Genomic DNA, 72,089 nt, shown 5'->3' with positions numbered 1-72,089 from the left:
CTTGATCCCTGTCTCCTGTACAATGTCATGAACCTCCGTCCATAGTTCATCAGGCACTCTATCTATCAGATCTAGTCCCTTAAATCTATTTCTCACTTCCACTGTATAATCATAAGGGATTTGATTTAGGTCATACCTGAATGGTCTAGTGGTTTTCCCGACTTTCTTCAGTTTAAGTCTGAATTTGGCAATAAGGAGTTCATGATCTGAGCCACAGTCAGCTCCCAGTCTTATTTTTGCTGACTGTATAGAGCTTCTCCATCTTTGGCTACAAAGAATATAATCAATGTGATTTTGGTGTTGACCATCTGGTGATGTCCATGTGTAGAGTCTTCTCTTGTGTTTTTGGAAGAGGGTGTTTTTTTATGACCAGGGACCCTTGAGGAGGATGAAGGGCCAAATTTTTTTTTCTACATTGCTTTGTTTTAGTCACAGAAGACATTTTTTCTTAAACTCTGAGTTGTTATGACAACAACTATTTTGCCGATCAGTTCAGTTTAGTTCAGTCGCTCAGTCGTGTCCAACTCTTTGCGACTCCATGAATCGCAGCACGCCAGGCCTCCCTGTCCATCACCAACTCCCGGAGTTCACTCAGATTCACGTCCATCGATTCAGTGATGCCATCCAGCCATCTCATCCTCTGTCGTCCCCTTCTCCTCCTGCCCCCAATCGCTCCCAGCATCAGAGTCTTTTCCAGTGAGTCAACTCTTCTCATGAGGTGGCCAAAGTACTGGAGTTTCAGCTTCAGCATCATTCCTTCCGAAGAAATCCCAGGGCTGCTCTCCCTCAGAATGGACTGGTTGGATCTCCTTGCAGTCCCAGGGACTCTCAAGAATCTTCTCCAACAACACAGTTCAAACGCATCAATTCTTCAGTGCTCAGCCTTCTTCACAGTCCAACTCTCACATCCATACATGACTACTGGAAAAGCCATAGCCTTGACTAGATGGACCTTAGTCAGACAATTTGGTGTTTAAGAAAAAATGTCTTACGTGACTAAAATAAAGCAATGTAGAAAAGAAGTTTGGCCTTTCATCCTCCTCAAGGGCCCTGGTCTACTTATTACCCTACCTAAGAATAAGCTCTCTCATTACCAAGGCTTTGACTGGAATGTCATGTTTGAGAAGAACATAGACTCAGATCTGACCAGATAGATTTAAGGAAGTAAGGTTTACTTTAAAAAGCCAAAAAAGATCACTTTGAAAATCCAACTTGTATCTTGTTTATAGGATTCCCACATCACAGTGAGTGAGGGAGGTCACTACCTGATAGGGCAGGAACCTCAGAATATTTGGGGGACCTTAGGAAGAGAGGAATTCACCCAAATCAATATTGTTGTAGGCAAAGTCTTGTGATGACTCCTTGACTTGGCTTACTAGCCTTGAGAGGCTTTTAAAATTCCAATCTAAGATTGCTTATGAAAAGTTTCAGCAAAGAAAATTCGGAAGACCCTTGGTCAGTGTTGCTGCTCTTGTATAAGAAATCAGGCTAAATCTAGTGAGATTAGACTTATTTTGCCAAACAGATTTGTCTTACTTTAGACAGAAAAATTATCAGTGCCATAAAAAGTGGCACATCTGTTTGGATATTAGATTCTAACCCTGTTCATTGTCTTTGAGGTTTTAGTCCCTACCTGTAAACTGTGCTGGTTCCTGAATTCTTCAGATTTCCTCAACACCTGGCTACAACTCTCCAAATTATTATTTTCACTTTTTTCCTCCAACTTTCTTGTCGGGAGCTGCGTTAGGCATTACTGACAAAATGGAGGCACAGCCCCAACCCCCTCTCCTCATCTCACAGGCACAGTCCTGGGATGAAGGAGTTAGACCTTGTGATTCTGACTTGTTCTTTCCTTTCATTGGTTGAGTTGGCTGGAAAGAATGTTAAGGTGCTTGAGAGAAGCATGAGAAAGCACAAAGCCTTCTGCAGTTGTGCCCAGAAAATAATCTATAAAGTAACCATTGACATTTGTTCAAGGAGCTTTACAAAAAATGTCCCAGGATGAGCATGTAGGCCCCAGCTTGAGGCCATGGGAAGGATTGTTATCTGAGATCTGTTTGTGAGGGAAATATTTATGGCAAAAGAAGTTTGCTGAGTTTCAGTTCAGTCGCTCAGTCATGTCCGACTCTTTGTGACCCCATGAATCGCAGCACGCCAGGCCTCCCTGTCCATCACCAACACCCGGAGTTCACTCAGATTCACATCCATCGAGTCAGTGATGCCATCCAGCCATCTCATCCTCTGTTGTCCCCTTCCCCTCTGCCCCCAATCCCTCCCAGCATCAGAGTCTTTTCCAATGAGTCAACTCTTTGCATGAGTTGGCCAAAGTACTGGAGCTTCAGCTTTAGCATCATTCCTTCCAAAGAAATGCCAGGGCTGATCTCCTTCAGAATGGACTGGTTGGATCTCCTTGCAGTCCAAGGGACTCTCAAGAGTCTTCTCCAACAACACAGTTCAAACGCATCAATTCTTCGGTGCTCAGCCTTCTTCACAGTCCAACTCTCACATCCATACATGATCACTGGAAAAGCCATCGCCTTGCCTAGACGGACCTTAGTTGGCAAAGTAATGTCTCTGCTTTTGAATATGCTGTCTAGGTTTGTCATAACTTTTCTTCCAAGGAATAAGCATCTTTTAACTTCATGGCTGCAATCACCGTCTGCAGTGATTTTGGAGCCCCCAAAAATAAAGTCTGACACTGTTGATGGGACCAGATGCCATGATCTTCATTTTCTGAATGTTGAGCTTTAAGCCAACTTTTTCACTCTCCACTTTCACTTTCATCAAGAGGCTTTTTCGTTCCTCTTCACTTTCTGCCATAAGGGTGGTGTCATCTGCATATCTGAGGTTATTAATATTTCTCCCGGCAATCCTGATTCCAGCTTGTTTCTTTCAGTCCAGCGTTTCTCATGATGTACTCTGCATGTAAGCTAAATAAGCAAGGTGACAATATACAGCCTTGACGTACTCCTTTTCCTATTTGGAACCAGTCTGTCGTTCCATGTCCAGTTCTAACTGTTGCTTCCTGACCTGTATACAGATTTCTCAAGAGGCAGGTCAGGTGGTCTGGTATTCCCATATCTTGAAGAATTTTCCACAGTTGATTGTGATCTACACAGTCAAAGGCTTTGGCATAGTCAATAAAAGCAGAAATAGATGTTTTTCTGGAACTCTCTTGCTTTTTCCATGATCCAGCGGATGTTGGCAATTTGATCTCTGGTTCCTCTGCCTTTTCTAAAGCCAGCTTGAACATTGCTGAGTTTAGGGTTTAGGAATAATTAAGAATAGCTAGAAGCCTTCTTAGGAGATAGTGGTCTTACGATGCTAGGGGCAAAGAGGATTTAGAAAGATCAGAAATAAACTGAGGAATGTAGCATGAGTTAGAATGTAATCATAAGTTAAGTATAGGACACATAAAAGAAAGTAGATAATAGATAGTAAAGGCGATTCTGAGAGAATCACTGAAGCAAGAACTCTGTTTGAAGGACAACAGTGATTTCTGGAGACAGTAAATCAGGGTGGGGGAAACTGAAAATAATGCTGACATAATGCTTTTGTCAAAGTATAAAAGAGAACCTGAAGCTTGAAATAAATGTGTAGTTCCGTACTATGTGTCCGAGGCTACATCATCATCTGCTGACACCGCTCACCCCTTCAGGCTGATTTCCTGGCTGCTGGAGCTGGACTCTGGCACTTTCTGACTTGGAATCACTAAGTGCTCTTTTCCCAGAGCACTGCAAACTAGGTGAATTGGTTATAAATTTAAGAGAAATCACTTCAACAGATGTGATGTATGGACATCCTTCATGCCTGCTGCTTTGGGGTCACTCAGAAAGTTTACCAGAACATCCAACACCAACTTAGTCATTCCAGGAAATGCATCAAAAATTGTCACTGCCATCCTTACTTTAAAGAAAAGATGGGGTTTATGGAAAGAAACCCCATATCTAGATATATTCTCTAAAGCTTGGTCTCCAGACTAAAAAAATTGGTTCGTAAGTTTTCTCCTATCATTAAACTTTGTTTTTAAAATTTCTATAGGAATACCTTTTATTCAATACCTGATTGCTTGCACTACACACAGAGGCCATGTTTAGGTGGAAACCTGCAACATTGCCTCCTTAGATGAAACGCAATTGTTTAACTGGACTGACCTATTCATAAGAGACTGAAATAAGATATGGGACATTGTAATTAGATATATTCTTTTCTGCTTTTTCCAATTTATGTTTTGGTTTTTTTTTACCCTTTGACTCGATCTCTTATGTCACAATATCTAACTCAAATCTTTCTGCAGCTTCAAACTCAGCCTTAATACATGAAACTTCCTGAAGATAAAGTTTCAAATGAGAAATGGAAGAAAATCAGAATGTCGTCTCAAAATATGCTTCTTTGACATGAAAATTATTTGAGCTGAAGGCAATTAACAAGCATCAAAGCTAGATAAAGCTGCTCCTTTCTTCCTAAAGACAATATGTAAATTCTCCTTTTGCTGGAGACAGACTCTTATGAACTCAGAGATGGCACCAGAGAAATCTGCAAGCAAACTTAACTCCATTAGTTTCCTCACATTTATTTACCTTCCTTTGGCTTGCCACCCTTGGAAGCCTAAAACCACTGTCCTCTGTTCTGCCATTTCTGTTCAAATTTATTGCTCCTTGTTGAAAATGCTACATAAGTCACACCTCTAAGCAAGTATCTATCCATCCTCAGGGCAGCCTGATGCCTCAGGGAGGCTGACATCACCTTCAGCTCCAGAGATAGTCCTAATTGGTCCAAGACAATCAGTATCAGCATTACGTGGGGACGTACAAGAAATACAGATCATCAGGCTCCATGCCAGACCTACTGAATCAGAAACTGGGGATGGGACCCTGTGATATGTGTTTAAATAAATCTTCCAGGGGATTCTGATGCTACAGACTAAAACAAAACCTTGTCATTTATTGGAATTGGTCCAGGAATAGACATTTGATCTAGCTCTTTCTAATGAGACATGACATCTGCTAGGAGAGCTTCTGAAAAAAATGTCCTTTCTCTGAAGTGAAAATCAAAGGGAGTCATCTTTTCATCTTCCTCTGAGAATTGTGCCTGGATGCTTAGAAATACTGCTGTCATATTTCTACAAGACTAGCAATGACAGAACACCAAGAATGGCACAGCAGAGACATGGAAAAAAGTCTGGATTCTTAATAACATCATTGAACTGCAGCCTGTCCTAAAACTTAGTCTAAGGCTATGGTTTTTCCTGTGGTCATGTATGGATGTGAGAGTTGGACTGTGAAGAAGGCTGAGCACCGAAGAATTGATGCATTTGAACTGTGGTGTTGGAGAAGACTCTTGAGAGTCCCTTGGACTGCAAGGAGATCCAACCAGTCCATTCTGAGGGAGATCAGCCCTGGGATTTCTTTGGAAGGAATGATGCTAAAGCTGAAACTCCAGTACTTCAGACACCTCATGTGAAGAGTTGACTCATTGGAAAAGACTCTGATGCTGGGAGAGATTGGGGGCGGGAGGAGAAGGGGACGACCCAGGATGAGATGGCTGGATGGCATCACGGACTCAATGGACGTGAGTCTGAGTGAACTTCAGGAGATGGTGATGGACAGGGAGGCCTGGCGTGCTGCGATTCATGGGGTCACAAAGAGTCGGACACGACTGAGTGACTGAACTGAACTGAACTGAGACTTCTGGCTGAGTCAAGAAATACTCATGTGGTTAAAAATAATTTGAATCACGGTTTCTGTTGGTTGCTGTCAAAAGTATCCTATAGTGTGGTAAATTAGATTTGTTAATATTTTATTTTGGATTTTAAAATTTATATTCCTTGGTGAAAATGACCCAAGATTTATTTTATTTTTGCTAGCATTGTTAGTTTTTATTTATCATTTTTTATTATTTGTTTGGGTGCACCATGTCTTCATTGCTATGTGAGGGCTTTCCCTAGTTATGGTGAGCAGGGTCTACTCTTTGTTAGGGTGCACAGGGTTCTCACTGTGGTGGCTTCTCTTGTTGCCAAGCATAGGCTCCAGGCCCATGGGTTTCAGTAGTTGCAGCATACAGGCTCAATAGTTCTGGCTCTTGGGCTCTAGTGTGTGGGCTTAGTAGCTCCAAGGCATTTGAAATCTTCCCGGACCAGGGGTTGAACCATGTCCCCTGCGTGGGTAGGCAGATTCTTACCCACTCTGCCAGCAGGGAAGTCCACATAGTCACTTTTTAGAGTCAGGATAAACTTCTTTAAAAAGTAAATTGGGAAGCTTGTCATAGTTTTTATTATCTGAATGATTTAAATAACTCAGAAATTATCTGTTCTTTAAAATATATTGGACTCTCTGGTAAAACAGTCTCAACTAGTGCTTTTTTGAAGTTAGAACTTTTGCTACATTTTTAAGTTCTCTAATTATTAGGCTAATTTTCACTCTTAAAGAGTGAATATTAGTTATTTATATCTTTCTAAAATATATCTATTTCATGTGAAAGTAAGTGAAAGTGAAAGTGAATTTGCTCAGTCGTGTCCGACTCTTTGTGACCCCGTGAACTGTAGCCCACCAGTGAATCTCCTCCATCCATGGGATTCTAATTTATTGGCATATGTTGGAAATTTTATAATTTTGGTCCATTTTTGGGTATATTCACTTTCTCACTGTATATATTTTTATTTCCTCTTCCTTTTTTCTTGGTTCTGCTAACTAATGGTTTTTATGTTGTAGTATTTAACAACAAAACAAAATTAGTTTTATTAGGTTTATGCGGTTTTCCTATGCTTGCCAGTTCATCAATTTCTACTTTTACTTAGTTTCCCCTATTCTCTGTTGGTTTTAGTTTGATCTTTTATTGTTGTTCAGTCACTCAGTCATGTCTGAGTCTTTGCGACCCCATGGACTGAAGCATGCCAGGCTTCCCTGTTCTTTATCATTTCCCAGAGCTTGCTCAAACTCATGTCATTGAATCAGTGATGCCATCCAACTGTCTCGTCCTCTGTCCTCCCCTTCTCCTCCTGCCTTCAGTCTTTCCCAGCATCAGGGTCTTTTCTAATGAGCTGGCTCTTTGCATCAGTTGGCCAAAGTATTGGAGATTCAAGTTCAGCATTAGTCCTTCCAATGAATATTCAGGATTGATTTCCTTTAGGATCGACTGGTTTGATCTCCTTATTGTCTAAGGGACTCTCAAGAGTCTTCTCCAATACCACAATTCAAACACATCAATTCTTCAGTGCTCAACCTTCTTTATGGTCCAATTCTCACATCTATACATGTGTACAGGAAAACCATAGCTTTGACTATATGGACCTTTGTCAACAAAGTAATGTCTGCTTTTTAGTATGCTGTCTACATTGGTTATAGATTTTCTTCCAAGGAACAAGCGTCTTAATTTCATAGCTGCAGTCACCATCGGCAGTGATTTTGGAGCCCAAGAAAATAAAATCTGTCACTGTTTCCATTGTTTCCCCATCTATTTGCCACGAAGTGATGGGATCAGATGCCATGATCTTCGTTTTTTGAATGTGAGTTTTAAGTCAGCTTTTCACTCTTCTCTTTCACTTTCATCAAGAGGCTCTTTAGTTCCTCTTCACTTTCTGCCATAAGGGTGGTGTCGTCTGCATATCTGAGTTCCTTGATATTTCTCCCAGCAATCTTGATTCCAGCTTGTGCTTCATCCAGCCTGGCATTTCTCATGATATACTCTTTGTGATCCCCTGGAGTACGCAGTCCATGGAATTCTCCAGATCAGAATATTGGAGTGAGTAGCCTTTCCCTTCTCCAGGGGATCTTCCCAACCCCAGGAATCAAACCCAGGTCTCCCACATTGCAGGCGGATTCTTTACCAGCTGAGCCACAAGGGAAGCCCAAGAATACTGGAATGGGTAGCCTATCTCTTCTCCAGTGGGTCTTTCCGACCCAGGAATCAAACTGGGGTCTCTTGCATTGCAGGCATATTCTTTACCAACTGAACTATCAGGGAAGCCCTGGTGTACTCTGCATATAAGTTAAATAAGCAAGGTGACAATATACAGTCTTGACATACTCCTTTCCCAGTTTGGAACCAGTCCATTGTTCCATGTCCAGTTCTAACTGGTGCTTCTTGACCTGCATACAGGTTTTGCTGTAGGCAGGTAAGGTGGTTGGGTATTCCCATCTCTTTAAGAATTTTCCACAGTTTGTTGTGATCCACACAGTCAAAGGCTTTAGTGTAGTCAATGAAGCAGAAGTATATGTCTTCTTGAAATTCTCTTGCTTTTTCTGTGATCCAGTGGATGTTGGCAAGTTGATCTCTGGTTCCTCCGCCTTTTCTAAATCCAGCTTGTACATCTAGAAGTTCTCAGTTCATGTACTGTTGAAGCCGAGTTTGGAGAATTTTGAGCTTTACTTTGTTAGCGTGTGAGATGAGGGCAATTGTGCAGTAGTTTGAACATTCTTTGGCATCACCTATCTTTGAGATTGGAATGAAAACTGACATTTCCAGTCCTTTGGCCACTGCTGAGTTTTTCAAATTTGTTGGCATATTTAGTGCAGCACTTTAACAGCTTCTTCTTTTAGGATTCGAAATTGCTCCACTGAAATTCCATCAGCTCCACTCCTTTGTTCGTGGTGATGCTTCCTAAGGTGCACTTGACTTCAGGTGGCACTCCAGGATTGTTGGTTCCAGGTAAGTGGTCTCACACCATCGTGGTTATCTGGGTCATTAAGATCTTTTTGTTACTTCTTCTTTGTATTCCTTCTGTGTGTTCGTTTATTAGTTTCTTGATTTGAATGCTTAAGTCATTTAGTTTGTCTTCAGTATGTTAAGAAGATGACTAAAAATTCTGAATGTTTTCATCCGTTAAGGCTTTGGTGGGATCAGATGAATTTTGAAATGTAGTGTTTTTGTTTTTTTTTTTTAATTTCTAAACATTCTGTATTTTAGTTTTGACTTCTGCTTTAACCCAAGAGTTATCTAGGAAACAGTTTTGTATGATTCATGAGGTTAGATTGAGTTTGCTGCCTTTTTCTTGTGAATTTCTTATTTTCTTGCAATATGAACTGTACCTTTTGAAGCATATTAAGATTTTATTTGCAGCCTTCAGTTCAGTTCCGTTCAGTTCAGTTGCGCAGTCATGTCCGACTCTTTGCAACCCCATGAATTGCATCAGCCAGGCCTCCCTGTCCATCACCAACTCCAGGAGTTCAACCTAGACCTTGGTAAACATTTATTAATGCTTCATGGCTGTTTAAGAAGATTGGATAGCCTCTGTTTACTGGAGAAGGAAATAAATGGCAACCCGCTCCAGTATTCTTGCCTGGAGAATTCTCTGGATGGAGGAGCCTGGTGGCCTACAGTCCATGGGGTCGTAAAGAGTTGGATGTGACTGAGTGCACATGCACACAGTTCCTTTTTAAAGGATATGAGAGATATTTGCATGTGTGCATCTGTCTTTCTCTCTGTCCATCAATCTATGGTTGTTTCCCCACTTCTCCTTATCTCTTAAAGCTTATGTATGATTTCCCTTTCTACATTTATCAATCTCTGCTTCTCCCCTGCTCATTCTGTTAGCATGCAAACATGCCCTAATACAGTTCTCTCTAATAGGAATATAAAGTGAGCCATGTATGTATTTAAAATTTTATGATAGCCGCCTTAAAAAAGTGAAAAGATGGATATTCCTGGGGGTCCAGTGGATAAGAATCTGCCTGCCAATGCAGGGGACATGGGTTTGATCCCTCGTCCTGGAAGATCCCACATGCCACAGGACGACTAAGCCTGTGCACCACAACTACTGAGCCCTCAGACCTAGGGCCAGTGCTCCATAACACAAGAAGCCACCACAGTGAGAAGCCTGAGCACCACAACTAGAAAGTAGCCCCTCCCCCCTCGCTATAACTAGAGAAAGCCCACACGGGGCAATGAAGACTCAGCACAGCCAAAAATTAAAATATATAAATAAAATAAAACTTCTACCACAAAAAGTGAAAAGAATAAAAACTAATTGTAATACATTTTATTTAACACATTATATACAAAATTTACCATTTTAACATGCAACTAATATAAAAATCATTAACAAGATATTTAATACTTTTTTTGTACTAAGTTTTAAAAACTTGGTTCATTGTTTATACCTGTAGCACATCTCAATTTGCACTAGTCACATTTCAGGTGCTCAGGAACTACCTGTGACTAGAGGCTCCCATATTGGACAGCTCAGTTTAAAAGTCCTACCTAACCCACCATTTCCTCTTGCTACAACTCACTTCTCTGCTCCTAACTCTTTTCCTCTGTTCATTTAAACTCATCTTGTTAAATCCAGTGGAATTGGTATTTGACAGAATTGACTGCTTTGGTGGTAAACCCTTCTCACTCTGCCTCCATAACCCCAGCTTCTCCTGATATTTTTTCCTCCTCTCTCACTGGCTAATATGTCTCCTTTACTCGCGCCTCATCCCTTCTCTGATTTCTATAAGTGTTCGAGCTTCTCAGAGCACACTTGTTGCCCTTTTATCTAAGTACAGTTTCTCTGTAAGTGATGTCATCTAGTCCTGGGACCTGAAATAGCATCTACCTGCTGATGATGCCCATTTATATTCAGCCAGTCTCAAGCTTTGCATTGCTGTCTGCCATTTGACACCTTGACCTCTGTCATAGATATATGGAATATGCCCAAAATGTAATTCTTAATTCCCTACCTCCCCCACCACACAAAACTCATTTGATACAAGACTGAACATCCCCAGTTTTCTCCCTTCTCTCTTAGGAGAACATCATTCTGAGCCCTCCTTTTACTCATTTCCAAAAGGACTCAAAATCAAGTACAAGCACTTCTGCCTCTAAGTATATCTTGTAATTACTTACCTTCTTCCATCTTTCCTCCTAGTGTTTATGTTCAGGTGTTCCAATTGCGCATTCATTTTCCTTTAGCTCCACATCTACCTTTCCTCATCCTGCTGTATGATCCTGGATCTGTACTCTTGCAAGCTACAGTTTTTCCCTGCCAGATGTTGGGTTTAACCAACTGGGGATGAAGGGTGTGCTGATGGGATTCTCCAAACTGGAGAATGAAGGACTCATCTTGATTTTTTTCTCCATGTGACAGTGAATGAATCAGGCCACAGCTGTCCTTGGCAGTATCCTTTCTGGTGGTGAACTGCTCCCATGGCTCCAGCTAGTGAGTGTCATCTAGAAGGTCTCCTCTTCATCCAAGAGGTGAGTGACGTGTTTCTGTAGTAGCTGAGCCATCTCCTTAGAGACCCAAATCTTAGCCTGGAGCAGCTTTTCTCTACATTTTGAAGTTTCCTCCTTATTTATCCTTCCCTCAGCTCTGAGAATAATAGCTGTATTCTGTGGTTGCCATTTCTATTCCCATAAAATTCTCTTACACTCTTTTAGTAGCTAACCACCTTTTCACCAAGTGAATAATTCATTATATTATGCTTTCCCTGGTTGAGTTGCTGCAGTTTCTGCATCTTAACTGAACCCTGACTGAAATAGAAATTGGTATTAGGATTAGTCCGAGGAGAAACTCTTTTGAAGATTGTTTCTGTGTTTGGGTTGGTCTGAGCCCCTCGCCAAGGGGAAATGTGATGCTACTTATACATGACACTCGGTGGCGTCACAATCAAATAGCCACATGTAGTTGATGGTGATGAAATACATATGCTTTGGGGGCCCAAGTGGCTGCTGCACCTGTTACAGAAGCAGCGATCGCTGCAAGGACCTTGCTGCAAATTGGCTATTACTGAGTACAGTGGAGTGCTTACAGAAAGAAAGTGAAAATCTCAGGATCTTAAACTCTTAAACAACTTAAACAACTTCATTTCTTGGCCTGAGAACCAGAGAGTTTCCACAGCAACCCTAAAAGGATCTTTTATTTCTTATAGTCACAGGCATGATATTATTGAAAATCAAATGCAAAATTTGATTGTGCAGATTGCAGAATTACATCAGTTTAGTTCATAGCCTTGCAAGGTGTTCCATGGAAAAGTAGGTCATTGATAAGGAAGGAATGAGGTCCCAAAACTTGAAAGGAGGAGTTCTGGTTGAACTTGAAACTTGAGAATCTTGAGTCACTCTTAGTCTCCCTTGCCTGCACCTCTGTATCTGAGGAGTCTTTTTCTCCCTCGAAAACCCTACAGTTACCTCACCTGGAGCAGATAGCTTACAAAAGAGAAGATGCCCATCCTCCTTAAAACCTAGCCAAGGGATTTCCGTGGTGGTACAGTGGTTGAGACTTCTTTCAATGCAGGAGGTACAGCTGTGATCCCTAGTTGGGGCAATAAGATCCCACATGCCTCATGGCCAAAAAAGCAAAGCATAAGAAAAGAAGCAACAAATTCAATAAAGATGTTTTAAAAAGCTTTAAAAAACCTACCCCAAAGACTCCTATTGTCATTAGACCCGTAAATAGGGTTACATTTCAGCATGTTCTAGTGGCCTGGAGGTGGGCAGCTCTCTGCATATAACTGGTGCTGAGTGCAGGTTCCCAGATTCGCTCCTTCTTCCAGGAATCACTATTTGCTCGGTAGAGTGAATATGGATCAAATAACCTCAATAAATAGTAGGTTCCAGATTCTCAGCCAGTGTGTTTTAAAACCAAGATTTTGAAAACTAAATTTGCGAGGTACTTTTCAGGCTCTTGAATAGAAGAATTCTCCTTAAATATATCTGTGGTAACTATTGTTCAGTTCTGGACCTATCAGCATTGTCTCTTTGATGGCTTTCAGACCACATGGGTGATACTTAGGTGGCATGTAAATATTGGGTGGGAGAAATGGGGCATTTCACAGAGGCAGTTTCTTTTTGAGATTGGTTCTCCTGAGCTTTCTGGGCACTGTGTTATCTTTAGCATATGTCTGGGATTTAGTTGTTGAAATAAAAGATCTCTGTGTTCCTAGGAGAAGGAATGTAGTCCATAGATACTGATCTCAAATGTCTCTGAAGTAAATTCTTTCATTTTCAGGAAGCCAGACAATTAAGTTTGTATATGCAAAGTATTTACATATATTATCCAGTCAGTGACACTGTTTCCCAAGGGTCTCTATGGGCAAATAGGCTTATTTTGCAATTAACAATAAAACCTTTTGTGAAATTTTTGTAGATTGGAAGCCCAGAATTTCATCTTATACCTTTGGTTTATTTTTTTTGTATATGCACTAGGTGCGAAGTCAGTTCTTATAAATAGGCAATCAGCCTTCATTTCCGTCTCATGTTAGTTGAGAGTACAGTTCCACTGGAAACCAAATTGTGAGTTCAGACCTAATAGGCATCTGTTGCTCTTTTGCATTCTGGGATCAACATCCTGGTGATAAAGGGAGGTGGGTAAGATATATGGCTGATTCATATCCAATAGAGGATAAACAATAGGAAGTACATATTTCTGATTGAAGGAGCTTGGAAGGAATATCACTGGTGTTATCTTTTTATATAAAGGCACATGTGCTTAATATTTAAAGAGTTAAACCTATTTATAAGTTAACATATTCATGTATTTTGTTTCTGTCTCATTTTTCATGAATGTTCATTCATTCATTCATTGAATAAGCATTTACCTCTCTAAGTGCAAGGCACTGTACAAGGTATTGGTATATGGCCTCAGTGAACTTATAGGGTAATGTTCTCCGTCCTTATTTCTTCTCTACTTTTTCATCCCTTTGTCATTCTCTTTCCCCTAAACATTTCTTCTTTCCCATCCCTTTTGCCCTTTTCATTATTATTCAAGTATATGACAAAAAAATGTATGTGTGTGTGTGTGTATTTTGCTTAAAGAAACAACTCAAATCATGAGCGTTTAAGTAGTTCTTATAGCAATGATGGGCTTTACTCTCAGGGTTTACCTTGTCACCAACAATACCTGCTGCTGGGATAGTTGGGGACTTGGGATAACACAAGCAATGAGATCCTTACCTTACTGAGATCAGTTCCATGATGATGAATGCGAACCTCTAACCACCTGCTCTTTCAAAGTCTATCTTTATCCTCCTCCAGCATAAGTACAACCCCTGTTTCCCTTAGAAACAATTTGAGTTTTAGGGGATTATCTGCCTAGCTACCTTGCCCATATGGAGCCTAGAAACTTTAGTCACACAGACGCATGTCACCCAATGAAAAGAGTTTGGAATTGCTCTGTAAACACAGTCTGTGAAAACATAAAGGTGTATGCTTACTCGTCATCAAGAATGGACTGTGTAGAAATCTGGCTTTGTGTCTTCTCGTGGTTGCATACCACATGGTCAACTTTAATTGCACAATAAATCTCTTGTGATTACTTAATAGATATTTACTGATCACAATGAATAAAAACTAAGAATCTGAGCTGGTTACTTCAGTGGTCATGGGGACAGATTGTGTGAGAACAAACCTTTCTACCTTCCCTTCCAAGCTGGAGTTTTGTTTTTGTACTTCAGCTTTGGGTCCTTAGTTGGAGCCAGAAACTGTGGGTCAAAGGATTATATAACCACTGAAAATAAACAAGGCCAGAGATGGGAGCTACACATACTGCAGTCTTTTTTTTTTTCTTTTTTTTACTTATTTGTCTTTATTTGACGTAGTTGCAGCATGTGGGATCTAGTTCCCTGACCAGGGATCAAACATAAGTCCCCTGCATTGGGAGCCTGGAGTCTTTTCCCCTGGACCACCAGGAAAGTCCCACCTCAGACTGTTTTATAGCAGGTGTTTAGTGAAGGCATAATATATAGACTATTTGGGTCCATACTTATTCTGAAGAGGAGGTAGTGCTTCTCTGGAAGAAGGGGCAAATCTGAGAACCTGCACTCAGCACCAGTTACACCCAGAGAAGTGCTGCCACTTCCAGGCCCCCAGGACATTGCAGAAATGTAACCTTTGTTATGAGTCGAATGAAAATAGGGGATGTTTGGGGTAGGTTTTAAGGAGGATGGTCATCCTCTCTTTTGTGAGGTTTCTGCTCCAGATGAGGTAATTGTAGGGTTTTTGTGTATTGGGGAAGGTTCCTTAAATACAGAAGAGCAAGCTAGCTACGTGTTGCTTTCTCTTTTTGTGTGCTGAGGTATAATTGACAGGTAACATTAAATATAGTCACCACAAAAAATCTAGTTAACATTGTCACTGGACATAGAGAATTTTTTGTTCTGATGAGACTGCAAGCTACTTTTTGTCCCTAAAATTTTATTAGTTTTAGATTTTTCATTTAGGTCTGTGAGTTGATTTTGTATAAGATAAGAGTTATTGGTCATGGTCTGTCTTTCTTACATATGTATATAGATGTATATATATATATATATGTATAATACATATATTATTAGCTTCTAAATGTCCAAATGTTCCATCATCATTTGTCAAAAATAGCATAATTTCTCTGTTGAACTGTTTTGTAACTTTGTTAACCCACTGACCATAAATATAAGGGTTTATTTCCAGACTCTCAATTCTATTTCATTTATCTATATTCCCATCTTTTAATTTCATGGCTACAGTCACTGTCTACAGTGATTTTGGAGCTCAAGAAAATAAAATTTGTTAATGTTTTCACGTCACCCCCCTCTTTTTGCCATGAAGTGATGGGAACCGATGTCATGATCTTCGGCTTTTGAATGTTGAGCTTTAAGCCAGCTTTTTCACTCTCATTTTTCACCCTCATCAAAAGGCTTTTAAGATCCTCTTAAAAGTGATTCATCTGCATTAAAGTGATATCATCTGCATATCTGAGGTTGTTGATATTTCTCCTGGCAATGCTGATTTCAGCTTTGCTTCATCCTGGCATTTTACTGATGTACTCATACAAGCATGGTGACAATATACAGCCTTGACATACTCCCTTCCAAATTTTGAACCAGTCCATTGTTACATATCTTGTTCTTACTGTTGCTTCTTGACCTGCATAGAAGTTTCTTAGGAGACCTGTAATGTGGTCGGGTATTCCATTCTCTTTAAGAATTTTCCACAGTTTGTTGTGATCTACACAGTTAAAGGCTTTAGTGTAGTCAATGAAGCAGAAATAGGTATTTTTCTGGAATTTCTTTGCTCTTCTTCTATGATCCAACAGATGTTGGCAATTTGATCTCTGGTTCCTCTGCCTTTTCTAAATCCAGTTTGTACATCTGGAATTTCTTGACTCATGTACTGTTGAAGCCTCGCTTGAAGGATTTTGAGCATTGCCTTGCTAGCATGTGAAATGAAGACAATTGTACAGTAGTTTGAACATTCTTTGGTTTTGCTTTTCTTTGAGACTGAAATGAAAACTGACCTTTTCCAGTCCTATGGCCACTGCTAACTTTTCTAAATTAGTTGTGAGTACATACAGACAGAGTGCAGATTAAGATACATGCATTTAACCAGAACTGTGGGAGCCCCCTGATCCTGAGGTTGAAAAGCTGGAGGTGGCATCCAAGCTAGTTCCTGAAATGTGAAGTCAAAGGGCTTCTCAGCAGGGAAATATAGAAATAGCTTTTAGTGTTGTTTTTTTTTAATTGAAGCATAGTTGATTTACAATTTTGTATTACTTTCAGGTGTACAACATTAGTTTTAGGATTCAAGATTTTACATATTATAGTCCATTTAAACTTACTATAAAATATTGGTTATATTCCCTGTCCTGTACCATTGTACCTTATTTATTTTATACATAGTACTTTGTACCTCTTAATCCTTTACCCTTATCTTGCCTCTCCCTTCTTCCCTCTCCCCGCTGATAACCAATATTTTGTTCTCTGTGTCTATGAATCTGTTTCTGTTTTCTTATATTCATGCAATGTGTTTTACTTTTTAGATTCCACATGTAAGTTTTATCATATGAAATTTGTCATTCTGTTTGACTTACTTCTTAAAGCATAAGTCCTTCTGAGGTTCATCCATGTTGTTGCAAATGGCAAAATTTCATTTTTATTTTTTTATGGTGAAGGAAAATGCAGCATTTATTGTTGTTTTGTTGTTTAGTCATCAAGTCTTGTCCAACTCTTGTGACCCATGGACTGTAGCTTACCCGGCTCATCTGTCCATGGGATTTCCCAGGCAAGATTACTGGAGTGAGTTGCCATTTCCTTCTCCAGGGGATCGGCTCAACCCAGGGATCAAACCTGTGTCTCCTGCATTGGCAGGTGGATCCTTTACCTCTGAATCACCAGGATAGTTAGTGTTCAAAGAAACTCTAACTTCTGATTTTTTTCTTATGGCTGAGTAATTTTCCATTGTATATATATATATATAAATATATGCACATCACCAGGGTAGTTAGTGATCAAAGAAACTCTAACTTCTCATTTTTTTCTTATGGCTGAGTAATTTTCCATTGTGGGTATATATATATGCACATACATATATATATCACATCTTTACCCATTCATCTGCTGAGGAATTTTATTCTTTTTTGGGGAGCTTTTATTCTTATTCTCCATTTTATTGTTTATTTTTGACAATTTTCTCACAGAATTTTGAATGTCTTCACTTTGTAGAAAAATTATTTAGAATTTAAGATTTTAGTAATTTATGTTACATTATATAAATATAGCCTGCATTTTGGTTTGAGGGGTTTTAAACGTGACAGATTGTATTATTTTAAGGGAAATTTGAAATGCCTCATCTCACAGTATCTATAGATTATACCTGAAAACAATGTTTATTTAAAAATAAATCCTAAAAAAACCCTTGTTTTTGGTCTATTTAGGACTTGGTATGAAGAACATACAGTGCAAACAAATATAAATGAGAAGAGATATTTCAACAGGAGGCTTCACTGGCTTATTGTTTCACTAATGGCTTTGAACGAAATGCTTGTTTCTTACTTGAATGAGAAAGTGAATGAGACTCAGGTATCTACAAGGATGAAAATTAGATTCTGATTGAAGCTTCTGCTGCCGGACGACACTGTCTCCTCTAGCATGGACGAGCAGCACTGTCAAGCAGGTGGAATTAAGAATGTACAGAACTGGGTTTCCCACCCTGGAGGAGTGTACGTTTGATTGATTATTTACAAGTTGTGTATTTGATGGTGGTGGTAGGGTAAGGGTCATACTTGCCTCTTGATCACAAGCAAGTCTCTAGAATCATTCAGTGTCTTTTCTGGCAGACTTAGCCTGTGTCTCAGGGTCACTGACTTTCTCCTGAAGTGATAACTGGTAGCCCTTAATTTCTCATCACATATGACACATGGGGTGCATCTCTTTTCTTCTCAGGCTCCTTCTCAATTTCTGCAAAAGATAATGGGATCATGGCCACTAACTGCCACTGAGGTTGTGAGAATGAGGCGTGGGGTGTCATGGAATCCTGTCTTGAGGAGATGGGGTTGGTGGAGGCCGCTAGTATCCCTATTTGCACATGCTGCAGGCAGTTGGTCAATCAAAAGGAAGGCAGCTGTGATCAGCAATGGCAGAGTCTCACTATGGAGACAGTAGAGGATTCCAGAGAAGAAAAGTGTCATCTGGTGCTGAGTCAATAGGAATTGAATGCTGTAGGTGGAAAATGGTAGAGCTGGAAAAAGAAAAACAAGATGATGCAAGCCTGAACAGGGAGTAATTGGAGTGAGAAGAGTCCTGCAGGCTGTAACAATCTCAGATATTTGCATGTATAGCACGTTTCTGACGTGCTATAGAAAAAGAAGGTGCTTAGAAAAGAAGGTCTTTATTCTGAAATGTCTTCATCAGTTAAAGTCAAGGAGATGAGCTCAGCAGGGACGCAGTGAACGCAAGTCCTCTCCTCTTCACTGGCGGGGTGTCAGGACTGGTCTGCAGAACTCAAAGTTACCTTCTGCAACAGCTTTTCCTGGCTCTCACCCTACACATGCTCCTCTGTCTCTCAAGTTTTTGCAGTCCATCCGCTTAGCAGGCGTTAATGATTGATGGTGGGAGCAGTCTCAAATTGTTTTGCAAGTTTTTAACTCTGTTAGATCAAAGATTATGCTTATATTTCCCCTATACCCCCTTTTATCTGTCACATAGTCGGTATGTTGCTGGCTAAAATCTTGTCTTTCTCTGCCCAACGAAGCTGAATGAAAAACGTGGAGACAGCGTTTGGTGGAAATAGAAAGGTGGCTTTAATTCTCAGCCGATGGAGAGGGGAACATAGTAAGCTCCTGCCTCAAAACTTGTGCCTGCCCCCCCACCATCCCACCACCTTGAGGAGCCTCAGTTCAGTTCAGTCACTCAGTCGTGTCTGACTCTTTGTGACCCCATGAACCGCAGCACGCCAGACCTCCGTGTCCATCACCAACTGCCACAGTTCACCCAAACTCATGGCCGTTGAGTCAGTGATACCATCCAACGATCTCATCCTCTGCCATCCCCTTCTCCTCCTGTCCCCAATCTTTCCCAGCATCAGGGTCTTTTCAAATGAGTCAGCTCTTCGCATCAAGTGGCCAAAGTATTGGAATTTCAGCTTCAACATCAGCCCTTCCAATAAACACCTAGGTGCTTATATAAGATAAGGGTTCACGATCAGAAGTTGGTGATGAGGAACAAAATGCTTACAGGTCTAAGAAAGCTTATACTTGCTTAGTCTTCTCTTTATCTTCTTTGTTCTCAGGAAAGGGATAGAAAAAACTCACTTGTTGAGGTCCTTTAATGGACTGGAACCTTGTGGTCCAGAGTTGAGGATAAGAAAGTAAAAGAGAGAGAGAAAGAGGCTGATATTCCTTGGTTTATGCAGAAAACCAATAAAGCCCTTGATACGGGGCTTGCACTGCTTCCCATAGGCACAGGGCACCCTCTCGTGAGGGTCTTGCAAGCCCGGGCAAGAAAGTGAGCTCAGTGAGCTTCTGTGCTCCAAAGAATTAGCCTGAGAGTGAGAGAAAGAAAGAGAGAGAAAAAGAAAGAAAGACACGGGGACCCAAGCTCGTATGGAACAAGGATGTTTTATTCAACATAGTGTGGGTATATATACTGTCTTACAAGGTAGCTTTGTTCAGCAAAGATAAAGATCAAAAGTCCAGACTTACAAATTATCAAGGAAACATAAGGCAATCCATATCAAAGAGAGAGGGTTATAAATAATCACTTTTATCATATAGTTCATAAAAAGCAAGAGGGTAGTGAATAGTTACTTATCACTGTGTGGAAAAACTAACGAATTAAATGAATGCATTCCTCAGCCCCAGGAGCTGTTTGCCACTCCTCTTAATTCCTGAATATTCACAAATTAATAAGGAACAGAGGATTCATGACAGATCCAAAATAGCACACAGGAGTTCAGTTCAGTTCAGTCGCCGAGTCGTGTCTGACTCTTTGCGATATCATGAATTGCAGCACGCCAGGCCTCCCTGTCTAACACCAACTCCCGGAGTTCACTCAGACTCACATCCATCAAGTCAGTGATGCCATCCAGCCATCTCATCCTCTGTCGCCCCCTTCTCCTGCCCCCAATCCTCTCAGCATCAGAGTCTTTTCCAATGAGTCAACTCTTCACATGAGGTGGCCAAAGTACTGGAGTTTCAGCTTCAGCATCATTCCTTGCAAAGAAATGCCAGGGCTGATCTCCTTCCAAATGGACTGGTTGGATCTCCTTGCACTCCAAGGGACATTCAATAGTCTTCTCCAACACCACAGTTCAAAAGCATCAATTCTTCGGCACTCAGCCTTCTTCACAGTACATCTCTCACATCCATACATGCCCACTGGAAAAACCATCGCCTTGACTAGACGGACCTTAGTCAGCAAAGTAATATCTCTGCTTTTGAATATGCTATTTAGGTTGGTCATAACTTTCCTTCCAAGGAGTAAGCATCTTTTAATTTCATTGCTGCAGTCAACATCTGCAGTGATTTTGGAGCCCCCCAAAATAAAGCCTGACACTGTTTCCACTGTTTCCCCATCTATTTCCCATGAAATGATGGGACTGGATGCCATGATCTTCATTTTCTGAATGTTGACCTTAAGCCAACTTTGTCACTCTCCTCTTTCACTTTTATCAAGAGGCCTTTTAGTTCCTCTTCACTTTCCTGCCATAAGGGTGGTATCATCTGCATATCTGAGGTTCTTGATATTTCTCCCAGCAATCTTGATTCCAGCTTGTGTTTCTTTCAGTCCAGCATTTCTCATGATGTACTCTGCGTATTAGCTAAATAAGCAGGGTGACAATATACAGCCTTGATGTACTCCTTTTCCTATTTGGAACCAGTCTGTTGTTCCATGTCCAGTTCTAACTGTTGCTTCCTGACCTGCATACAGATTTCTCAAGAGGCAGGTCAGGTGATCTGGTATTCCCATCTCTCTCAGTATTTTCCACAGTTTACTGTGATCCACACAGTCAAAGGCTTTGGCATAGTCAATAAAGCAGAAATAGATGTTTTTCTGGAACTCTCTTGCTTTTTCCATGATCTAGCGGATGTTGGCAATTTGATCTCTGGTTCCTCTGCCTTTTCTAAAATCAGCTTGAACATCAGGGAGTTCATGGTTCACGTATTGCTAAAGCCTGGCTTGGAGAATTTTCAGCATTACTTTACTAGTGTGTGAGATGAGTGCAATTGTGTGGTAGTTTGAGCATTCTTAGGCATTGGCTTTCTTTGGGATTGGAATGAAAACTGACCTTTTCCAGTCCTGTGGCCAATGCTGAGTTTTCTAAATTTGCTGGCATATTGAGCACAGCACTTTCAGAGCATCATCTTTCAGGATTTGAAATAGCTCAACTGGAATTCCATCACCTCCACTAGCTTTGTTCATAGTGATGCTTTCTAAGGCCCACTTGACTTCACATTCCAGGATGTCTGGCTCTAGATGAGTGATCACACCATCGTGATTATCTGGGTCGTGAAGATCTTTTTTGTACAGTTCTGTGTATTCTTGCCACCTCTTCTTAACATCTTCTGCTTCTGATAGTTCCATACCATTTCTGTCCTTTATCGAGCCCATCTTTGCATGAAATGTTCCCTTGGTATCTCTAATTTTCTTGAAGAAATCTCTAGTCCTTCCCATTCTGTTGTTTTCCTCTATTTCTTTGCATTGATCTCTGAAGAAGGCTTTCTTATCTCTTCTTGCTATTCTTTGGAACTCTGCATTCAGATGCTTATGTCTTTCCTTTTCTCCTTTGCTTTTCACCTCTCTTCTTTTCACAGCTATTTGTAAGGCTTCCCCAGACAGCCACTTTGCTTTTTCGCGTTTCTTTTCCATGGGGATGGTCTTGATCCCTGTCTCCTGTACAATGTCACGAACCTCATTCCATAGTTCATCAGGCACTCTATCTATCAGATCTAGGCCCTTAAATCTATTTCTCACCTCCACTGTATAATCATAAGGGATTTGATTTACGTCATACCTGAATGGTCTAGCGGTTTTCCCTACTTTCTTCAATTTGAGTCTGAATTTGGTAATAAGGAGTTCATGATCTGAGCCACAGTCAGCTCCCGGTTTTGTTTTTGTTGACTGTATAGAGCTTCTCCATCTTTGGCTGCAAAGAATATAATCAATCTGATTTTGGTGTTGACCATCTGGTGATGTCCATGTGTAGAGTCTTCTCTTGTGTTGTTGGAAGAGGGTGTTTGCTATGACCAGTGCATTTTCTTGGCAAAACTCTATTAGTCTTTGCCCTGCTTCATTCCACATTCCAAGGCCAAATTTTCCCATTACTCCAGGTGTTTCTTGACTTCCTACTTTTGCATTCCTGTCCCCTATAATGAAAAGGACATCTTTTTTGGGTGTTAGTTCTCAAAGGTCTTGTAGGTCTTCATAGAACCATTCAACTTCAGCTTCTTCAGCGTTACTGGTTTGGGCATAGACTTGGATTACCGTGATATTGAATGGTTTGCCTTGGAGATGAACAGAGATCATTCTGTCATTTTTGAGATAGCATCTAAGTACTGCATTTCGGACTCTTTTGTTGACCATGATGGCTACTCCATTTCTTCTGAGGGATTGCTGCCCGCAGTAGTAGATATAATGGTCATCTGAGTTAAATTCACCCATTCCAGTCCATTTTAGTTCGCTGATTCCTAGAATGTCGACGTTCACTCTTGCCATCTTTTGTTTGACCACTTCCAATTTGCCTTGATTCATGGGCCTGACATTGAAGCCTCCTGTTAAATGCTTCCTTACAATTCCCCTATTATATGTGTAAAAAAGGTCATGACCAATTGAGTTTGTTTAGTATTAACCAACCATATAGAAAGGCAGTAATAAACAACAAATATAGTTACCAAGACAATTACCAAAGTTACAGTTCCAGACTCGATGATGTGGGTAATACTTTGGAACCATCCGTGTGGGTCTAGCCCAGATAATTGATCAGCTAGTTGTTCAGCTAAAGTTTCCAAATTAGTGGAAGAGGGCAAATGTTTAGAAAAGGTTTCAAAGATTTCCTTTTGCAGTAACTGTACATTCATAGAGGCATTATCATGTATGTTTTGTAAATGAAATTTGATTTCTTCCCAGTTGTAGGCACTATGATTGAAATGAACAAGAGTAACACAAAATTCAGTAGAATTCCAATTACATTTTAGTATCACCTGTTTTTTGCAAATCTATTAATTGATCTCTGACCCATTTGATGGCTGTTTTTAGTTCCTGTATTTCGTCTTGAATATCCTCATCTACCTGAGCCTGAGTAGCCCACATATTATGAGCATTTTCAGTCCAATTTTGGATAAAATTATGTGTTTGAATCGAGGTATGTAAAGCAGCGCCAGCGACAGCAGCAGTGGTGCAAATAGCTATTAACCCAAAATGCCAAGAATCAGCCATCCAACGAATTGTTTAGATCATTGGAGCAGTTTAATAAGTAATCTGGAAGCAAGTCCAGCCATGGGACCTTCTTCCAAGGGTCGTTGGAGATTTATTGGTAACCACAAATTACGTTGAGATTGAAGAATCAAAAGGGAATCATTTCTTAAAGAAATAGAAGAGTTAAGGCAAGTATATAGTTTGCCATTAGTACAAGTTACAGAACATAGTCTTATTAAATTGTAAATTTTCTATGTCTATAACAAAAGGAAGTGGGACACAGGCCTGTATAAAATATGGTTGATTATAGCGAAAGAAATAGTAACTATGACTATGACTGGTCCCTGTGAAAAGTCTGGTCTAAGTCCCAAGTTTTTCGGTGCTCGCAGCAAGTTTCCAAATGTCTCATTGTTCAGGCCCACTCTGTTTATCGAAGACAACCCTAGGAGGAGTTGGGGCTAATCCACCTTCAAGCTACCCAAAAAGTCCTTTGACATGAGGTGGGGCTAATCCACCCTCAAGCCACCCAAGAAGTCCTTTGACATGGTAATGCTCCATCCTAGTGTCAGTGACCTCCCATGTCACTTGAGTAGCATAGTCACACACACAATGCTGTTAATATCATCTGAGCAGTTAGATAACCACATACCACGGGGTCCCCAGTCAACAATTGTATGATTAGCCACAAACATTAATTTTCCTGATTTGGCTTGACATTTGTCCCAATGTACAGGACTATATGTAAAGTTCTTATAAGTAAACCCTTTGCATAATGTTCTTTGTTCTTTCCCTAATTCTTTCCCTAAAGTCTCAGTAGTATAAACATGGTTCACAGACAAAGAAAGGGCAGTAAATAATCCAATCAACGTCCGAAAGTCCTTTTTGGGAGGCAGGGCGAAAGCCCAAGTTTGTCGGCTAACGTTTATGCGTAATTCTGCTGGGCCCATGCGCAAAGGAAGGACTTCATAACCTAGAGAAATATTAATTAGTTTTCCTTCTTTTTCAGGGTGTGAGGGCCCTTTAATGCTCCAGGGAGAAGGCATATGTATAGAGTCATTGGTTGAAACAATTGGTCCTCTCTCCGTCCATTCGACCACCTGTAGTAGAGGGGTGTTGGATATGTAAGCCCAGTAAGTATGATTAGTTAGAGCTCGAATGGGGGAGGCACAGGCAAGCAGACAGCATTGCCAGGAGAATGTATTCAGGACTCTGAGGCATTTCCTGTTGAGAGACCAAATTTTCAGCTTGATTAGTAAGGGTTTTTATTTGTCCCCAAGTGGGGAGATGATAAGGTTGATGTCGCTGAGGGCAGTGCTTCCTGGAGATCTTTAGAGATGCCATGGCCTGTATTGGAATTTTTTCTTCCTGGGGTTTTCATTGTTTCGTCTCTAGTTTGAAGGCCGGGGGCCCCCTTGGGTCGAATCTGCTGAAGAGGAAGCCATGTGAGTTTGTTGGATCCATCTGGGAAACACAAGCATACCCCTTTCCCTGTAAGATTAGTTTCCCAGATTTCCATTGTTCCTTAACCAGTCTTGGTACCAAATGGGCAGAGGAAGAGAAGTGTCCTTCAATTCCTCGAAATGCTTTTCTGCTCTTGTTAAGATATCTCCCAGTGGTAAGATTTAAAAATTTAAAACAAATAAAGCTGTATTAACAATAGTTATAGGTATAGAAAATATCTTATGTTGGAGTCTAGTAAAGTCTGCTTTAGATAAGGAAGACAGTAGTGTTCCTGTGTATTCCCCCTTTTTTATTTGCAACTTTAGTGTGTGATGTGCTCATTCGACTATGCCTTGTGCCTGTGGATTATAAGGAATACCTGTAATATGGTTAATAGAAAAAGATTGTAAAAATTGTTTAAAGTGTCTTGAAATATAGGCAGGGCCATTGCCTGTTTTTGTAGAACTAGGAGTTCCCATTACAGCGAAACGTACAGCTAATAAGTGAGTTATAAGGTGTTGTGTAGCCTCACCACAAAGAGGTGTGGCCGAAATAAAAGAATTAGTGTCAATACGGACATGCAAGAAAGAAAATGGAGAAATTTCAGGGCGATGAGTTACATCCATATGCTATAGTTCATTAGGTTGCAAAGTGTGAGGATTAATACCTAGTGTGATGGATTGAAGATGTAGGCACCTACAAGTAGAGCAATTACTAATAATTTCTTTAGCCTGGCTCTATGGGATTTTCCATAGCTGGTGTAGGGAGCCAGCAGTGTTATGCAACAGAGCATGCTGTTCCTCCAGAGTAGCAAAGGAAATCAGTGTATCAGCCTGCTCATTACCATGAGTCATGTGGCCGGGAAGGCAAGAATGTGGTCAAATATGTGTAAAATAAATGAGAGAATTGCAGTTTCTAACAACAGATTGTAGTTCAAAAAAGAGTTGTTGAATAATAGGTTGATTGGAGTTTATGGTGGAGGTTTCTATATTTTTTAATATGTAGAGTCAGAGACTATATTAATGGGGTAAGGATGTAGGCAAATAACTTGAATAAGAGCATATAATTCATTTTGTTGAGCAGAATGAAATTTAGTAGAAAAGACTTTATATTCCTTAAGAGACCAGAATGAAGCTTTAGCGTTTTTAGTCCCGTCTATATAAAAAATCTTAGCTTGTGGTATAGGCTGTGAGCTGATAATGCAGGAAATAATAAATTCAGTATTTTTGAAGAAATTCCACAGCTTACCAGAAAGATAATGAAATGAAATTTCTCCAAAATATTCCTGAAAAGCTTTAAAGAAGACTTACAGTCCAGTGAGGGAAACAGAACACAAGCAAGTAAACAACAAGTGACAAGTGCCAAGAGGGAAACTAGCAGAGAAGATATGGTTGGAGGGAGGTGTCCTCTGTTAGCAGGGACCTGAGGGAGAAACACGCCAGCCATGCAGAGAGCTGTGATAAGAACATTGTGGGCTCAGAATGTAGGAAGGCCCAGAGGCTAAGTAAATTTTCTAAATGAAGAACTGAGAGGTGGCTGGCAGGACTGGAGTCTAGGGCAGAGAGGCAGAAAGAGAATGCCCCAAGTGAGTTGGGAGGGTGGACTAGGATCAGGTCACAAGTGACTGAAAACTGTAGAGTGTGTAGTTCTAAATCACCTCATTGTCTGAGTCCAAGACATTCTCTGTCTCAAAGCCAAACTCAGAACATTGCCTTTGATGCTTACACTTTCCTACTCATTAAAACCTGGGAGATGTTCTTCTCTTGTCAATGACTTCAAACTCGTTCTGTTTGCTGCATGAGAGGTCGATGAATCCAAGATACGAAGTGTTGAGGCAAGGAATGGACTTTATGCGGAAAGCCTGCTGATGGAGAAGATGGTAGACTAATGTCTCAAGCTAAGCATCTTGTGGGTTCTGGATGCCAGGGTCTTTCATAGAGCCAGAGGGAGAAAAGCAATAAGGGAAAAAAGTCAGAAAGCAGAATAGAGAGGGAGAGGCAGTGAGGAAGTAAAGTAAAAAGGGGTGTTCAGACTTGCTGAACATCTCTCGGAAGGGCCAGCCTTTGGGAGGGGTGTGTTAATCTCTTCTTTTTTAACAGGTGGGCAGGGTCAGATTATCTTCCTGTGAGCTAAACAAAGGCACTTTAGTTTAACAGGCAGGCAGAGGGGCAGGGTTCTCTGAGGCAGGCTATTATATGTTATTGTAATAACAAAAGCAATAAAAAGCAAATCAAAGAAATAGCTCCAACATGGAGTCGGAATTGGCTTCTCCCTACAACACTCCCTCACCTCACCTTGACCAGCCCATCCCATATCCAACCTGTCAGAAGCTCCTGCTGATTCCATCTGCAAATAGCTTTCCAAATCCATCCACTTCCCTTCCCCTCCACTGTCACCACTCTGGATCACACTGCCTCTCTTTCCTGATCCCCTGTAGAAGCTTTCTAGCCTCTCCAGTCCTGGTAAACTGGCTCTGGAGGGCTGACAGGTAGGGAAGTCCTGATTTGTAGTATTTGCAGGAATATTTGGTGTAAATATTCACACCATGGCTTTCTTCAGCCTACCAACCTGATGCCACTACATGTGGCTTTGGGAAAATTATGAACACAGTCCACTTTCTTGAACCAGAGCAAACCAGCAGCTGCATACCACTGTGTAGGCATACTTGCTCCCATCTTGCAGCATTCCCCTCCATTTTCCATACAGCAACCAAAGTACTTTTTTTCTTTTTAGTTGAAGTATAGTTGATTTACAATGTTGTGTTCAGTTCAGTTCAGTTCAATCGCCCAGTCGTGTCCGACTCTTTGTGACCCCATGAATTGCACCACGCTAGGCCTCCCTGTCCATCACCAACTGCTGGAGTTCACTCAAACTCATGTCCATCGAGTCGGTGATGCCATCCAGCCATCTCATCCTCTGTCGTCCCCTTTCCCTCCTTCCCCCAATCCCTCCCAGCATCAGAGTCTTTTCCAATGAGTCAACTCTTCACATGAGGTGGCCAAAGTACTGGAGTTTCAGCTTTACCATCATTCCTTCCAAAAAACACCCAGGGCTGGTCTCCCTTAGAATGGACTGGTTGGATCTTCTTGCAGTCCAAGGGACTCTCAAGAGTCTTCTCCAACACCACAGTTCAAAAGCATCAATTCTTCAGTGCTCATCTTTCTTCACAGTCCAACTCTCACATCCATACATGACCACTGGAAAAACCATCGCCTTGACTACATGGACCTTTGATGGCAAAGTAATGTCTCTGCTTTTCAATATCCTATCTAGGTTGGTCATAACTTTCCTTCCAAGGAGTAAGCTTTCATGGCTGCAGTCACCATCTGCAGGGATTTTGGAGCCCCCAAAAATAAAGTCTGACACTGTTTCCACTTAGTTTCATGAAATGACATATATGCAATATTTAAAATATATATATAATAAATCTTGTTCATATTCTTTTCCATGATAGGTTATTATAAGATTCTGTGCCATACAGTAGATCCTTATTGTTTATCTGTTTTATATATGGTACTGTGTATCTGTCAAACCCAAACTTTAAATGTGTCCTTAACCCTCCCCTCAACTTTCCCCTTTGTTAACCACGTTTGTTCTCTATGTTTGTGAGTCTAGTTTTTTTTAATAAATAAGTTCATTTGTAAAATTATTTTTAGATTCCACATATAAGTGAGATCATATGATAGTTGACTTTGACTTACTTCACTTAATATGGTAATCTCTAGGTCTGTCCATGTTGCTGCAAATGGCATTATTTCACTCGATTTATGACTGAGTAATATTCGCTTGTGTATATATACCACGTCTTTATTTATTCATCTGTCATTGGACATTAGGTTGCTTCTATGTCTTGGCTGTTGTAAATGGTGCTGCTACAAACACTGGAGTAAACGTTATCATTTCAAATTACGATTTTCTCCAGATATGTGCCCAGGAGTGGGGTTGCTGGATCATATGGTAACTCTATTTTTAGTTTTTAAGAAATATCCATACAGTTCTCCATAGTGACTGTACCAAGTTAGATGTCCACCAACAATGTAGGAGGGTTCCTTTTTCTCCACACCCTCTCCAGCATGTTATTTGTAGACTTTTTCACGATTGCCTTTCTGACCATTGTGAGATGACACCTAATTGTAACCAGAGTATTCTTTTTAAAGCACGGATCTGATCATGTCCCTCCCTTCTCAATGCCTTTCCATTGTGTTTTTTAAAAAACCTTGCTTATTCAGTGCATAGGCTCTCCATTGCTGTGCATGCATGGGCTTTCTCTAGTAGCAAGTGGGGGCTACTTTCTAGTTGCGGTGTGCTGGCTTTTCCTTGTAGTGGCTTTTCTTTGTGAGGAGCACAAATTCTAGGGCATGGGGGTTTCAGTAGTTAGAGCATGGGCTCAGAAGTTGTGGTGCATGGTCTTAGTGCTCTGTGGCATGTGGGATCTTAGTTCCCAGACCAGGGACTGAACTCATGTCCCCTGCATTAGCAGGCATTTTTTTAACCACTGGACCACCAGGGAAGTCCCCTCCCATTATGTTTTGACTTTATCCCGACTTAGGCAGTTTTCTTAAAAGAAGAGCCCAGACTTGGTCCTGAGTTCATGTCAAGAATTTTGAACCTAATTCTTATAGATGGCACGAACACATCTTTGAGCCAGCTAAACTTTTTTATTTATTTGGCTGCACCAGTTCTTAGTTGCCCCATGTGGGATGTAGTTCCATGACCAGGGATTGAACACAGGTCCCCTGCACTGGGAGTCCAGAGTCCTAACCACTGGGCCACCTCGGAAGTCCCGAGCTAGCTAAACTTTTAAATCATTTTACAGGTATCCCATAGACTCCACCCAACTTGTGTGTAAATGTATCTCACTTTCCCAGTCCTGTAACTGCCCAAGGCTGAGAATGTAGTTCATACTTGCAAACACCCTCTGGCCTATGATATATGTGCCTATGATATATGTCCATAATGAATCATTATGGACCTCATGAGTCTGATACAGTGAAAATTAAAGCAAAAAGTGCCAGGACTGGCCTCGTGTGTCTCTATTTTCTAGCATATCTTTCAGTGCTGAACATATGGTAGGTGCTCAATAAATGTTATTCCTCGTTTTCCTTCCTAGACACAGTGCTTGCATTCTTGATGGCCCCAGTTCAGTTCAGTTCTGTTCAGATGCTCAGTCGTGTCCGACTGTTGCAACCCCATGAATCACAGCATGCCAGGCATCCCTGTCCATCACCAACTCCTGGAGTTCACTCAGACTCACGTCCATTGAGTCAGTGATGCCATCCAGCCATCTCATCCTCTGCCGTCCCCTTCTCCTCCTGCCCCCAATCCCTCCAAGCATTAGAATCTTTTCCAATGAGTCAACTCTTTGCATGAGGTGGCCAAAGTACTGGAGTTTCAGCTTTACCATTATTTCTTCCAAAGAAATCCCAGAGCTGATCTCCTTCAGAATGGACTGGTTGGATCTCCTTGCAGTCCAAGGGACTCTCAAGAGTCTTCTCCAACACCACAGTTCAAAAGCATCAATTCTTCGGCACTCAGCTTTCTTCACAGTCCAACTCTCACATCCATACATGACCACTGGAAAAACCATAGCCTTGACTAGACAGACCTTTGTTGGCAAAGTAATGTCTCTGCTTTTCAATATGCTATTTAGGTTGGTCATAACTTTTCTTCCAAGGAGTAAGCGTCTTTTAATTTCATGGCTGCAGTCACCATCTGCAGTGATTTTGGAGCCCCTCAAAATAAAGTCTGACACTGTTTCCACTGTTTCCCCATCTATTTCCCATGAAATGATGGGACCAGATGCCATGATCTTTGTTTTCTGAATGTTGAGCTTCAAGCCAACTTTTCCATTCTCCACTGTGACTTTCATCAAGAGGGTTTTAAATTCCTCTTCACTTTGTGCCATAAGGGTGGTGTCATCTGCATATCTGAGGTTCTTGATATATCTCCTGGCAATCTTGATTCCAGCTTGTGCTTCTTCCAGCCCAGCGTTTCTCATGATGTACTCTGCATATAAGTTAAATAAGCTGGGTGACAATATACCGCCTTGACGTACTCCTTTTCCTATTTGGAACCAGTCTGTTGTTCCATGTCCAGTTCTAACTGTTGCTTCCTGACCTGCATATAGGTTTCTCAAGAGGCAGGTCTTGTGGTCTGGCATTCCCATCTCTCTCAGAATTTTCCACAGTTTATTGTGATCCACACAGTCAACGGCTTTGGCATAGTCAATAAAGCAGAAATAGATGTTTTTCTGGAACTCTTTTGCTTTTTCCATGATCCAGCAGATATTGGCAATTTGATCTCTGGTTCCTCTGCCTTTTCTAAAACCAGCTTGAACATCTGGAAGTTCACGGTTCACGTATTGCTGAAGCATGGCTTGGAGAATTTTGAGCATTACTTTACTAGCATGTGAGATGAGTGCAATTGTGCTGTAGTTTGGGCATTCTTTGGCATTGGCTTTCTTTGGGATTGGAATGAAAACATACCTTTTCCAGTCCTGTGGCCACTGCTGAGTTTTCCAAATTTGCTGGCATATTGAGTGCAGTACTTTCACAGCATCATCTTTCAAGATTTTAAATAGCTTGTCTGGTATTCCATGACCTCCACTAGCTTTGTTCGTAGTCCTGTTTTCTAAGGCCCACTTGACTTCACATTCCAGGATGTCTGGCTCTAGGTGAGTGATCACACCATTGTGATTATCTTGGTTGTGAAGGTCTATACACTCTGACCTGGGAAGTGCTGTGGGCAGGAAGCATGTATGGTTCAGAGGTGGGGCATGACTCGAGGGGAGGCAGTGGCGTCCATATAGTGTTTCCCCAGAACAGGCTGAACAGGCCAGGGATGGCAGGTGTTACCTTCTCCTCTTGAGTTAGAAAAGTAGAATAAGCCCAATTACAGGCTAGTTAATAGCTACTAATGTTTTGACCTGTGCATTACAGTTTACATAATACATCCCTATAAATTTTCTCATTTAGTTTTTGCAGTAGTCCTATGAGGTCACACATTTTAGAAGAGAGGAATCTTAAACTCATTAAAATGATTTATGAAGGTCAAATCACTGGTGTTGGAACAAAGACTCCTGGCTTTCAGACATTCAATATAATGTTCCTTGTACTGTACCGTATTTGATTTCGAGAAAGGTTTCTCCTGCTTCTTAGGTTTGCTGTGTTGATAGTACATTGCTGGAAATCTTGAACCAAATCTGCCAAACACATTTGATTTCTCAGAGGGTTTTGTTTCCCTTTGGTCTTAAGAATGCCAAACTTGTGACTGTAAATTAATTCTCTGTACCCTTGAGGGATAGAGCCTTCCAAGTGAATTGAGCAACACATTTTTACAGAAGGTGCTGGTAAAACAACCTCTTTAGCTCTTTGTAAGTTTCAGAGGACTCAGGAAAGTCCTAATGCTATGGCAACTAGCAGTTGAATGATACACAACATTCTTTAAGCTAAAAAGTATCTTGTTAGATACACTAGAGAAGGCTTCAGCTGTAATTGCTTAAATTCCTTTCATAATGAGAACATTTTATTACTCCACTGAAATGTGTGCCAAGAAATTCTGTACTTAAAATTACTAAGTAAACCAAATCGCTTTGACACAGAATAACTTCCAAAAAGAGAATGACCATGGTTCAATATACAGACTTAAATCAATTAATCCCTAAAAGTCAAAATGAAACCCAGGCTTTATTTCATTTTTCCTATGTGTGTGTTAGTTGCTCAGTCATACCTGACTCTTTGAGACCCAATGGACTATAGCCCTCCTGGCTCCTCTGTCATTGAGATTTTCCTGGCAAGAATAGTAGAGTGGGTTGTCATTCCCTTTGCCAGGGGATCTTCCCCACCTAGAACCTGAACCCGGGTCTCCTGCATTGCAAGCAGATTCTTTACTGTCTGAGCCACCAGGGAAGCCCATTTATATCATAAACATAAAAATCAGTGTAGATTTGGGAATTAAAATTTAAAGAGAAGAATATATACATGACTATAAGAAAACAGACACAAATATTTTATGATGTTTGAATTGGAGGACTTTCTAAGTACAAATGAAGAAATTGTAAAGAATAGATTTACATAGATAGAAAATTTTAAAATTCTATATATCCAAAAACATAATAAACCAAATTTAGAGGCAAAAGGTGTACTGGGAAAAATATTTCCACCTGGGGAATCAAAGTATATTATTCTTAATATAAAAAATAGGCAAAAAATAAAAGAGGCAAAGTTCACAAAGAAAGAAATACAACTAATCAATAAATATGTTCAGAATCATTCAACCTCATGGAAAGTCAAAGAAGTGCACATTAAATCTATAGTGAATACTTTTTTTACCTGCTCGGACTGGCAAGAGGGCATTTTCAGTTTTATATTTTGTGAAAATTTTGTGGAGATAATGTAGCGATGTGCATTAAGAGCCATAAAATTTCATATTTCCCTGTGCTAACAAGAAACTTGCTGGACCTGTATGAAGAATATCAACATTTTTTAATGTATTTATTTTTATTGTGGGACATATCATATTTCTGCCTGGAACAACTTAACCTTATAAATACATATATCAATTTTCCCAAATTTTTAAGTTTAATGCAATTCCAGTGAAAAATTATATTAGTATTTTATTTAGGGAGGTCGATGGGAATTGACAAACTGATTTTAATTTTTCTTTTATGTTCTGAGTAAAACATTTTCTTGGGGCACAGAAAATTTTGTTGTGTAAGAATAAATAGGAAGGTAAGCCAAGAAGATTTAAAATTTGAACATTACATAGGAAAGATGCCTGCAATGGGATATTAATACCTGTTATGAAGCCAAGAAATGTAAAAGCAGGATGGTGCAAGAAAAGATAGATAGATCTAACAGAATAGACTGACCACATGCAAACCCTAATATATGTGGGAATTGTGCATGTAGTAACAAGGTAGAAAAATATGATTATTCAAAAGCTGTTGTTGAGTCAATTGAGAAACTGTATGGGGAAAAAAGTAACAACAGATTTTTACTTAGTAGCATATAGCAACATAAATCCCAAATGAAATTAGTTAAGAAAGAGAAATGATACTGTAAAAAGCTAGAAAACAAAGATAGAGGAGCATGAGTTGGGGTTCTTGGTGTCCCCACTGGCATGAGCTTCAGTGTGATGCAGGGAGGACCAAGGAAGCGGAGGCAGCTGGTGCCAGAGGCAGAAAAGAGGAAGAAAATAAAGATGAATACCTATTTCATCTTCTAGTGAAAAAGGCCTTTTTAAGTAAAGAAAAACTTTAATGAGAAAGGTTGAGAAAGCTGATTACACAATAGTTTAAAACTACCACAAGTTAAATTAGTAAGTAAATAACTATTTACTACAGAATAAAAGACAAAGTTAAAACTGTTAAAAAAGAAAAAGCCTAAAGAGCCATGACCATCCTCAGGTTTGGTAACTCACTAGAATGACTACAGAACTCAGGAAAGCACTATAATTATAATTAAAATTTTATCGTAGTAAAAGGAAAACAGGAAAACACTAAAATGAACAGAAGGAGAAACATGTAAGGGCAGAGTCTGGGAGGGGTCCAAGCATGAAGCTTCTGATTTTCCTCCCCTTACTGAGTCATGGATGGCATTGCTTCCTGCTCACGATATGTGACAACACTCACAGAATAGTGCCAATCAGGAAAGCTCACCTGCGCTTTCGGTGTCTGGAGTTTTTAGTGGAGCTTGATCACATATTGTCCACAGGGCTGACTCTGTTATCCACTCCAGGGGCTCAGACTAATGCTTTTAGTCTCTAATTCCTCCAGAGGTCGAAGGTACAGCATGGCTCAAAGCCCCTATCACATAAATCACATCATTAGACTGTCCTCCAGGAAAACAAAGACACTCTTGTCAGTAAGGGCCCTTCCTGGGGCCCAGAGATCACCTACCAGCTGCCAAGCACAAAATCAAGGTGCCAGTGGATTCCAGTCCTGGTGAGGGCCATCTTCCGACCTTGCAGATATCCACCTTCTTCCTGTGTCCTCATGTGCTGTGGAGAGAGAGTGAGGTCTCTGGTGTCTCCGCTAATAACACTAATCCTGTTGGAACAAGGCTCCATCCATATGATCTCATTTAACCGTAATCACTTCTTTACTCCAAATACAGCCACAATGGGAGTGAGGGCTTCAACACAAGAATTTTGAGGGGACACAATTCAGTCCACAGCATATATTAATAAATAGCTCAGTTATTTAGTGAGTTATAGAACTTCTGTGTTTGCTCTGCCTTGGCCATTTCCAGGTTCCCGTGTTACATCTTTTAATTAGTATCTCTAGTAGGCATGGCTCTGTCCTCTTGTCACTTTCTGGATCAGTCAGAATAGGGGCATTTGATGTCATTACCCTAAAGATTCAGCCTTGCTTCCTATCCTGTGGTATCAGAGTGCCAGAGATGACCATGTGTACCCATGAAGCTTGGAGTCTTAGAAGTCCCCACAGACTTCATTTGCTGTGTTTTCCCACAACCCTGGAAAATTCCATGGACAGAGGATCCTGGCGGGCTACAGTCCATGGGGTCTCAAAGGGTCAGATATGACTAAGTGACTGAGCACACTCCCCACCCCCCATCCTGCTTTGGTGGTCCAGCCTACAGGTGGAACCTCAGTATTATTCATGTCCAGCATTCCAGTCTTCACCCTAGGGATGAACCTAGGCTAGTTGACGAGGGTTCTGTTTATTTAGGTTTCCCCATCTCCCATAGGAGTACTGGATGCTCTCCCAGAAAAGAGCACACCTATCATCAGAATTTCCCTGTATTTCCTTCTTTTGTCTGCCAGGTTAGAAATAATAATAATAATAAACCATGTGATCTATGCCTATATTTGCCACTTTCTGTGGACACTGTGTATCAGTTACTCAGATGGCTTTATGGGTGCCCACCTCTGCAGAGGCGACTCTTTGCTGTCATCCCTCATTTGGTCACTGTGGCATTGAATGCCTGCACATTTTAACACCTACTCCATTTCATGACCCTAAAATCTCCCAAACATTAAATTATAACTTTTGAAAACTACTAAGTAGTTTGAAGCGGAGAAGGCAATGGCATCCCTCTTTAGTAGTCTTGCCTGGAAAATCCCATGGACAGCGGAGCCTGGTAGGCTGCAGTCCATGAAGTCACTAAGAGTTGGACACGACTCAGCGACGTCACTTTCTCGCATTGGAGAAGGAAATGGTAACCCACTCCAGTGTTCTTGCCTTGAGAATCCCAGGGATGGAGGAGACTGGTGGACTGCCGTCTATGGGTCGCACAGGGTCAGATATGACTGAAGTAACTTAGTAGCAGCAGCAGCAGCAAGTAGTGTGAAGAGTCGTGCCTATCCCTCCTGGTGCATCCATGGTCTCTCAGCCTATCTCTGCTTGCACCCAGTCATTCACTCCATTCCCATGTTGAATCTCAGTGCCATTGTGTACTTATTCTGCATTTGGTGATAAAAAAGGTGAAAGGTTAGTGATCAAATTGGCTACATCAAAATATCCTATTTTGTTGCAGTGCACCCATGTTTGCTTACTCACCAATTTTTCCACCAGGCCTCCAAAGTGATCTTTTGTACAAAAAGAAGAGAAAATGTCACAAGGTAATTTATGAGGCTTAACAGGGACTAAAAAGCAACTGAAAGAAAAGAAGTGAAATGTTAGTCTCTCAGTTGTGCCTGATTCTTTGCCATCCCTTGGACTGTAGCCCACCAGGCATCTCTGTCCATGGGATTCTCCAGGCGAGAAGACTGGAGTGGGTAGTCATTCCCTTCTCCAGGGCATCTTCCCAACCCCACGGATCCAACTTAGGTCTCCTGCATTGCAGGCAGATTCTTTACCATCTGAGCCACCAGAGAAGCCCCCCAATAGCAACTAGATCATAATAATAACAGTTACCATGCACAGGTAATATCATAATTAGACACAAGCCAAGAAAATATAAGGAAAGGTAAAGTCATCAAAAATGTTCGTGTATTAGTTTTCTAAGACTACCATAACCGATCACTGCAAACTGGGAAGCTGCAACAACAGAAATTACCATCTCAGAGTTCTGGAAGCTGGAAGTCTGAGAACAAGATGTCAGCAGACTTCGTTTCTGTGGAGCCTCTCTTCCTGGTTTGCAGGTGGCCACCTTCTCACTGTATCCTCATGGCCTTTCCTCTGTGTGCAGAGAGTCTCTGGTGTCTCTTCCTCTTCGTGTAGGACACCAGTCCTGTAGGATTAGGTCCCTACCCTTTAACCGTAATTACCTCATTAGAGGCCCCATTTCCAAATACAGTCACACTGAGCGTTAGGGCTTCAACATATGAATTTGGGGAGACACAACTCGGTCTATATAACTCTGGTTCTAACTGCAATTTTCTAATAATGACCTAGCTATCTTGGGCTCAGTGGGGCATTACCTTACTTATTTTTCATAGAGCCCATTCTACCATGAGGGTCAGAGGTTCTCAAAGGTTAGGTGGTGTCCTCAGGTCACCTGCAAGTAAGTGCTTGGCCAGGATCAAAACTCCATACTTCATCTAAGATCAAAATAGGTTATGGTCCTGAATGCTCCTTTTATGCCATGCATCCCGAGACCACGGATTCCTGTCAGTCGAGGACAGCATGTAGGGTAATACATTTGAAAGCCATCTGCCAACAGTGAAATACTTTATTCAGAAAGCAAGTATTGGCAAAAAGAATCTTTTTAGCAGCCAACCCTCTTCCTGGGGAGAAAGCTCAACTGAGTTTGGTTCTCTAAAGATAGAAGAATTGGTACTTGCAGCTGAGGGCCAATGAAGGGCAGTATTTCTCTGTGCTGGTAGGAGGCCCCAGCAGGGTGCAAAGCCCAGCGGATGGGGTGAGGTTTCTCTTCTGTTGCACTTCTAACAATTGCTGCCCCAGGATGCTGAAAGCATCCTTTATGACCAGCATCTTTTTTTTTTTAATTTTTATTTTTACTTCATTTTACTTTACATACTGTATCGGTTTTGCCATACATTGACATGAATTCACCACGGGTGTACATGCGTTCCCAAACACGAACCCCCGTCCCACCTCCCTCCCCAAAACATCTCTCTGGGTCATCCCCGTGCACCAGCCCCAAGCATGCTGTATCCTGCATTGGACATAGACTGGCAATTTGATTCTTACATGATAGTATACATGTTTCAATGCCATTCTCCCAAATCATCCCACCCTCTCCTTCTCCCTCTGAGTCCAAAAGTTGACTATACACATCTGTGTCTTTTTTGCTGTCTTGCATACAGGGTATGACCAGCATCTTAAGAAGGTAAAGACCTTGAAGAACCTTAACTGGTAAGGCACCACAATATTTCTGAATTTCAAACCCAATTTGAAGGTTACTGTTTAAAGGACCTTTCTTAAAAAAGGATCTTTCCTCAAAAAGAGATTGTTTTTGGAGATATTCAGAATGTAAAAGTATTCTCTAAAGAAAGTTGAAACAACTATAGTAATTCATCCACTTTAAGTCTATAAATAAATATTCATTTAACAATAAGAATAACATGCTCTTTGGCTCTTTGGAGTATGGCGGTGGGGAATATCTAAAAATAATGATTGGCTCTATAAAGTTGTAAGAAATCTTACTAAGATGAAAGGTGAAAATTCAACATATCCCTTTGGAGGCTGGTATTCACATTATAAATGGATCCTTCATTTTACAGAAGTCTTAAGCATAGGTCCAGGTTTGATTGCCAATTATCTTCACCCCAGCAGAGCTCTGAAGATCTGAGAAAGTGGGAGTTTGTGGGCTCTTAGGGAGAGCCCTGGGCACAAAGGGAAGACTTTCTTGTCTTGGGTTTTGTTTTTTGTGTTTTTTTTTTTTTATTAAGTATACAACCTGAGTCATATCTGACCTAAGTGACAAATTATCTAAAATGTTGGGATTGCATATGTTGTATGTGTGTGTCAGTCACTCAGTCATGTCCAACTACTTGGGACCCCATGGACTGATCGACTGTAACCTGGCAAGGCTCCTCTGTCCGTGGAATTCTTTAGGCAAGAATACTGGAGTGGGTAGCCATTCCCTTCTCCAGAGTATCTTCCCAACCCAGGGACTGAACTCAGGTCTTAATTGTTGCAGGCAGATTCTTTACCATCTGAGCCACCAGGGAAGTAGTACAATGATTTATTTGTTCATACAGAGAATGAAGTTAGTTCCTGCTGTGAATATCTTCATAGTTCCTTTATCTTAAGAGTGAAATCATACTTACTATGCACACACTCTTTAAAAGAATCTGTTAGGAAATATGAATGCCAAGCTAATTATTCTTGTAACAAGCAGCAAGAAGGAAACAGTGAAATGCCTATTCTCTCTCTTCCCCCGTGATAGTTCCACTCTTCTTTGCAAAAAGTGTCTCCTCTTATAACCAAAAGTAGGATCTGGTTGCTCGCCGTTCAAAAGGCAATAAAAGGCAAGGCAAATGGAAAGCAAAGTTTGCTTTATTTTGGATGCCAAGAGGTTGAGGGGGGATTTCTGTCCAAAGAGTGACTCCCCATCAGTGATAGCCAGTGGTCACGAGCTTTTGTGATGAAATGAGGAGGCTACCATGCAGAAACAGCACTGTCATCTTGGAATTGGTCCTGTGGTGGTCTGATCAACATCTTCTTGACTGTTTTAGGAACAGTAACTCTTCAGTTGTAGAGTCTGTTTGTGCCCATTTCTTTGAAGCCAGTTCTCAGGATTGTGGCAGTTTATGTCATGTGCCCATTGTCTGGTCATCCCGCACCTGGCAGAGGTTTCAGTATCTATCAGACAGCTCACAGGATATGGCTCAGAACATTATCTATAGCCCTAGAGAAGGAACTAAAGGTCCTTGAGTATGTTTACTGACTCTCATTGTTTAGTCTTGTTGAACTGTTTTCCTTTGTTTCTGCATTTTCTTGCTTCTCTGATTAAACTTACTCTTTGGCTAAAGTTTTTCCACAGACAAAAGGCAGGCAGAGGATGGGGGATAGGGAAGGACCATAGGGTCCTGACTGGTTTCACTCTGGTATTGTCTCCTCTGTGCCAGATGGCTATCAAATGTTTATTTTCTCAAGCATGCTAAGTTTCATAACATCTGCTCTCGGTACAGAACGTGGAAGACTTTTTAAGAAGTCATTTATATTAAACAGGAAAATATGAAGAAAGTTTGGTAACCAGCAGAGTGTGCCAAGGAAGCAGTTGTGAATTCTGTACCCTCAGTATGAAATATCTTTGTGTCTGATAGATAGATCTTTGTCTGTGTAAATAAGCACCATTCTAAACAGCAGGCTGTTCTTTCTCAATGCTGCCTGAATATTGGGTTCCCTGTAAACCTGTTGTGTTCTTTGACCCCATGTTCCTTTGAATAGCAAGCTCAGCAATGCTTCTTTATTGAGGCAGGATTGTTAAACAACAAACTATACATATAATTGTCTCTTGAACAACTCAAGGCTTGGGACACTGACCCTCCTGGGTGCTGAAAGTTCAACATAGAGGTGACCCTCCTTATCAGTGGTTTCCCTGTATCCTTGTTTCCCCATTATCTGTGGTTCTACACTGGCAGATTCATCCAACCCCTGATCGTGTAGTACTGTAGTATGGATTATTGAAAAAAAAATTCTGCATACAACTGGATCTGGGCACTTCAATCCTGTGTTCTTCAAGGGTCAACTGTGTTTAATGTATACAGCTTAATGAGTTTGGAGATAGCTGTGAGACCATCACTACAATATATGCCATAATATATCCATCTCCTCCCCAGAGTTTCCTCCTACCTTTATTTATGTATTTATGTAATATGTTTATTTGTTTGTGATAAGAACCCTCAACAGGAAATCTACCCTTTTACCAAGTTTTTAAGCATATCATGCAATAATGTTACTTCTCTACTGTACAGCATAGCTGCTGTATAGCAACTCTCTAGCCCAAGGTAAGGAGGGGTGGGGTGAGCTTAGGAGTGACTCAACAGCTGTGGGCGAGACTTTCCACATCTTACCTTGAGAACTGTGATAAAGTTTAAAAATAAGGTGCACTGGAGTAGACTTGTGAAGAGTAGCTATTTAAATATAGGATTTGTCTTACAAAGCAGCATCTGACAGCTTTAGCTACAACACTTTCCCGAAAAGTCTCTAAGACAGGAAACTCTACATCTGTGGTGGTGAGGTCACTTTATGGCCATGATGGTTTTAAAACAAAGACATCTGTGGAGGAATGGTGGATATTGCTGACATGCCATAAACCATGTTATTCATGTTCACCTAAAGACTAAACCTGCTCAGGGCTTCCCTGGTGGTCCGCTGGTTAGGAATGCACCTACCAGTGCAGGGAACACAGGTTCGATCCCTGGTCTGGGAAAATCTCACTTACCTCAAGGCAAGTAAACTCATGAGCCACAACTGCTAAAGCCCTGGGGCTGAGAGCACATGCTCCACATGAGAAGCCATTGCAATGAGAAGACCACACATCAGAACTAGAGAGTAGACCCTATTTTCCACAACCAGAGAAAGCCCACACACAAGGAAAACCCAGTGCATGACACAAACACAAAAATCCCACCCCTCCAGAATAAAATACTAAAAACAAAAACCAAAACAACTAAACCTGGTAAATCAACCCCCTCCTTCTCTGCCTTCCAAATATGTGCAGTATGCCCAAGTGCCAGCACAGTGCCAGGGGCTGATGGTAAGAGATGAATGTGGCTTGTAGTCTTTTTCCCCACAGGTGGTGGAGGTGGTAGCCCAGCCTGTGCCTAGTCCTGGGTCTCAGCTATTTGAGGGTCACTTTGTGGGTCTCCAACTGTGGTGTTGGAGAAGACTCTTGAGAGTCCCTTGGACTGCAAGGAGATCCAACCAGTCCATCCTAAAGGAGACCAGTCCTGGGTGTTCATTGGAAGGACTGATGCTGAGGCTGTTAACTCCAGTATTTTGGCCACCTCATGTGAAGAGTTGACTCATTGGAAAAGACCCTGATGCTGGGAGGGATTAGGGGCGGGAGGAGAAGGGGACGGCAGAGGATGAGATGGCTGGATGGCATCACTGACTCGGTGCACATGAGTTTGATTGAACTCCAGGAGTTGGTGATGGACAGGGAGGCCTGGCATGCTGCGATTCATGGGGTCGCAAAGAGTCGGACACGACTGAGCGACTGAACTGAACTGAACTGATGCAGTTTTCCTATGTTTTCTAGTTTGTTAATTTCTACTTTTACTTAAGTTTCCCCTATTCTCTGTTGGGTTCAGTTCAGTTCAGTCGCTCAGTCGTTTCTGACTCTTTGCGACCCAATGAATCGGTGCACGCCAGGCCTCCCTGTCCATCACCAGCTCCCGGAGTTCAGTGAAACTCATGTCCAACGAGTCGGTGATGCCATCCAGCCATCTCATCCTCTGTTGTCCCCTTGTCCTCCTGCCCCCAATTCCTCCCAGCATCAGGGTCTTTTCTAGTGAGTCAACTCTGTTGGTTTATTTTGATGTTCTTTTATTGTTGTCCAGTCACTCAGTCATGTCTGACTCTTTGCGACCCCATGGACTGCAGCATGCCAGGCTTTCCTGTCCTTTAGAATTTCCCAGAGCTTGCTCAAACTCATGTCATTGAATCAGTGATGCCATCCAACTGTCTCGTTCTCTGTCGTCCCCTTCTCCTTCTGCCTTCTATCTTTCCTAGCATCAGAATCTTTTCTAAGGAGCTGGCTCTTTGCATTACTTGGCCAAAGTATTGAAGCTTCAACTTCAGCAAGGGTCTTCCCAATGAATATTCAGGACAGATTTCCTTTAGGATTGACTGGTTTGATCTCCTTGTTGTCTAAGGGACTCTCAAGAGTCTTCTCCAACAACACAGTTCAAAAATATCAGTTCTTCAGTGCTCAGCCTTCTTTATGGTCCAATTTTCAAATCTATAGATGTGTACTGGAAAAAACCATAGCTTTGACTATATGGACTTTTGACAGCAAAGTAATGTCTCTACTTTTTAATGTGCTGTCTAGGTTAGTCATAGCTTTTCTTTCAAGGAACAGTGTCTTAATTTCATGGCTGCAGTCACCATCAACAGTGATTTTGAAGCCCAAGAAAATAAAATCTGTCACTGTTTCTATTGTATCCCCATCTATTTGCCACGAAGTGATGGGATCAGATGCCATGATCTTCGTTTTTTGAATGTGAGTTTTAAGCCAGCTTTTTTACTCTCCTCTTTCACTTTCATCAAGAGGCTCTTTAGTTCCTCTTCTCTTTCTGCCATAAGGGTGGTGTCATCTGCATATCTGAGTTTCTTGATATTTCTCCCAGCAATCTTGATTCCAGCTTGTGTTTCATCCAGCCTGGCATTTCTCATGATATACTGTTTGTGATCTCCTGGAGTATGCAGTCCATGGAATTCTCCAGACCAGAATACTGGAGTGGGTAGCCTTTCCCTTCTCCAGGGGATCTTCCCAACCCCAGGAATCAAACCCAGGTCTCCCGCATTGCAGGCGAATTCTATACCAGCTGGGCCACAAGGGAAGCCCAAGAATACTGGAATGGGTAGCCTATCTCTTCTCCAGTGGATCTTTCTGACCCAGGAATCAAACTAGGGTCTCTTGCATTGCAGGCATATTCTTTACCAACTGAGCTATCAGGGAAGCCCTGGTGTACTCTGCATATAAGTTAAATAAGCAAGGTGACAATATACAGTCTTGACATACTCCTTTCCCAGTTTGGAACCAGTCCATTGTTCCATGTCCAGTTCTAACTGGTGCTTCTTGACCTGCATACAGGTTTTGCTGTAGGCAGGTAAGATGGTTGGGTATTCCCATCTCTTTAAGAATTTTCCACAGTTTGTTGTGATCCACACAGAAAAAGGCTTTAGTGTAGTCAATGAAGCAGAAGTATATGTTTTCTTGAAATTCTCTTGCTTTTTCTGTGATCCAGTGGATGTTGGCAAGTTGATCTCTGGTTCCTCTGCCTTTTCTAAATCCAGCTCGTACATCTAGAAGTTCTCAGTTCATGTACTGTTGAAGCCGAGTTTGGAGAATTTTGAGCATTACTTTGTTAGTGTGTGAGATAAGTGCACTTGTACAGTAGTTTGAACATTCTTTGGCATCACCTATCTTTGAGATTGGAATGAAAACTGACGTTTTCCAGTCCTTTGGCCGCTGCTGAGTTTTTCAAATTTGTTGGCATATTTAGTGCAGCACTTTAACAGCTTCTTCTTTTAGGATTCGAAATTGCTCCACTGAAATTCCATCAGCTCCACTCCTTTGTTCGTGGTGATGCTTCCTAAGGCACACTTGACTTCAGGTGGCACTGCAGGATTGTTGGTTCCAGGTAAGTGGTCTCACACCATCATGGTTATCTGGGTCATTAAGATCTTTTTGTTAGTTCTTCTTTGTATTCCTTCTGTATGTTCTTTTATTAGTTTCTTGATTTGAATGCTTAAGTCATTTAGTTTGTCTTCAGTATGTTAAAAAAAACACTCAAAATTCTGAATGTTTCCATCCGCTAAGGCTTTGGTGGGATCAGACGAATTTTGAAATGGTGTGCGTTTTTCTTTTAATTTCTAAACATTCTATATGTTAGCTTTGACTTCTGATTTAACCCAAGAGTTATCTAGGAAACAGTTTTGTATGGTTCATGAGGTTAGATTGAGTTTGCTGCCGTTTTCTTGTGAATTTCTTATTTTCTTGCAATATGAACTGTACCTTTTGAAGCATATTAAGATTTTATTTGCAGCCTTCAGTTCCATTCAGTTCAGTTGCTCAGTCATGTCCGACTCTTTGTGACCCCATGAATCACATCAGCCAGGCCTCCCTGTCCATCACCAACTCCAGGAGTTCAGCCTAGACCTTGGTAAACGTTTATTAATGCTTCATGGCTGTTTAAGAAGATTGGATAGCCTCTGTTTACTGCAGAAGGAAATAAATGGCAACCCACTCCAGTATTCTTGCCTGGAGAATTCTCGGGATGGAGGAGCCTGGTGGCCTACAGTCCATGGGGTCGTAAAGAGTTGGATGTGACTGAGTGCACATGCACACAGTTCCTTTTTAAAGGATATGAGAGATATTTGCATGTGTGCATCTGTCTTTCTCTCTGTCCATCAATCTATGGTTGTTTCCCCACTTCTCCTTATCTCTTAAAGCTTATGTATGACTTCCCTCTTCTGCTTTCTCTTTCTACATTTATCAATCTCTGCTTCTCCCCTGCTCATTCTGTTAGCATGCAAACATGCCCTAATACAGTTTAAAGTGTCTAGAAATATAGGCAGGGCCATTGTCTGTTTTTATAGAACTAGAAGTTCCCATTACAGCAAAACGTACAGCTAATAAGTGAGTTATAAGGTGTTGTGTAGCCTCACCACGAAGAGGTGTGGCCAAAATAAAAGAAGAATTATTGTCAATACGGACATGCAAGAAAGAAAATGGAGAAATTTCAGGGCAATGAGTTAAATCCATTTGCCATAGTTCATTAGGTTGCAAAGTGTGAGGATTAATACCTAGTGTGATGGGTTGAAGATGTAGGCGCCTACAAGTAGAGCAATTACTAATAATTTCTTTAGCCTGGCTCTATGGGATTTTCCATAGCTGGTGTAGGGAGCCAGCAGTGTTATGCAACAGAGCATGCTGTTCCTCCGGAGTAGCAAAGGAAATCAGTGTATCAGCCTACTCATTACCACGAGTCATGTGGCCGGGAAGGCAAGAATGTGGTCAAATATGTGTAAAGTAAATGAGAGAATTGCAGTTTCTAACAACAGATTGTAGTTCAAAAAAGAGTTGTTGAATAATAGGTTGATTGGAGTTTAAGGTGGAGGTTTCTATATTTTTTAATACAAAAACTGAATATGTAGAGTCAGAGACTATATTAATGGGGTAAGGATGTAGGCAAATAACTTGAATAAGAGCATATAATTCACTTTGTTGAGCAGAATGAAATTTAGTAGTAAAGACTTTATATTCCTTAAGAGACCAGAATGAAGCTTTAGCGTTTTTAGTCCCGTCTATATAAAAAACCTTAGCTTGTGGTATAGGCTGTGAGCTGATAATGCAGGAAATAATAAATTCAGTATTTTTGAAGAAATTCCACAGCTTACCAGAAAGATAATGAAATGAAATTTCTCCAAAATATTCCTGAAAAGCTTTAAAGAAGACTTACAGTCCAGTGAGGGAAACAGAACACAAGCAAGTAAACAACAAGTATATGATTACAACTTGTGACAAGTGCCAAGAGGGAAACTAGCAAAGAAGATATGGTTGGAGGGAGGTGTCCTCTGTTAGCAGGGACCTGAGGGAGAAACACGCCAGCCATGCAGAGAGCTGTGATAAGAACATTGTGGGCTCAGAATGTAGGAAGGCCCAGAGGCTAAGTAAATTTTCTAAATGAAGAACTGAGAGGTGGCTGGCAGGACTGGAGTCTAGGGCAAAGAGGCAGAAAGAGAATGCCCCAAGTGAGTTGGGAGGGTGGACTAGGATCAGGTCACAAGTGACTGAAAACTGTAGAGTGTGTAGTTCTAAATCACCTCATTGTCTGAGTCCAAGACATTCTCTGTCTCAAAGCCAAACTCAGAACATTGCCTTTGATGCTTACACTTTCCTACTCATTAAAACCTGGGAGATGTTCTTCTCTTGTCAATGACTTCAAACTCGTTCTGTTTGCTGCATGAGAGGTCGATGAATCCAAGATACGAAGTGTTGAGGCAAGGAATGGACTTTATGCGGAAAGCCTGCTGATGGAGAAGATGGTAGACTAATGTCTCAAGCTAAGCATCTTGTGGGTTCTGGATGCCAGGGTCTTTCATAGAGCCAGAGGGAGAAAAGCAATAAGGGAAAAAAGTCAGAAAGCAGAATAGAGAGGGAGAGGCAGTGAGGAAGTAAAGTAAAAAGGGGTGTTCAGACTTGCTGAACATCTCTCGGAAGGGCCAGCCTTTGGGAGGGGTGTGTTAATCTCTTCTTTTTAACAGGTGGGCAGGGTCAGATTATCTTCCTGTGAGCTAAACAAAGGCACTTTAGTTTAACAGGCAGGCAGAGGGGCAGGGTTCTCTGAGGCAGGCTATTATATGTTATTGTAATAACAAAAGCAATAAAAAGCAAATCAAAGAAATAGTTCCAACATGGAGTCGGAATTGGCTTCTCCCTACAACACTCCCTCACCTCACCTTGACCAGCCCATCCCATATCCAACCTGTCAGAAGCTCCTGCTGATTCCATCTGCAAATAGCTTTCCAAATCCATCCACTTCCCTTCACCTCCACTGTCACCACTCTGGATCACACTGCCTCTCTTGCCTAATCCCCTGTAGAAGCTTTCTAGCCTCTCCAGTCCTGGTAAACTGGCTCTGGAGGGCTGACAGGTAGGGAAGTCCTGATTTGTAGTATTTGCAGGAATATTTGGTGTAAATATTCACACCATGGCTTTCTTCAGCCTACCAACCTGATGCCACTACATGTGGCTTTGGGAAAATTATGAACACAGTCCACTTTCTTGAGCCAGAGCTCACCAGCAGCTGCATACCACTGTGTAGGCATACTTGCTCCCATCTTGCAGCATTCCCCTCCATTGTCCATACAGCAACCAGATTCTTTTTTTCTTTTCAGTTGAAGTATAGTTGATTTACAATGTTGTGTTCAGTTCAGTTCAGTTCAGTTGCCCAGTCGTGTCTGACTCTTTGCAATCCCATGAATTGCACCACGCTAGGCCTCCCTGTCCATCACCAACTGCTGGAGTTCACTCAAACTCATGTCCATCGAGTCGGTGATGCCATCCAGCCATCTCATCCTCTGTCGTCCCCTTTTCCTCCTTCCCCCAATCCCTCCCAGCATCAGAGTCTTTTCCAATGAGTCAACTCTTCACATGAGGTGGCCAAAATATTGGAGTTTCAGCTTTAGCATCATTCCTTCTAAAGAACATCCAGGGCTGATCTTTAGAATGGACTAGTTGGATGTCTTTGCAGTCCAAGGGACTCTCAAGAGTCTTCTCCAACACCACAGGTCAAAAGCATCAATTCTTCGACACTCAGCTTTCTTCAGTCCAACTCTCACATCCATACATGACCACTGGAAAAACCATCGCCTTGACTAGATGGACCTTTGTTGGCAAAGTAATGTCTCTGCTTTTCAATGTGCTGTCTAGGTTGGTCATAACTTTCCTTCCAAGGAGTAAATGTCTCTTAATTTCATGGCTGCAGTCACCATTTGTAGGGATTTTGGAGCCCCCAAAAATAAAGTCTGACACTGTTTCCACTTAGCTTCATGCAATGACATATATGCAATATTTTAAAAATATATATAATAAATCTTGTTCATATTCTTTTCCATTATAGGTTATTATAAGGTTCTGGGCCATACAGTAGATCCTTATTGTTTATCTGTTTTATATATGGTACTGTGTATCTGTCAAACCCAAACTTTAAATGTGTCCTTAACCCTCCCCTCAACTTTCTCCTTTGTTAACCACGTTTGTTCTCTATGTTTGTGAGTCTAGTTTTTTTTTAATAAATAAGTTCATTTGTAAAATTATTTTTAGATTCCACATATAAGTGAGATCATATGATAGTTGACTTTGACTTACTTCACTTAATATGGTAATCTCTAGGTCTGTCCATGTTGCTGCAAATGGCATTATTTCATTCGATTTATGACTGAGTAATATTCGCTTGTGTATATATACCACGTTTTTATTTATTCATCTGTCATTGGACATTAGGTTGCTTCCATGTCTTGGCTGTTGTAAATGGTGCTGCTACAAACACTGGAGTAAACGTTATCATTTCAAATTACGATTTTCTCCAGATATGTGCCCAGGAGTGGGGTTGCTGGATCATATGGTAACTCTATTTTTAGTTTTTAAGAAATATCCATACAGTTCTCCATAGTGACTGTACCAAGTTAGATGCCCACCAACAATGTAGGAGGGTTCCTTTTTCTCCACACCCTCTCCAGCATGTTATTTGTAGACTTTTTCACGATTGCCTTTCTGACCACTGTGAGATGACACCTAATTGTAACCAGAGTATTCTTTTTAAAGCACGGATCTGATCATGTCCCTCTCTTCTCAATGCCTTTCCATTGTGTTTTTTAAAAAACTTGCTTATTCAGTGCATAGGCTCTCCATTGCTGTGCGTGCATGGGCTTTCTCTAGTAGCAAGTGGGGGCTACTCTCTAGTTGCGGTGTGCTGGCTTTTCCTTGTAGTGGCTTTTCTTTGTGAGGAGCACAAATTCTAGGGCACGGGGGTTTCAGTAGTTAGAGCGTGGGCTCAGAAGTTGTGGTGCATGGTCTTAGTGCTCTGTGGCATGTGGGATCTTAGTTCCCAGACCAGGGACTGAACTCATGTCCCCTGCATTAGCAGGCATTTTTTTAACCACTGGACCACCAGGGAAGTCCCCTCCCATTATGTTTTGACTTTATCCCAACTTAGGCAGTTTTCTTAAAAGAAGAGCCCAGACTTGGTCCTGAGTTCACGTCAAGAATTTTGAACCTAATTCTTATAGATGGCACAAACACATCTTTGAGCCAGCTAAACTTTTTTATTTATTTGGCTGCACCAGTTTGTAGTTGCCCCATGTGGGATGTAGTTCCATGACCAGGGATTGAACACAGGTCCCCTGCACTGGGAGTCCAGAGTCCTAACCACTGGGCCACCTCGGAAGTCCCGAGCTAGCTAAACTTTTAAATCATTTTACAGGTATCCCATAGACTCCACCCAACTTGTATGTAAATTTATCTCACTTTCCCAGTCCTGTAACTGCCCAAGGCTGAGAATGTAGTTCATACTTGCAAACACCCTCTGGCCTATGATATATGTGCCTATGATATATGTCCATAATGAATCATTATGGACCTCATGAGTCTGATACAGTGAAAATTAAAGCAAAAAGTGCCAGGACTGGCCTCGTGTGTCTCTATTTTCTAGCATATCTTTCAGTGCTGAACATATGGTAGGTGCTCAATAAATGTTATTCCTCCTTTTCCTTCCTAGACACAGTGCTTGCTTTCTTGATGGCCCCAGGCTTAAGCTAAGCACACTCTGCCCTGGGAAGTGTTGTGGGCAGGAAGCATGCATGGTTCAGAGGTGGGGCATGACACGAGGGGAGGCAGTGGGCGTCCATATAGTGTTTCCCCAGGACAGGCTGAACAGGCCAGGGATGGCAGGTGTTACCTTCTCCTCTTGAGTTAGAAAAGTAGAATAAGCTCAAGTACAGGCTAGTTAATAGCTACTAATGTTTTGACATGTGCATTACAGTTTACATAATACTTCCCCATAAATATTCTCATTTAGTTTTTGCAGTAGTCCTATGAGGTCACGTGTTTTATGAGAGGAAACTTAAACTCATTAAGATGATTTATGAAGGTCAAACCACTGGTGTTGGAACAAAGACTCCTGGCTTTCAGACATTCAATATAATGTTCCTTGTACTGTACCGTATTTGATTTCGAGAGAGGTTTCTCCTGCTTCTTAGGTTTGCTGTGTTGATAGTACATTGCTGGAAATCTTGAACCAAATCTGCCAAACACATTTGATTTCTCAGAGGGTTTTGTTTCCCTTTGGTCTTAAGAATGCCAGACTGTGACTGTAAATTAATTCTCTGTACCCTTCGGGGATTAAACCTTCCAAGTGAATTGTAGTAACACATTATTACAGAAGGTGCTGGTAAAACAACCTCTTTAGCTCTTTGTAAGTTTCAGAGGACTCAGGAAAGTCCTAATGCTGTGGCAACTAGCAGTTGAATGATACACAACATTCTTTAAGCTAAAAAGTATCTTGTTAGATACACTAGAGAAGGCTTCAGCTGTAATTGCTTAAATTCCTTTCATAATGAGAACATTTTATTACTCCACTGAAATGTGTGCCAAGAAATTCAGTACTTAATATTACTAAGTAAACCAAATCGCTTTGACACAGAATAACTTCCAAAAAGAGAATGACCATGGTTCAATATACAGACTTAAATCAATTAATCCCTAAAAGTCAAAATGAAACCCAGGCTTTATTTCATTTTTCCTATGTGTGTGTTAGTTGCTCAGTCATACCTGACTCTTTGAGACCCAATGGACTATAGCCCTCCTGGCTCCTCTGTCATTGAGATTTTCCTGGCAAGAATAGTAGAGTGGGTTGTCATTCCCTTTGCCAGGGGATCTTCCCCACCTAGAACCTGAACCCGGGTCTCCTGCATTGCAAGCAGATTCTTTACTGTCTGAGCCACCAGGGAAGCCCATTTATATCATAAACATAAAAATCAGTGTAGATTTGGGAATTAAAATTTAAAGAGAAGAATATATACATGACTATAAGAAAACAGACACAAATATTTTATGATGTTTGAATTGGAGGACTTCCTAAGTATAAATGAAGAAATTGTAAAGAAGAGATTTCCATAGAAAAATTTTAAAATTCTATATATCCAAAAACATAATAAACCAAATTTAGAGGCAAATGATGTACTGGGGAAAATACTTCCATCTGGGGAATCAAAGTATATTATTCTTAATATAAAAAATAGGCAAAAATAAAAGAGGCAAAGTTCACAAAGAAAGAAATACAACTAATCAATAAATATGTTCAGAATCATCCAACCTCATGGAAAGTCAAAGAAGTGCACATTAAATCTATAGTGAATAGTTTTTTTACCTGCTAAGACTGGCAAGAAGGCATTTTCAGTCTTATATTTGTGAAAATTTTGTGGAGATAATGTAGCGATGTGCATTAAGAGCCATAAAATTTCATATTTCCCTGTGCTAACAAGAAACTTGCTGGACTTGTATGAAGAACATCAACATTTTTTAATGTATTTATTTTTATTGTGGGGCATATCATAATTCTGCCTGGAAAGACTTAGCCTTATAAATACATATATCAATTTTCCCCAAATTTTTAAGTTTAATGCAATTCCAGTGAAAAATTATATTAATTTTATTTTGGGAGGTCGATGGGAATTGACAAACTGATTTTAATTTTTCTTTTATGTTCTGAGTAAAACATTTTCTTGGGGCTCAGAAAATTTTGTTGTGGAAGAGTAAATAGGAAGATAAGCCAAGAAGATTGTAAAATTGAACATTAAATAAGAAAGATGCCTGTAGTGGGATGTTAATACCTGTTATGAAGCCAAGAAATCTAAAAGCAGGATGGTGCAAGAAAAGATAGCCATTAGATCTAATAGAATAGATTGACCACATGCAAACCCTAATATATGTGGGAATTTTGCATGTGGTAACAAGGTAGAAAAATATGATTATTCAAAAGCTGTTGTTGAGTCAATTGAGAAACTGTATGGGGAAAAAAGTAACAACAGATTTTTACTTAGTAGCATATAGCAACATAAATCCCAAATGAAATTAGTTAAGAAAGAGAAATGATACTGTAAAAAGCTAGAAAACAAAGATAGAGGAGCATGAGTTGGGGTTCTTGGTGTCCCCACTGGCATGAGCTTCAGTGTGATGCAGGGAGGACCAAGGAAGCGGAGGCAGCTGGTGCCAGAGGCAGAAAAGAGGAAGAAAATAAAGATGAATACCTATTTCATCTTCTAGTGAAAAAGGCCTTTTTAAGTAAAGAAAAACTTTAATGAGAAAGGTTGAGAAAGCTGATTACACAATAGTTTAAAACTACCACAAGTTAAATTAGTAAGTAAATAACTATTTACTACAGAATAAAAGACAAAGTTAAAACCCTTAAAAAAGAAAAAGCCTAAAGAGCCATGACCATCCTCAGGTTTGGTAACTCACTAGAATGACTACAGAACTCAGGAAAGCACTATAATTATAATTAAAATTTTATCATAGTAAAAGGAAAACAGGTAAACACTAAAATGAACAGAAGGAGAAACATGTAAGGGCAGAGTCTGGGAGGGGTCCAAGCATGAAGCTTCTGATTTTCCTCCCCTTACTGAGTCATGGATGGCATTGCTTCCTGCTCACGATATGTGACAACACTCATAGAATAGTGCCAATCAGGAAAGCTCACCTGCGCTTTCGGTGTCTGGAGTTTTTAGTGGAGCTTGATCACATATTGTCCACAGGGCTGACTCTGTTTTCATCCACTCCAGGGGCTCAGACTAATGCTTTTAGTCTCTAATTCCTCCAGAGGTCGAAGGTACAGCATGGCTCAAAGCCCCTATCACATAAATCACATCATTAGACTGTCCTCCAGGAAAACAAAGACACTCTTGTCAGTAAGGGCCCTTCCTGGGGCCCAGAGATCACCTACCAGCTGCCAAGCACAAAATCAAGGTGCCAGTGGATTCCAGTCCTGGTGAGGGCCATCTTCCGACCTTGCAGATATCCACCTTCTTCCTGTGTCCTCATGTGCTGTGGAGAGAGAGTGAGGTCTCTGGTGTCTCCGCTAATAAGAACGTTAATCCTGTTGGAACAAGGCTCCATCCATATGATCTCATTTAACCGTAATCACTTCTTTACTCCAAACAGCCACAATGGGGGTGAAAGCTTCAACACAAGAATTTTGAGGGGACACAATTCAGTCCACAGCATATATTAATAAATAGCTCAGTTATTTAGTGAGTTATAGAACTTCTGTGTTTGCTCTGCCTTGGCCATTTCCAGGTTCCCGTGTTACATCTTTTAATTAGTATCTCTAGTAGGCATGGCTCTGTCCTCTTGTCACTTTCTGGATCAGTCAGAATAGGGGCATTTGATGTCATTACCCTAAAGATTCAGCCTTGCTTCCTATCCTGTGGTATCAGAGTGCCAGAGATGACCATGAGTACCCATGAAGCTTGGAGTCTTAGAAGTCCCCACAGACTTCATTTGCAGTGTTTTCCCACAACCCTGGAAAATTCCATGGACAGAGGATCCTGGCGGGCTACAGTCCATGGGGTCTCAAAGGGTCAGATATGACTAAGTGACTGAGCACACTCCCCACCCCCCATCCTGCTTTGGTGGTCCAGCCTACAGGTGGAACCTCAGTATTATTCATGTCCAGCATTCCAGGCTTCACCCTAGGGATGAACCTAGGCTAGTTGACGAGGGTTCTGTTTATTTAGGTTTCCCCATCTCCCATAGGAGTACTGGATGCTCTCCCAGAAAAGAGCACACCTATCATCAGAATTTCCCTGTATTTCCTTCTTTTGTCTGCCAGGTTAGAAATAATAATAATAAAAAACCATGTGATCTATGCCTATATTTGCCACTTTCTGTGGACACTGTGTATCAGTTACTCAGATGGCTTTATGGGTGCCAACCTCTGCAGAGGCGACTCTTTGCTGTCATCCCTCATTTGGTCCCTGTGTCCTTGAATGCCTGCACATTTTAACACCTACTCCATTTCATGACCCTAAAATCTCCCAAACATTAAATTATAACTTTTGAAAACTACTAAGTAGTTTGAAGCGGAGAAGGCAATGGCATCCCTCTTTAGTAGTCTTGCCTGGAAAATCCCATGGTCAGAGGAGCCTGGTAGGCTGCAGTCCATGAAGTCACTAAGAGTTGGACATGACTGAGTGACTTCACTTTCACTTTTCATTTTCATGCATTGGAGAAGGAAATGGCAACCCACTCCAGTGTTCTTGCCTTGAGAATCCCAGGGATGGAGGAGCCTGGTGGGCTGCCATCTATGGGTCGCACAGGGTCAGATATGACTGAAGTAACTTAGCAGCAGCAGCAGCAGCAAGTAGTTTGAAGAGTCGTGCCTATCCCTCCCGGTGCATCCACGGTCTCTCAGCCTATCTCTGCTTGCACCCCATCTTTCACCCATTACCATGTTGAGTCTCAGTGGCATCGTGTACTTATTCAGCATTTGGTGATAAAAAAGGTGAAAGGTTAGTGATCAAATTGGCTACATCAAAATATCCTATTTTGTTGCAGTGCACTCATGTTTGCTTACTCACCAATTTTTCCACCAGGCCTCCAAAGTGATCTTTTGTACAAAAAGAAGAGAAAGTGCCACAAGGTAATTTATGAGGCTTAACAGGGACTAAAAAGCAACTGAAAGAAAAGAAGTGAAAGTGTTAGTCTCTTAGTTGTGCCTGATTCTTTGCCATCCCTTGGACTGTAGCCCTCCAGGCATCTATCTCTGTCCATGGGATTCTCCAGGCGAAAAGACTGGAGTGGGTAGTCATTCCCTTCTCCAGGGCATCTTCCCAACCCCACGGATCCAACTTAGGTCTCCTGCATTGCAGGCAGATTCTTTACCATCTGAGCCACCAGAGAAGCCCCCCAATAGCAACTAGATCATAATAATAACAGTTACCATGCACAGGTAATATCATAATTAGACACAAGCCAAGAAAATATAAGGAAAGGTAAAGTCATCAAAAATGTTCGTGTATTAGTTTTCTAAGACTACCATAACCGATCACTGCAAACTGGGAAGTTGCAACAACAGAAATTACCGTCTCAGAGTTCTGGAAGCTGGAAGTCTGAGAACAAGATGTCAGCAGACTTCGTTTCTGTGGAGCCTCTCTTCCTGGTTTGCAGGTGGCCACCTTCTCACTGTATCCTCATGGCCTTTCCTCTGTGTGCAGAGAGTCTCTGGTGTCTCTTCCTCTTCGTGTAAGACACCAGTCCTGTAGGATTAGGTCCCTACCCTTTAACCGTAATTACCTCATTAGAGGCCCCATTTCCAAATACAGTCACACTGAGCGTTAGGGCTTCAACATATGAATTTGGGGAGACACAACTCGGTCTATATAACTCTGGTTCTAACTGCAATTTTCTAATAACGACCTAGCTATCTTGGGCTCAGTGGGGCATTACCTTACTTATTTTTCATAGAGCCCATTCTACCATGAGGGTCAGAGGTTCTCAAAGGTTAGGTGGTGTCCTCAGGTCACCTGCAAGTAAGTGCTTGGCCAGGATCAAAACTCCATACTTCATCTAAGATCAAAATAGGTTATGGTCCTGAATGCTCCTTTTATGCCATGCATCCCGAGACCACGGATTCCTGTCAGTCAAGGACAGCATGTAGGGTAATACATTTGAAAGCCATCTGCCAACAGTGAAATACTTTATTCAGAAAGCAAGTATTGGCAAAAAGAATCTTTTTAGCAGCCAACCTTTTTCCTGGCAAGAAAGCTCGACTGAGTTTGGTTCTCTAAAGATAGAAGAATTGGTGCTTGCAGCTGAGGGCCGATGAAGGGCAGTGTTTCTCTGTGCTGGTAGGAGGCCCCAGCAGGGTGCAAAGCCCAGTGGACGGGGTGAGGTTTCTCTTCTGTTGCACTTCTAACAATTGCTGCCCCAGGATGCTGAAAGCACCCTTTATGACCCAGCATCTTAAGAAGGTAAAGACCTTGAAAAACCTTATCTGGGAAGGCACGACAGTATTTCTGAATTTCAAACCCAATTTGAAGGTTACTGTTTAAAGGACCTTTCTTAAAAAAGGATCTTTCCTTAAAAAGAGATTGTATTTGGAGATATTCAGAATGTAAAAGTATTCTCTAAGGAAAGTTGAAACAACTATAGTAATTCATCCACTTTAAGTCTATAAATAAATATTCATTTAACAATATGAATAACATGCTCTTTGGCTCTTTGGAGGATGGTGGTGGGGAATACCTAAAAATAATGATTGGCTAAATAACATTGTAAGAAATCTTACTAAGATGAGAGGTGAAAATTCAAACATATCCCTTTGGAGGCTGGTATTCACATTATAAATGGATCCTTCATTTTACAGAAGTCTTAAGCATAGATCCAGGTTTGATTGCCAATTATCTTCACCCCAGAAGAGTTCTGAAGATCTGAGAAAGTGGGGGTTTGTGGGCTCTTAGGGCACAAAGGGAAGACTTTCTTGTCTTGGGTTTTGTTTTGTTTTGTTAAAGCAAGTATATAGCCTGAGACATATCTGACCTAAGTGACAAATTATCTAAAATGTTGGGATTGCATATGTTGTATGTGTGTGTCAGTCACTCAGTCATGTCCAACTATTTGGGACCCCATGGACTGATCGACTGTAGCCTGGCCAGGTTCCTCTGTCCAGGGATACTGGAGTGGGTAGCCATTCCCTTCTCCAGAGTATCTTCCCGACCCAGGGACTGAACTCAGGTCTTATGAGTTGCAGGCAGATTCTTTACCATCTGAGCCACCAGGGAAGTAGTACAATGATTTATTTGTTCATACAGAGAATGAAGTTAGTTCCTGCTGTGAATATCTTCATAGTTCCTTTATCTTCAGAGTGAAATCATACTTACTATGCACACACTCTTTAAAAGAATCTGTTAGGAAATATGAATGCCAAGCTAATTATTCTTGTAACAAGCAGCAAGAAGAAAACAGTGAAATGCCTATTCTCTCTCTTCCCCCGTGATAGTTCCACTCTTCTTTGCAAAAAGTGTCTCCTCTTATAACCAAAAGTAGGATCTGGTTGCTTGCCGTTCAAAAGGCAATAAAAGGCAAGGCAAATGGAAAGCAAAGTTTGCTTTATTTTGGATGCCAAGAGGTTGAGGGGGGATTTCTGTCCAAAGAGTGACTCCCCATCAGTGATAGCCAGTGGTCACGAGCTTTTGTGATGAAATGAGGAGGCTACCATGCAGAAACAGCACTGTCATCTTGGAATTGGTCCTGTGGTGGTCTGATCAGCATCTTCTTGACTGTTTTAGGTACAGTAACTCTTCAGTTGTAGAGTCTGTTTGTGCCCATTTCTTTGAAGCCAGTTCTCAGGATTGTGGCAGTTTATGTCATGTGCCCATTTTCTGGTCATCCCGCACCTGGTAGAGGTTTCAGTATCTATCAGACAGCTCACAGGACATGGCTCAGAATATTATCTAAAGCCCTTGAGAAGGAACTAAAGGTCCTTGAGTATGTTTACTGACTCTCATTGTTTAGTTTTGTTGAACTGTTTTCCTTTGTTTCTGCATTTTCTTGCTTCTCTGATTAAACTTACTCTTTGGCTAAAATTCTTCCACAGACAAAAGGCAGGCAGAGGATGGGGGATGGGGAAGGACCATAGGGTCCTGCCTGGTTTCACTCTGGCATTGTCTCCTCTATGCCAGATGGCTATCAAATGTTTATTTTCTCAAGCATGCTAAGTTTCATAACATCTGCTCTCGGTACAGAACGTGGAAGACTTTTTAAGAAGTCATTTATATTAAACAGGAAAATATGAAGAAAGTTTGGTAACCAGCAGAGTGTGCCAAAGAAGCAGTTGTGAATTCTGTACCCTCAGTATGAAATATCTTTGTGTCTGATAGATAGATCTTTGTCTGTGTAAATAAACACCAGTCTAAACAGCAGGCTGTTCTTTCTCAATGCTGCCTGAATATTGGGTTCCCTGTAAACCTGTTGTGTTCTTTGACCCCATGTTCCTTTGAATAGCAAGCTCAGCAATGCTTCTTTATTGAGGCAGGATTGTTAAACAACAAACTATACATATAATTGTCTCTTGAACAACTCAAGGCTTGGGACACTGACCCTCCTGGGTGCTGAAAGTCCAACATAGAGGTGACCCTCCTTATCAGTGGTTTCCCTGTATCCTTGTTTCCCCATTATCTGTGGTTCTACACTGGCAGATTCATCCAACCACTGATTGCGTAGTACTGTAGTATGGATTATTGAAAAAAAAATTCTGCATACACCTGGATCTGGGCACTTCAATCCTGTGTTCTTCAAGGGTCAACTGTGTTTAATGTATGCAGCTTAATGAGTTTGGAGATAGCTGTGAGACCATCACTACAATATATGCCATAATATATCCATCTCCTCCCCAGAGTTTCCTCCTACCTTTATTTATGTATTTATGTAATATGTTTATTTGTTTGTGATAAAAACACTTAACAGGAAATCTATCCTTTAGCAATTTTTAAGTATATCATGCAATAATGTTACTTCTCTACTGTACAGCATAACTGCTGTATAGCAACTCACTAGCCCAAGGTAAGGAGGGGTGGGGTGAGCTTAGGGGTGACTCAACAGCTGTGGGCGAGACTTTCCACATCTTACCTTGAGAACTGTGATAAAAGTTAAAAATAATGTGCACTGGAGTGGACTTGTGAAGGGTAACTATTTAAACTTATTTAAACTATTTAAAACTTTGTTTTACAAAGCAGCATCTGACGGCTTTAGCTAAAGCACCTTCCTGAAAAGTCTCTGCTAAGACAGGAAACTCTACATCTGTGGTGGTGAGGTCACTTTACGGGCGTGATGGTTTTAAAGACATCTGTGGAGGAATGGAGGATATTGCTGACACACCATAAAACATGTTATTCATGTTCACCTAAAGACTTAACCTGCTCAGGGCTTCCCTGGTGGTCCACTGGTTAGGAATGCACTTACCAGTGCAGGGAACACAGGTTTGATCCCTGGTCTGGGAAAATCTCACTTACCTCAAGGGAACTCATGAGCCACAACTGCTAAAGCCCCGGGCCCGAGAGCACATGCTCCACAAGTGAAGCCATTGCAATGAGAAGCCCACACATCATAACTAGAGAGTAGACCCTATTCTCCACAACCAGAGAAAGCCCACACACAAGGAAAACCCAGTGCAGCGACACACACACACAAATCCCACCCCTCCAGAATAAAATACTAAAAACAAAAACCAAAACAACTAAACATGGTAAATCAACCGCCTCCTTCTCTGCCTTCCAAATATGTGCAGTATGCCCAAGTGCCAGCACAGTGCCAGGGGCTAATGGTAAGAGATGAATGTGGCTTGTAGTCTTTTTCCCCACAGGTGGTGGAGGTGGTAGCCCAGCCTGTGCCCAGTCCTGGGTCTCAGCTTTTTGAGGGTCATTTCCTCCATCTGCTCTGTTTTATAAGAGCCACAGAGAGCTATTGGAATCTAGCACAGGACAGGGGCCCTCCCAGTTTCTCTCTTCACAAGTGAATCCACACACTTGAAACTGGAATATTTTAAATTTATTTAGCACCTAACTAATGGCAAGTGAACTCTGAGCATGTTTTCTTCTGTTTTGATCCGGAGTACATTTCTGAGCATGGCAAATGTGAACAGATAATTTGGAGCAATGAGAGAATATAGGAAAAGGGGAGAGACCATTCTCCCATTCTGAAAAATAGACATAATTAAAGTAGAAACAGATAGTTTTGTAGTATTCTTTTAAAACTGCTTAAATATGGAGAAATTTAAACATGCTTTAGAGAGAATAGCATAAGAAACCCCCATGTGCCCTTCATCAACTTCAGCAATTATCAACTAATGGCCTAATCTAGTTTCAAACACAGCCCCTCTCCTGTATTAATTTGAAGGAAATTTGATATACTGTTTCATCTGTAAACATTTCAACATGTAGTTCTAATAGATAAGGACTCCGTTAAAGAAGTAGCCACAGGACAACTCACCTAAATTAGCAATAATTCTTTTATATAATATATTATCTAGTCAGTATTTAAATTTCTTTTTTATTTATATTTTATTTTTTTACTGCACAATACTGTATTGGTTTTGCCATACATTGACATGAATCCACCACAGGTGTACATGAGTTCCCAACCCTGAACTCCCCTCCCACGACCCTCCCTATATCATCTCTCTGGGTCATCCCAGTGCACCAGCCCCAAGCATCCTGTATCCTGTGTCGAACCTAGACTAGTGATTCGTTTTTTATATGATAGTATACATGTTTCAATGCCATTCTCCCAAATCATCCCACCCTCTCCCTCTCCCACAGAGTCCAAAAGTCTGTTCTTTACATCTGTGTCTCTAATTATCTAATAAATGCATATGTGTATTTTTTATAGTTTGTTTGAATTAGAATTCAAATCATCTCCGTGTATTCCAGTTGGTCACTTTGTCTCAAGTCTCTTTTATTCCTTAGATTCCCCCCACCGCTACCCCCTACCATTCCATATCCTTTTGTCTTTTATTACTCTTGCAGTCTGTTGGAAAACTTTGTCCTGTAGATTTTGCTGATTGGATCCCTGGTTGCTATATAACAGAATCGTCCATTCTTTGTTTCCTGTAAATTAATAAATTAATAGTGGATCTAGAGACTTGATCGGATTCAGGTTTCATTTTTCTCTCAAAATGACTTTGTAAGTAGACTAATCACTCTTTTTATCCCCCATGAAATTCTTTTTTTTTTTAATACTTGTGTGAATTTCTGCTGTATAGCAAAGTGATTCAGTTACACGTATATGTACATTCTTTTTTAAATATTCTTTTCCATTATGATTTTTCATAAGATATTGAATATAGTTCCCTGTGCTATAGAGTAGGACCTTGTTGTTTAGCCTTTCTATATATAATAGTTTACATTTGCTAACACCAACCTTTCACTCATCCTTCCCTCAACCCCCTTCCCCTTGGCAACCACAAGTCTGTTTTCTATATCTGTAAGTCTCTTTCTGTTTCATAGATAAGTTTATTTGTACACATTTTAGACTCCACTTAAAAGTGATTATTGTTGTTATTCAGTCACTGTGTCATGTCCTACTCTTTGTGACCCCATGGACTGCAGCACACCAGGCTCCCCTGTCCTTCACTGACTTATAAGTGATCATATGATATATGTCTTTCTTTTCCTGACTTAACTTCACTTAGTGTGATAACCTCTAGTTGTATCCATGTTTCTTCAAATAGCATTATTTTGTTCCTTTTTAATGGCTGAGTAATATTACGTTGTGTCTTTGTACCACATCTTTATCCACTCATCTGTTAGGGGACATTTATTTTATTTTTTTTAATTTTTACAAAAGCATATTTTAATTGACTGCATATTTCATTGAATAGCTTTACCATGGTTCAATTAACCAATATTCTCTTATTGATTACTCTCATTTTTCCTTTGATAAACAATACCAAAAGATACATCTTTGTGCAATAAATTTTTTTCCACATTTAAAATTATTGACTTTTGCAAATAATACCAAACACAGATTTTCAGAAATGAAATTATTTGATCAATGAGTATGAATATTTACAGGACTTATGTGCATATCTTTTTTTATTTTTTTTACTTTACAATATTGTATTGGTTTTGTCATACATTGACTTGAATCCGCCATGAGTGTACATGTGTTCCCCATCCTGAACCCCCCTCCCACCTCCTTCCCCATCCCATCCCTCTGGGTCATCCCAGCGCACCAGCCCTGAGCACCCTGTATCATGCATTAAACCTGGACTGGAGATTCGTTTCACATATGATATTTTACGTTTCAATGCCATTCTCCCAAATCATCCCACCCTCGCCTTCTCCCATAGAGTCCAAAGACTATTCAATACATATGTGTCTCTTTTGCTGTCTTGCATACAGGGTTATCGTTACCTTCTTTCTAAATTCCATATATATGCGTTAATATACTGTATTGGTGTTTTTCTTTCTGGCTTACTTCACTCTGTATAATAGGCTCCAGTTTCATCCACCTCATTAGAACTGATTCAAATGTATTCTTTTTAATGGCTGAATAATATTCCATTGTGTATATGTACCACAGCTTTCTTATGCATCCATGTCCTGACTATTATAAACAGTGCTGCATTGAACACTGCGGTACACATGTCTCTTTCAATTCTGGTTTCCTCAGTGTGTATGCCCAGCAGTGGGATTGCTGGGTCATATAGCAGTTCTATTTCCAGTTTTTTAAGGAATCTCCACATTGTTCTCCATAGTGGCTGTACTAGTTTGCATTCCCACCAACAGTGTAAGAGGGTTCCTTTTTCTCCACACCCTCTGCAACATTTATTGCCTGTAGATTTTTGGATAGCAGCCATTCTGTCAGGGAACATTTAGATTGTTTCCATGACTTGGCTATTGTGAATAGTACTGTTATGAATATAGGGGTGTGTGTCTGTTTTTGAATTAGAGTTTTGTCTGGATGTATGCCCTGGAGGGGGATTGCTGGATCATATGATAATTCTATTTTTAGATTTCTGAGGAACCTCCGTACTGTTTTCCATAGTTGCTGCACCAACTTACATTCCCACCAACAGTGTAGGAGGGTTCCTTTTTCTCCACACCCTCTCCAGCATTTATTATTTATACACTTTTTAATGATGGTCAATCTGACCAGTGCGAAGTGGTACCATCTTGTAATTTTGATGTGCATTTCTCTAATAATTAGCAATGTTGACCATCTATCTATATGTCTTCTTTGGAGAAATGTCTGTTTAGGTGTTTTTCCTATTTTTTTGATTGGGTTTTCTTTTTATTGTTTAATTGTATAAGTTGTTTGTGTATTTTGGAAATTAAGCCCTTGTTTGTTGCATTGTTTGCAAATATATTCTCCCATTTGGTAGGTTGTCTTTTTGTTTTGTTTATGGTTTCCTTTGCTGTGCTAGAGTTTCTAAGTTTAATTAGATCCCATTTAAAAATTTTTGTTTTTATTTCTGTTGCTCTGGGGGACTGGCCTAAGAAAACATTGGTATGATAACTGTTTTGCTATGATCTCTTCCAGGAGTTTTATGGTGTCATGTCTTATGTTTAAGTCTTTCAACTATTTTGAGTTTATTTTTATTCATGGTGTGAGGATGTGTTCTAACTTGGTTGATTTAAATGTGGCTGTCTGACTTTCACAAAACCACTCACTGCAGAGACTTTCTTTTTCCTATTGTGTATACTTACCTCCTTTGCCAAAGATTAATTGGCTGTAGGTTGTTGTTCAGTTGCCCAGTTGTCTGACATTCAACTCTTTGCAATCGCATGGACTTCAGCATGCGTCTTCCCTTTCCCTCACCATCTCCCAAAGTTTTCTCCAAGTTCATGTCCATTGTATCAATGATGCCATCCAGCCGTCTCATCCTCTGACACCCTCTTCTCCTTCTGCCCTCAATCCTTCCCAGCATCAGGGACTTTTTCAGCGAGTCAGCTGTTTGCATCAGGTGATCAAAGTACTGGAGCTTTAGCTTCAGCCTCAGTCCTTCCAATGAGTATTCAGGGTTGATTTCCTTTATTGAGATTGACTAGTTTGATCTCCTTGCTGTCCAGGGGACTCTCAGGAGTCTTCTGCAGCACCGCAGTTTGAAGGCATCAATTCTTTGGTGCTCTGCCTTCCTCACGGTCCAGCTTTCACAACCATATGTGACCACTGGGAAGACCAGAGCCTTGACTATACAGACCTGTGTAGGCAGAATGATGTCTCTGCTTTTTAATACACTGTCCAGATTTGTCATAGCTTTCCTGCCAAGAAGCAGTTGTCTTTTAATTTCATGGCTGCATTCACCATCTGCAGTGGTTTTGGAGCCCAAGAAGAGGAAATCTGTCCCTGCTTCCACCTTTTCCCCTTCTATTTGCCATCAAGTAATGGGGCTGGATGCAATGATTTTAGTTTTTTAATATTTAGCTTTAAGCTGGCTTTTTCAGTCTTCTCCTTCACTCTCATCAAGAGGTTCTTTAGTTCTTTTTGCTTTCAGCCTTTAGAGTGGTATCACCTGCATATCTGAGGTTGTTGATGTTTCTCCTGCTTATCTTGATTTCAACTTGTAACTCATCCAGCCTGGCATTTCTCAGGATGTGGTCAGCATATAGATTAAGTAAGCAGAATGACAACAGGCAGCTCTGTTGTACTCCTTCCTCAATCCTAAGCCAATCAGTTTTCCACACAGGATTCTAACTGTTGCTTCTTGACCCACTTACAGGTTTCTCAGGAGACAGGTAAGATGGTCTGGTATTCCCATCTCTTTAAGAGCTTTCCACAGTTTGTCATGATCCACACAATCAAAGTGTAGTCGATGAAACAGAGGTAGATATTTTTCTGGAATTCCCTTGCTTTCTCTATGATCCAGTGAATGTTGGCAATTTGATCTCTGGTTCTACCTTTTTTAAACCCAGCTTGGATGTCTGGAAATTCTTGGTTTGCGTAATGCTGAAGCCTAGCCTGCAAGATTTTAAGCATGACCTACTAGCATGGGAGATGAGTGCAATTGTCCAGTGGTTTGAACATTCTTTAGTTCTGCTCTTCTTGGTAATTCAGATGAGGATTGACCTTTTCCAGTCCTGTGGCCACTGCTGGGTCTTTCAAATTGCTGACGTATTATGTGTAACACCCTGATAGCATCATCTTTTAGGGTTTTGAATAGCTGTACTGGATTTCCATCACATCCACTTATTGACAGCAGTGTTTCCTAAGGCCCGCTTGACCTCATACTCCAGAATGTCTGGCTCTGGATGATTGAGCACATGATTGTAGTATCTAGTTCATTAAGGTCTTTTTTTGTGCAGTTCTTCTTTGTATTCTTTCCATTGCTTCTTGATCTCTTCTATTTCTACTTCTCTACTGTTTTTGTCCTTTATTGTGCCCATCTTTGGGTGAAATGTTCCCTTGATATTTCCAGCTTTCCTGATGAGATCTCTAGTCCTTCCCCTTCTGTTGTTTTCCTTAATTTTTATGCATTGTTCATTGAAGAAGGTCTTCTTGTCTCTCCTTGCTATTCTTTGGAACTCTGTGTTTAGTTGGGTATATCTTTCCCTTTCTCCCTTGCTTTTTGGTATGTTGGTTTACTTTTGAGCTCTGTATTCTGTTCCATTGATCCATGTGTCAGTTTTTGTACCAAATGGTTTTTGTACCATGCCACTTAATTACTATAGCCTTGTAGTATTGTCTGAAGCCTGGGAGGGTTAGGCCTCTTGTATTGTTTTTTTCTTTAGGATTACTTTGGCAATTCTGGGTCTTTTGTGGTTACATATAAATTTTAGGATTATTTTTTTCTGGTTCTGTGAAAAATGTCATGGATAATTTAATAGGGATCACATTAAATCTGTAGATTGCTTTGAGTAGTGTGGCCATTTTAGCAAAATTAATTCTTCTAGGAGATGGGATATCTTTCCATTTCTTTGAATCATCCTCAGTTTCCTTTATTAATGTTTTATAGTTCTTAGCATGTAAATCTTTCACTTTCTTGGTTAGGTTTATTCCTAAATATTTTATTTTGTGGAGTGCTATTGTTTTTTTTAAAGGTTTTTTTTTTTTAATTTCCTTTCTGATATTTCATTGTTAGTGTTGAGAAATGCAACAGATTCTGTATGTTAACCTTGTATCCTGCTACCTTGCTGAATTCATTGAAAAGTTCTAGTAGTTTTTGTGTGGAGTTTTTAGGGTTTTATATATACATATATATATATATATGTATATATAATTATGTAACCAGCATATAATGACAATTTTACTTCTTCCTTTCCAATTTGGATATATTTTATTTCTTTTTATTGTCTGATTGGTATAACTAGGACTTCCAATACTACTTTTAATAGAAGAGTTCAGAGTGGGCATTCTTGTTCCAGATTTTAGTGGGAAGGCTTTCAGCTTTTCACCATTGAGTATTATATTGGCTGTGGGTTTGTCATAAATAGCTTTTATTATGTTAAGGTAATACCTACTATAGTGAGAGTTTTTATCATGAATGGATGTTGATTTTTGTCAAAAACTTTTTCTGCATCTATTAAGATGATCATGTGGTTTTCCTCTTTTCTTTTATTTTGATGTGGTGTGTCACCTTTTTTGATTTGTGTTTGTTAAACCATTCTTGTGAACTTAGGAAGAATTTCACTTGGTCATTGTGTATGATCTTTTCGTGTGTATTGTTGAATTTGGTTTGCTAATATTTCATTGTGAATTTTTGCATCTAAATTCATCGAAGATATTGGTCTGTAATTTTCTTTTTTGGTGGTATTTTTGTCTGATTTTGGTTTCACAGTGATAGTAGCTTTGTAGACTGTTATTTGAGAATGTTTCCTTCTCTTTAGTCTTTTGGAAGAGTTTGAGCCTTAAGGATTGGTATAAGTTCTTCTTTGTATGTTCAGTAGAATTCTCCTGTGAAGGCATATGGTCCTGGACTTTTGTTTGTAGGGAGTTTTTCTCTTTTTATTACAGATTCTATTTCACTTCTATTGATCAGTCTCTTCAAGTTATCTATATCTTTGTGATTCAGTTTTGATGGACTGTATGTTTCTAGAAGCAAAACATGTCCATATCTTCTAGGTTGTCCAATTTTTGGCTTATAATTGGTCATAGTATTCTCTTATAGTTTCTTGTCTTTCTGTGGTATCAGTTTTGATTGCTCCTCTTTCATTTCTTACTTTGTTTACTTCCTCCATTCTTCTTGGTGAGCCTGGCCTGAGGTTTGTCAATTTTGTTTACCCTTTCAAAGAATCAGCTCTTGACCTTATTGTTTTTTTTTCCTATTGTTTTTTTAAGTCTCTATTTTATTTCCTCTCTGATTTTTATTATTTTGTTTCTTCTGCTGAGTTTTTATTTTGTTTGTTCTTTTTCTAATTCTTTTAGGTAGAAGATTAGATTGTTTGAGAGTTTTCTTGTTTCTTAAAGAAAGCCTGTGTTGCTATGAGCTTCCTTCTAAGAGCTGCTTTTGCTGCACCCTATAGGCTTTGTATGGTGGTGTTTAAACTGACATTTGTCTCAAGGTATTTTTAAAATTTTCTCTTTGATTTCACACCGTTGATCCACTGGTTTTTTAGTAGCATGTTGTTTACTTTCCATGTAATTTGTTTTTTTTTTAATCTTTTCTTTTTCTGTTATTGATTTCTGCTACTGCTAAGTCGCTTCAGTCTTGTCTGACCCTGTGCGACCCCAGAGATGGGAGCCCACCAGGCTCCACCATCCCTGGGATTCTCCAGGCAAGAACACTGGAGTGGGTTGCCATTTCCTTCTCCAGTGCATGAAAGTGAAAAGTGAAAGAAGTCGCTTAGTCGTGTCCAACTCTTTGCAACCCCATGGACTGCAGCCTATCAGGCTCCTGTGTCCATGGGATTTTCCAGGCAAGAGTACTGGAGTGGGGTGCCATTGCCTTCTAGTTTCATGCAGTTGTGGTCAGGAAAGATGCTGGAAATAAGTTCTATGCTCTTAAATTTGTGGAGGCTTGTTTTGTGCCCTTGTATGTGATCAGTCCTAGAGAATATTCCATGTACAGTTGAAAGGAATGTATATTCTGGGTTTTTTTGCTTTTTGGATGTAATGTCTTCTGTTATACCCATCCTATGGTCATGACCGTCAAATATATCTCAGACTTTTGCAATGTCCCCTAGGGAGAGGAGGGAAAAATTCCTCTTGTGAGAACCACATTTAACATTCTTAAATGTTATCCGTCCACAGCCTTCCATTTCTCAAGTGCTAGTCAACTGAATAGCTTAGGCCATTCACCACACCTATTGTATTAGTTTCCTATTGCTACTGTGACAAATTACTGCAGAAATAGCTTAAAACAATACAGATTTGTTATTTTATAATTCCAAGGGCCAAAAGTCTGAACTGAGTTTCACTGGCCTAAAATCAAGGTGTTAACGTGGCTGAATTTCTTTTACAGCATCTAGGATAGAGTCGGTTCCCTTGCATTTTCCAGCTTCTAGAGGCTGTGTGAATTCATTGGCTCATGCCCCTTTCTTATCTTCAAAGCCAGCAGGCTAGTCACATCTTCCAACCTCTCTCTGTCTCTCTGACTCTCTAGTACTCCTTTAATAAGATCACTTGGAATTACATTGGGTTTACCGGAATTATCCAGAATAAGCCATCATTTTTAAAAATTTAAACTTAATCAGGGTTACAAAGTCCTTTTTGTCCCACAAGGTAATATATTAACAGGTTCCAAAGATTAGGACATAGACATCTTTTGGAAGCTGTTGTTTTGCTATAATGCCCATATAACTGAGAGTCAGAAAGAATGGAAAGTTTTCAGGAGGTTTACAAAGAGTGATTTTAATAGAAAAGATACCAAAAGTGTCTAGAATGTATAAACAGTCCATAATTTAGTCACAGTATGCTGACTAAGCCTCCCTGCTGCTGGTGTGAACATACAAAAGGCTGTGTAAATGTCAACCCTCTAGTTCTCCCTAGAACAGGCTGTATTCTTAATTGCTGTTAAAAAAAAAAAAAACAGAGATGAACATAAAATGGTAAAATGGATTTTATTTAGAAAAATTATTGCAATAGGAGAAAAAGATCTTGGTATAAACTTAGCTTATTTCAAAACAGAAGGACAAGTGGGAAGGAGAACAGTGGAGGTCAGTGGATGGAATGTTATAAGAGGAAACATCAAGGGCAAAGGTGGGCAGTTCTGGCCAAACTGACCTAACAGGATTCTTGCTGAAGGCAGACCAGGATGATCAGACATCACATGGAGGATGAAGAACCCAATTAGCTATTGAGGGTGATCACATATGGAAGCTGGGGGTTTCTGGCTAACCTGACTTAGCAGGATTCTTGCTAAAATGGAGAGAAAGACATGGAGTCTGAGCAGAGTTTGGTCAAGGAGAGAATCTATAAGGAACTCTCTCTTATTTTTTTCCTTGCCTGGTTACACTATTACTGGCCCCTAACTGAATGTGTCCCAACAGATTCAGTGATTTTCTTTCCAAATCTGCTCCTTTTTCCCCTCCTCACTAGTTCTACTAGTGACACTAAAGTCCTCATAGAGCCCAGATTTCAACCTCTTCCTTCACTTTATTTCACACATCGGCTATTTGCCAAGTCCTCAGGATTCTATTTCAGCGAGAGCTTTTAAATTTATCCTTTCTTCTCTTTCCCCACCACCTTTCTCTCATTTCAGGCCTTCAGATTTTTTTCTTGGATTATGTAATAGTCCTCCTAAATTACCTCTTAGCCAGTCTCCATTGTTTCAGTTTTTCCTCCTTCAGTTTGTCTCTCAGTGATAACTATAGCTATTCTTACAGAACACTCAATTTTTGTAATCTCGTTAATCCTTGTAACCATTCTTTGAACAGAGTTGAGCCAAGGGATGGGCCAGAAGGGTATAAGTTCAAAATCACAGCCTATAAGGGATATTGAATTCACCAGGAACTCCTACTGAAGAGTCCAAACATAGTTCAAAGAGAGGAGAACACTCATATTAACTACAAGGTGTTGTGTGACTGCCTGGAACTTTGAAATTGCTTGAGACAGTAGAAGAAAGGCAGGGGTCTCTACCTGACTCAGTGCTCAGCCTGTCTTTTAAAAAATTTGAATCCACATTTAAAGAATATCCAATAGAAGGGACATCACATTATTGCATGCCTGGGGATCCTCCTGTCTGGTCCCGTTTTACAGATGAGGTAACTGAATAACTGGCATTCAGGATTTTAAATGATTTGCCCAAGATCACATAAGCAGGAAATGATAGAATAGTAATTTTTTCACAGGATTCCAAAGTTTCATGTTCTTTTCAGTCCATGATATTGCTTCACTTGTGTTGTAACTTAATTTTTCACTCTTTGTATCTACAAGGTTGCAGTAAAACGAGACCCCTCCCTCATCTTTGCTGGATTTGAACTTTCCTACCTTTCTTTTTGTGTGTGGGTTTCTCTGCCTAGTGGAACAGCCTGGAACCCATCTTCATCTTTGCAAATCCTATCCTCCTTGCAAAGCTAGCAACAACACCATTGTTTCTAGGAAGCTATCAGAAAGACCCCCACCTGAAAGTGATAGGTTCTTCTAATGAACCATTGCAGTCCATATCTTGTTTATGGTTGTTTCAGCTTTGTACATTTTATTAGAGATATTTATGTATAGGTCTTCCTCTCCTTGCAAGCAGAAGATAGGTCTGTGAATAATTCATCTTGGTACCTCTCACAGAGTCTTGTCCATAGAAGGCACCCAAAAAAGGAGCACATACAAGACAATTCAATCAAAATTGTTTCTTTCTCTCTAATTATCAAAGATTTGGCAAAATATAACATTAAAGCCAGAGACCTGAAAGATAGATGTAATATTGTTTTACTCTGATTCTGTGCCTTTGTACAGATTATTTCTTCTCTATCGTTTGTGGGATATTCACCTTCCTAACCCAGATGCATTTAGTAATTCATAGCTTCCACTTTCTTCAAGACCTGGGTCAAAGCCTGCTGCTGCTGCTGCTGCTAAGACGCTTCAGTCGTGTCCGACTCTGTGCGACCCCATAGACAGCAGCCCACCAGGCTCCCCCATCCCTGGGATTCTCCAGGCAAGAACACTGGAGTGAGTTGCCATTTCCTTCTCCAATGCATGAAAGTAAAAAGTGAAAGTGAAGTCAGTCATGTCCGACTCTTAGCGACCCCATGGACTGCAGCCTACCAGGCTCCTCTGTCCATGGGATCACCCAGGCAAGAGTACTGGAGTGGGGTACCATTGCCTAAGCCTAGCCCTTGACATAAGACTTTTTTCCTGAGTCCAGGCTGCTGTGGTTGCTCTTTTTCCCATGGTTACATTGTACCCACACAGATCAGCCCTTGCTAAACAATCATTATCATCTTTAAACATTAAACTGTTACTGAGTGCTTGGCCTATAAAAGGCTGTGTGCTGTAGCAGAGGCCAGAGAAAGCTTTGCAAGGAGGTGGGATTCAAGTGAGGTCTTGAAAGCTGTGTTTTCATTAAAGAGGTGGAACGGAAGGGGAAATAAAATTATGTATACTATTGAAATTCAGTTCCTGTTCTTTCTGGTAGTGGCTGTGATCTTGAGAAAAATCATTTAATGTCTTTGGGAATCAGTTTCCTCATCTTTATGGTGGGATAATAAAATCTATGTTAGGATGGTTATGAGTGTTAATGTGGAAGACCATGTATTGATTAGGTCTCTTTTGGTTGCAAGTGATATTAATACAGTTAAGATACAACATATAACAACGTCTTCAGTGGTTAGTATGTGAAGCAGACAAAACATTCTCCATGACACCAAATCTCCATCTTGTAGTCACTCTCTTTCTCAGGTTGGCTAAAGATGCGAGAAGTCTTCTTTCTTCAGGGGACCTTTGTTGGGTGTATATAGTTCTAGTAACTACATGTTGCTCAATAATTGACTGGTTTCCCAAGGCAGAGGGGAACTGAAGTGTTCTCACTTCCCCTGTACACATTTGGCTGCTTTAAGTCTGTGTCTGCTTAGTGTTCCTTTTTTACCTGGAATGGTCCATCTTCCCAGCTTTAGCCCAGTAAGAGGCAGCTGTGGTGTCACTCTAGGACATTTCCCTGACCCCCGTTTGACCTCCTTGACTGGCTTTGTTTCCCTTTTTCTGAGCTTCCCTGCTGCACTGGGCATCATTCTTTCATTGCAGTTATCACATTGTACTATAAAGACCTGCCTCCCTTATCAAACTCCTCAGTCTTTGAAAACTGGCATGTAGCACTCATTTGCTAAATGGCTATTGAATGAATGAGTGGATTTTCTTCATTCTTTCTCAATCTTACCTTTTTTTTTTTTGCCTCTGGCACCACCATTCCTTCTGTCCGTTTCTGCATTGTTTATGACTTACTAGTTATAAAATCACTTCCTGATCTAACCATCAATTTTGTCCCCAGGTATTGAAACTAGCTCACATCTACTGAGCACTTATTCTTTGCCTG

The sequence above is a fragment of the Capricornis sumatraensis genome, chromosome 14 (assembly GCF_032405125.1).
Source record: "Capricornis sumatraensis isolate serow.1 chromosome 14, serow.2, whole genome shotgun sequence".
NCBI classification, from domain to species: Eukaryota; Metazoa; Chordata; class Mammalia; order Artiodactyla; family Bovidae; genus Capricornis; species Capricornis sumatraensis.
This window is presented reverse-complemented; position numbering follows the sequence as displayed.